The sequence below is a fragment of the Salarias fasciatus genome, chromosome 2 (assembly GCF_902148845.1).
Source record: "Salarias fasciatus chromosome 2, fSalaFa1.1, whole genome shotgun sequence".
Classification (NCBI taxonomy): domain Eukaryota; kingdom Metazoa; phylum Chordata; class Actinopteri; order Blenniiformes; family Blenniidae; genus Salarias; species Salarias fasciatus.
In genome coordinates, this window is record NC_043746.1 from 16,650,836 (window position 1) to 16,712,710 (window position 61,875).

At 44.7% G+C, this 61,875-nt stretch overlaps 4 protein-coding genes across 6 annotated transcripts; 2 read left to right on the top strand and 2 right to left on the bottom strand.

The window, feature by feature from the left end:
• The first annotated feature begins 3,803 nt into the window (after positions 1–3,803).
• On the top strand, positions 3,804–7,361 carry trmt112 (tRNA methyltransferase activator subunit 11-2). The gene is made up of 4 exons (XM_030103557.1): positions 3,804–4,033; positions 5,015–5,116; positions 5,230–5,322; positions 6,975–7,361. The coding sequence occupies exons 1-4, from the start codon at positions 3,959–3,961 to the stop codon at positions 7,074–7,076; spliced, it is 372 nt and encodes a 123-aa protein (XP_029959417.1). The 5' UTR covers positions 3,804–3,958; the 3' UTR covers positions 7,077–7,361.
• Positions 7,362–9,229: 1,868 nt separating this feature from the next.
• Positions 9,230–16,227, top strand: tgfb5 (transforming growth factor, beta 5). The gene is made up of 7 exons (XM_030103545.1): positions 9,230–10,604; positions 11,300–11,463; positions 11,817–11,949; positions 12,035–12,145; positions 13,636–13,816; positions 14,189–14,342; positions 15,762–16,227. The coding sequence occupies exons 1-7, from the start codon at positions 10,247–10,249 to the stop codon at positions 15,918–15,920; spliced, it is 1,260 nt and encodes a 419-aa protein (XP_029959405.1). The 5' UTR covers positions 9,230–10,246; the 3' UTR covers positions 15,921–16,227.
• Positions 16,228–21,206: 4,979 nt separating this feature from the next.
• kcnk4a (potassium channel, subfamily K, member 4a) lies at positions 21,207–35,686 on the bottom strand. 2 transcript variants are annotated; one of them, XM_030108463.1, is made up of 8 exons: positions 35,641–35,686; positions 32,583–32,707; positions 30,259–30,619; positions 27,421–27,538; positions 27,112–27,272; positions 25,612–25,798; positions 24,561–24,697; positions 21,207–24,461 (listed from the first exon to the last, which is right to left on the bottom strand). In XM_030108463.1, exons 3-8 carry the CDS (start codon positions 30,445–30,447, stop codon positions 23,457–23,459), a joined length of 1,797 nt encoding a protein of 598 aa, XP_029964323.1. In that variant the 5' UTR covers positions 30,448–30,619; positions 32,583–32,707; positions 35,641–35,686; the 3' UTR covers positions 21,207–23,456. The 2 variants fall into 2 exon arrangements, with proteins under 2 accessions (XP_029964323.1, XP_029964314.1); XM_030108454.1 differs by having other exon boundaries at positions 32,573–32,707.
• Positions 35,687–36,474: 788 nt separating this feature from the next.
• On the bottom strand, positions 36,475–57,212 carry LOC115402209 (centromere protein F). Of its 2 annotated transcripts, none has more exons than XM_030110718.1 (18): positions 57,013–57,212; positions 54,086–54,263; positions 53,809–54,005; positions 53,444–53,547; positions 53,094–53,146; positions 51,658–51,913; positions 50,166–50,347; positions 49,784–49,909; positions 49,562–49,690; positions 47,486–47,608; positions 46,367–46,502; positions 44,524–45,878; positions 42,987–43,799; positions 42,281–42,606; positions 42,092–42,173; positions 40,659–41,241; positions 39,811–39,938; positions 36,475–39,281 (listed from the first exon to the last, which is right to left on the bottom strand). In XM_030110718.1, the coding sequence occupies exons 2-17, from the start codon at positions 54,245–54,247 to the stop codon at positions 39,820–39,822; spliced, it is 4,746 nt and encodes a 1,581-aa protein (XP_029966578.1). In that variant the 5' UTR covers positions 54,248–54,263; positions 57,013–57,212; the 3' UTR covers positions 36,475–39,281; positions 39,811–39,819. The 2 variants fall into 2 exon arrangements, with proteins under 2 accessions (XP_029966578.1, XP_029966586.1); XM_030110726.1 differs by having other exon boundaries at positions 39,807–39,938.
• Positions 57,213–61,875: the final 4,663 nt, after the last annotated feature.

The window sequence follows — 61,875 nt, forward strand, 5'->3', positions numbered from 1 at the left end:
GGTCAGTGGCAATTGCCAATCTAGCAAGCCCGCAAACTAAGCAGCCCGCCATCTGTAACGATCTGGTCGACTGGCAGCAACTCTGCAGACTATCCGCAAAATGTCGACCGAACACTGGTCAGTCCTCGAGGTGCAAGCTGCTCAGGAGACACAACGCGAGCTGGACGGCGCTGTCCGCACTGAGAACACGTTCCGCGTGGTGTCTGAGCGGATGAGGCACCGCCGCTTCAACCGGACCCCCGAGCAGTGCCGCGCGAAGTTCAAGAAAATGCTCAGCGTCCATAGAAAGGTCAAGGACCGCAACGGCGGCAGTGGGCTCCGGAGGAAGAAATGGCGGTGGTTCAAGGAAGCCACTGAGGAGAGCGACAGAGCCCTGCTCAGATCTGTGGTGGAGGGTGACCTTTTACCTACGAGTCGTAGGTAAAAGCTCACCGCTCCTCCTGTACAGACATGCTGGTTGTAGCGGGGCCAAATGGTTGGTAATTTGTAGATTGCAGGAGGTCGCCTGTCTATTGTGCAATGGCTCAACTGTAGCTGTGTTTCATCTGGGGAATAAGTTCTTTTGAACTCATAAGTTCAAAGTGCAGGATGGTGTTGTGGAAATGCTGGATTGAGAACATGTGCATTCATGCACTTACAGTGGCAGTTCATTCGTTGTAATGCATACCAATGCATAGTATTTATATGTGGTTGGTGGAGCTGGGGTTGTGAGCTGCATGATTTCTTAATTTTAAGACTTGCAGACGGACAACGAGGAGCCAAAAAAAATCAGAGTATCAGATTTATTACAATTTACACACAAAACATGTCTTTAAAGGGCAACTCCGGTTTTTTGACACCTGGACCTTATTTCTAGGTGTTTGCATGCTCACTCAGACAAACATCGTGTAGCTTGGAGTCCTCCAGAAGTTATTTAGATCCAAACGATTTAGCCACACTTAGCGGGGGCCACGGCAATGGAGCTTTAGCGAGGGACATAATCTCTGGAAAATCACTAATTTCGGCTAAATTTCTTCATCCATCGCCAGTGTTATCATAAAGTCAGCTCGTCTACCGTCTTCAGGTGAGTCAGCTGACAGTTTTCGCTAACTTGGCCACAATTAGCTCGAATGGGAACGTTGGAGCTCCTCTCCCCAGCAGAGAAGCACTTTGAGTCAGCTTCGGCTGTCACGGCGCCCGGGCGTCTGACTTCCAGGGGCCGAGTTGGGGCCGATTGGGTAAACGGCCCGGAGCTGCTCCACGGAGGCGACGGGAGAGCTCCAGCAGCCGTGGCCAGCTTCATGCACCTCCATGGTTATGCGGCGGGTCCCCGCGCACTCCGCGGCCTGCACGGAGCGCGTCTCCACCCGGGAGCGGAGATCCGGAGCTGCTGCGGCGCGGCTTGCTCCACGGAGGCGCGTGAAGCAGGCCGCGGCTTCCAGGGGCCGAGTTGGGGCCGATTGGGTAATCGGCCCGGATGCGCTCCACGGAGGCTGACAGGAGAGCTCCGGATCTCTGCTCCCGGGTGTAGACGCGCTCCGTGCCGGCCGCGGAGCACGCGGGGACCCGCTGCATAACCACGGAGGTGGAGAGGAGCTCCGCGACGTTCCCATCCGAGCTAATTGTGGCTAAGTTAGCACGGTGTCAGAGAAGAGCGAAGCCCTTTAATACAACAAAGCTGAAAGGCTCTACAAATATTCACAGTAGTGTTTATAAACACTTTATGAGCTGAGGTGTCACATCAGTCCCTCTCTCACATCGCTGCCTTCATTTTCTGCATACTGTCCCAGCGCCACCACAGCCTCTGCTACAGCACCAGCCTGCACAGTGTGGCTCCTTTCGTTGCCTTCGCCATGCCTCTCACACAGGCTGTGCAGAGCACAACATGCCAGCACCATCGACTTCACCAGACTGATGTCGCCGTCGCAGCACCACCTGCCCTTCAGCCTTCCGAAGGTATTCTCCACCACCACCCGAGCTCTGGAGATCTTCTGATTGTATGACTGCTGACCTGCTGTCAGCCGCCCAGCGTCCAGAAAGGGTTTCATCAGCCACCTCTGCAGTGGGTAAGCAGAGTCTCCAACAATGTAGCAGCCCACATACACCCCACCATGTCTGTGGCCACCCCACCCTCTTGTGCGTGAAGGGAACAGGCAGCCATAATCCACCAGTTCCCAGAGGGAGGACAGTGTGAGGACACATGCATCATGCACGCTGCCAGGCATTCCAGATGGCAGCGGTCAGGTATTGTTTTCCCTTTGAGGCGGCGGTCTCTGTTAGGTTAAGGGACGATGTGCAGGGGGGCCGCCCACGGGCTGTCAGAGCGGCGGATAATGCCCAGCTTCTCCATGTGAGCGAACTCTGCTTTCACTGCAGCAAGTTTGTCTTGGTTTAGTTTATGCACCCTGGCGTAGGCTGGGGGTCCCTCAGTGACAATGTGGTGCTCCACCCCATGGTTGACGGCTGGAGCGCAGAATGTAGGGCATGTTCATTCCGAAAACTTGTTGAGAAGGTGCTTGTTCTCTCCTGACAGTGAGGCTGAAAACCCGTTATATAAGAGAGGAGAGGATTAACGCATTGACCATCCGGTTGTTTTTACCATCCACCAGGAGGCCGTGAGCGCAGAAGAAATCCGCTCCCAGGAGAGGAAAAGCAACGTCGGCGGCCACGAAACTCCAAGTGAATCGCTGTCTCCCGACACAGTTTGACACGATGCGTGCCATAAGAATGGATGGGGCTGCCGTTCGCGGTCACCAGTGGTGGCCCGTGTCCTCCCGCGGAGATCTCCGCCATCGAGACTGGAATGACGCTCCTTTGTGCGCCGGTGTCGCAGAGGAACTTGCGGCCAGAGATAGCTTCTTTGATGAAAAGTAGCCTGCTTGAGTCGCTGACGTTCAGAGCCGCTACTTTCTTTTCGTTTCCCTCCAATTTCAAGCTGCAGAGAGGGCGACACTTTTGGTGGTGTTGGCTAAAGCAGTCTGCACCCTGGGAGGCATGTCGCGTAGGAACATTTCAATAAAGAGGAAGTTGGGAGGGGCATTGGCTGTTATGGTTTGCTGTTACCGAGGCCTTTAATGGCGAAAAGTTGGCGGGCTCTCTCTTGAGGAACAGTTAAAAAGCTTTTAGAAGATGGGCTTTGAGCGCCACATATTTTCCGTGGACGGGGGGATTGGAGATGAAACCCACTAAATTGCAATCGTAGAGCTTCCCGGCGCTGCTACAACATGATAGTATTTTTTGTCATCCTCGATGAAGCCACGGCAGGCAAAATGTGCTTCAATGTGAGCAAAACATGCTCTGGCGTTGTACTCCCAGAACTCTGGCAATCTCACAAAAACATTGTTGCCATTAGCCATGTTCGCTACATCCTCGGAAACTTCTTCGAGGTCACCAGTGTAGAGCTGAAGAACAGGAGTCGAAGGTGGCGTGTTCAGCAATTAACTCCAAACTTTATTCTCCATTGAACAACCAGAAAGTATGAAAGAACTGGAGAAACACCAAAATCCTTCCGTGCAGTAACCACGCACTCTCGAAAGATAAATGTGTTCCCCACCCCACAGTCCATGGGTGCATTATGAACGAACTGATCACCACAATACACACTTTTCTAATTCTGTAAAGAAAGTAAATATATAAGATAATATTGACCTTTTTTAATTGCATTCAATTTAAATTCTATTTTTCCAAAATATGTGTTGAAGTAGCAACATGAAATTCAAGCAATAAAATTACAGTGGCAAAAGGATCTTCGGAAAGAAAAAGCTGAGTCTGTTAAAATCATCAGTGTGATTTCTCCGTGGAGCTGCAGCTGTTGCAGTTCAGCCTCCCCACCGCTTGGCGGCGGTGGGGCTCTTTCGTCACTTCCACACTTCCTGTCACCACTGCAGCGTGTTTCACTGGTTAGCTGACAAACTTTCGCCGTTTTTCAGCTCTGGTTGGTTTTCATCTGTGTCGACCTCTTAGGTGTTTGTTTTCAGACATGAAGCTGCTCACGCACAACATGTTGACGTCCCACGTGAAGGGAGTCACCAAAGGATATCCGCTGCTCATCAAGGTAAACGGCGAACACCTGGTTAGCATGGTGGCTAATGCTAGCGCAGCTCTGATTTCTTTCTGTTGTGTGATTTTACCCGTAGAGTTGTGAGGAGCTACGCATACTGTGCTTGTTTATTGAGGTTATGGCGTCTGTTTGCTGCCGTCAGGGCTCATGCTTTAGGAACAGTGAAGCAGATGGGTCCAGGTTCAGTGGGCTGATCGCGGCAGCGTCACACGAACGTCGCGAAGATGTTCGCGCGACGCTCGGTGCGAACAAATTTCGTTCATTCACGATTCACCAAAACAATAGTTTTGTTTGCAGGCAGTACCGAGCTACGTTCTGATGAATGCATTAAGTCAAACGTGTTGACACCCGTTAACCAGCTCAACCACTGTTCTGCACCAAAATGCCCAAAGCTTGTGTTTTACATGAAGCATGCAGGGACTCGTGGCAACTTAAATCCTCTCCAGACATTAGGCAGAATTCAGTCAGACGAAAGAAAATCACTCTTAAACCAACTTCATCCGATGAAATCTAGTCTAAATACCAAGATTTACCAAAATCTAGCATAAAATCCACCCAATAATCAGTCTAAACTCAGTTGAAAGAAACTAACATCCAAAGCAGTGTCCCTCAGGATCAGGATTCAACATTTGACACCAGTAATAATCAGTTAAAGTGTCCATATAACAACAGTGTAATTATTTGATTTTGAAATGATTGTGGTGCAATAAGTATTGAAAGAATCTATAAATACAGGACATAATGGAAAGTTGTCATTTGTGCCATTATTAGATGGTTTTCACATGAGGTTTACCTTGATGCTGAGAGTATCGTGTCTCACTCATGGGATGGATGTAAATCCTGGGTCACATCATCTGTAAAGTACCTTTGAATCACGGGGGAGATGGATTAAGCATGTAAAACATAAGGTAAAGTAGTGAAGAGGCAACCCGTATGTATTGACTGATATGTTGTGTTATCGTCATCTCTTTGCAGGCGACTGAAGTCAAAGTGAACGAGGTGGACTTCAATCCTCAGTTTGTCAGTCGCATGATCCCCAAGCTGGAGTGGAGTGCTCTGATCCAGGCTGCAGACGAGGTGTGTGTCAGAAATTACAGTAACGCCTCTCATTACATGGCTGGAACTTCTAAAGACCAAATAAAGATAGGAGTCAATGCTATAATCCTTAATTTCTTTCTAACCCTTGACAGCTCGGCCAGAGACAGGACCTGCCAGGAGAGCTGGTGCCCGAGTACGAGAAGAACGAAGACTTTCTGAAGAAAGTGCACCGAGTGCTGTTAGAGGTAAAGCCCCCGTGGACGGTCATGTTGGAGCCGTTTACGAAAATTTAAGGAAAACATGAATTATTAATATCTATTTTCTCAGTGACGCAGAGAACAAATATATTTAACAGTGAACATCTGTAATGAATGTTTCAGTATTTAGAATTTAAAAGCATAAGAATGCTTAAACCCATAAAACTCTCCAATTAAAACCCCCCAAATTTAGTTTCTGTTTCTCACCAAACATGACGTGATTTTAGAAGTCCTTATTTCAAGCTGGTGGGTGTTAACATGTTTCTGTAATGTCTTGCACTTTTTAACAAAGACTCTCGCTTTAGTGTCTGATGTCTGGCTCTGTTATTTGAATCCAAACGGTTGTAAACAAAGCCCAAAAAAACCAAAAAACTTGGCTGTCCAAAGAAAGTCAAAGCTGTGTTTTTATTGACAAAGTCTTTGTGGACTCGTCTGGATGCCAGAAGGAAAATGACAGAGGAAGAAAAACAGCAGCACCAACAGTGTGGGAGCACGGAAATGAAACTCGGTGGACACAGATCTTTTGTCAAGTGTGTTGTAAACAAACAGTTTCCCAATGTTTTGTGTTTATCTTGTGTTTTAACACTTTTTAAGCTTTTCATAACACTGCGCGAAGCCATTTATTTAGAGTGAGGGAGATGAGCGCTCCCATAGTTTCTTTATGTAACCAATATTTTTCAACAACCTATTGTGGTCCAAAAGAATGTCGAACATCCAATAATGTGTTTGTTTTTGGCTTGTGCTGCCCTCGGCAGCTTTCATTTGAAAGGACAAAGTCTTGTAATTCAGGACCCGGCTCTTATTCTCACATCCAAGTTTTATTTTCATTCCTTGTCTCACGAGTCAGCGTGAACGAATGAAGCCATATGAAGGAGAAACATCTTTCAAAACATGTGACCGGGCGTAGTTGAATGGTTTCAGGTGGCTTAGGCAGAACCACCAACACCTCCATCCTGGACATCACTTCTCCCTGCTCTCCTTTGGAAGAAGACACTTAGGGCCTAGCTCTTGATAGAATAGACTTTATTTATCTCGCCACCGAGAAATTTACAGTTACAGAGGCTTGAAGAACACACAGAGGGTGCAAAAAAAGGGATGAAATGTATATATAAAGAACAAGTAATAGTGCAAATCCTAATGAAAATAATAATAGAAATCTAGAAGAACAAAAGATGTGATTTTTATATATAACATAAATCTTCAATATAACAGGAATTATAATACATACATGTTTTAGTGCAGCAGATGAGTGGTGTATTAAAGTGTCCATGATTGCTTATGGGGGTTAAGGCCTCAAAACTCAGCCGATAAAACTCCTGATGACTGATTTTCACTGTTCAGTCCTATATATTAGTGACTCATTCTGTACAGCCATAATTACAAACATCATTCATTTTGCAGCTTTTCTTCTGGGAGATGTTTTGATTGTGTGACGGTTTCTATAGTGACCAAGTCGGTAAGCAGTGGCCATCCTGTTATGTTTGCAGGCAAATGTGTTTTTATACTGTTGCATCGTTGAGGACAACGCTGTCAAAGCAGCAGTGACACATCTGTCTGGACAATTCTCACCATGTGGTGCGTTCTGCGCAGTGGGGACATCTGGTGGAGCTATCAGCCTCTGGATGTTGTGTCTGTCGCAGGTGGAGGTGATCGAGGGCTGCCTGCAGTGCCCCGAGTCGGGACGCGAGTTCCCCATCTCCAAAGGAATCCCCAACATGCTGCTGAACGAGGACGAGTCGTAGAGAACGTCCCATTTCACCACCTGACTGTGGACCGAGCGAGAGGCTGGACTCTGATCTGACTGGATGTCACGAGAAAACAGGCCGCACCGTCTGGTCTGATCTGTTCTCTCACCTCAGCGGCTGACGCTGCCCGCCGGCGGACGGGGCAGATTTGAAGAGTAACCGATGAAAACGTTCCCCGAGTGTGACCTCCCGTGGTTTTATCTGTATTTATTTTTGTAACCGTTGCAAGCTCTTTCTTTTTATTTTTCAATAAAACTGTCTAGATTTTGGTAACAGCCAAAACTGTTGGGTTTTTGTGGCGAATATGGATGCACTTACATTAAAGACAGGCTAGAATCAGGCGCTGTGAACCCCATCTCGCCCTCGCTCGGGGTTTAAGTGCAGAGGGCCGGATGACGTGGCAGTGGCTTGTCTATATTTGGCTTTGAGGAGAAAAAAAAAAGCCAGGCTGGAAGTTGTTTTTGAGGAAGTCTTTTTTTTCTGCAAGCTACACATTACAGCTCTCTCTCTCTCTCACACACACACACACACAGCTCTCCACCTGGGCGGGCTCCGGTGCATTTGATCATTTTAAGAGTTCAGGTCCTTGTTGACCTCCCCGCTGTTTTTGAGATGCGGCGGCTGTCGGGTTGGAACAGGAGCCTCTTTTCTTATCACTCTTCAGAGAAACCATGATGAAGAGAGATTACTCTGACCAGAAGCCCGAGGCAGCCCCAGTCTACCTTTCCCTTCTACTTACTGCAATTACAGGCCTGCGCCCGCTACTATAATAATGGCATAATGGGATGGCAGCAGAGCAGCAATAAAAGCCTCCCCTGACAGATTAACAGCCCTCTCCCAAGTCCTGAGCTGTAATTAGCAAAGAGTCAGCAAGTGAAAATAAAGGAAGGCGCTGGAGGAGATGGAGATGAGGGAAAGGGACGGGCTGTCTTCACGGCGATTTAATGAAATGAGGATAAGCCTGTGACTGTTAGCGAGGGCGTATCAAAGAACACGAAATCGCAACTAAACCAAAACTGTATTTTGAAATCCAAGGAACTGATGCCAGTTTGGTGATCATAAATGTAGAGCTGCAATGATCCATTGATTTAATTAAGTTCATTTTAGGTGTTTTTATTCTTGTAGGATTTAGTGTTTTCTCATGTTTTTTCTTAATCAACAATACTCGTGTAAAAGATATTTCATCAAAGACCTGAAAATAAAAAGCCAAACTTATTTCAAAGCCTTCAAACTGAAGTTGTCAGAAGGGAAGCCGTGCGACAGAGAGAACATGCAAACCACACAGAAAGGCAACCAAGTCTGGATTCGCTGTAGATTCATTTATGTGGTGCATTCTTCAGTAACTGGTAAAGTTCTGACATCTCAATGGGAATCGTACCTCTAAACACTGTTAAGATGGGAACTTCTGACTACAACAGTCAGGAATTATTGAGAGATGAGAGAAGAAAATTAATAATTGATGTCTCCACATCAAGCATCTTTTGAAAGGGCGTTTGTGTTTCTGACAAAAACACCTGCAGAATATCAACAAACAGATGAAACACAATCTTTATGGTCAGAACTAAATATTGTGTTTTTATTATTAAGATAAAATGCATCTTTAATTGTGTTTATGCAACAACAACAAAAAAATCCCAAAAGCCATGCATTGACTAACCTAACAGTTGGGGCGTCCCTGTGGTCACATTCAAGCGACTATATGGTGCAGACATTAAACTTTCCCTTCAGTTAAGTCAAATTATGTTGTTTACACTTGTTTTTTCGTACATGTTGAACAAACTAAATATAAAGTGTTAATGACTTTTACAGGAGCGGTTCCCAGTGTTTATGTGGAGCTGAGCGAACCCGCTGCTGCTGCAGCTTCAGACCCCATCAGGCCTCCAGGGGTGTTTACCTGCGGACTGAGGCGGGCCTGCATTTTTGTGGAGAGGGGAATAATTGCAAAACGTGCAGCTGTGTGTGTGTGGAGAGGGGTGGGGAGGGGGGGGGGGGTGGCTTTTGCCTACATAATGACACAGTGCCTTGACTCTGGTGGCATCCCTCCTCCCCCTCCTCCTCCTCCTCCTCCTCCTCCTGTCTGCAGAGCTCCTCTCCTCTCAGAATAATGGGCTCCCATCATGCAGCAGGTCTCCTGGTCCCTGCAGCTCGGATCTCATCTCTCTGGACCTCACTGAAGCCAGGGGTGCACAGCTGGCTGTGAAGCCTCCTCTTCTTCAGCATCCACAGCACAAGGACTCCTTTCATGCGTTTTCTTCTTCTTTTTTTTTTTCTCAGCGTCATGTCTTTTTAAGCCGTCTTGACTTTTTCCGTGTTTTGATATTTATATGAGGGGGATTAACGGGCCCACCATGGTTTTTCCGACATAAATCACCTTTCGCCCCCCCTTCGTTTCAGAGCCGGCCGCTTTCTGTTTACCTATCACGGGGAGTGGAGAGCCGCTCATTGGGTGTTTTCGCTGGGTTTTCTGGAAGCGGATATGGGCTCGTGCTTTGCTCCCCGGGCGGACTCTGAGGTGAAAACACGGGAGCCGCGCAGCTCCCGATGAAGCGCGCCGCTCAGGTTTTCCTCCGGAGGATCCGCGACATGGGCTGAGCTCCCGCAGCGATCTGCGCTCTCCTGAAAGCTGCTTATCTGAGGATGGACGACGGGAAACGGGGACGGATGGAGTCTTGAGTTTTCACTCAAAACGTAACTTTTTTTTTTGTTCACCTTTCCAGCTGGGAGCGCACCGGGCCGAGGCTTTTATGAACGACCTTCAAGTGAGATGCAGAAATATATATATTTTTTCTAGTGCTGCTCTGTTCTTATTAAAGTAGCTCTTGGAGTTTCAGTAACTTAAATTTCAGCCATAAATGACAATGCGTCGTTGCGCGTCCACTGGACGCACGGATGGAAACATTACTAACTTATTGGCAGAGCAGGCGTGAAATCAACACAAGTGTTTTGTCTTATCCACGTGAGGTGATTTATAGCGTAATTTAACTGGATATCGAGCGTTTTCTTTTTTCTTTTAATTCGACTGAGCTTCTGGGCTTTTTCCTCACGCGCGCACATTCCTGGAGAGGCGGCCCCGCGTGCAGCGCACCACGGCTGGATTTTCCTCCTCGGGAGTCTCTCCGTCCCTCCGACAAGGTCTCCCACCCCCCCCTCCTCGACCCCACCGGACCATGTGGCTCCCGCGCCTCGCGCTGCTGCTGCTGCTCCGGTTGTCCGGGGTGTGTTTGGTGGAGGGGCTCAACACGTGCCAGTCCATCAACCTGGACGCGCAGAAGTCGCGGCGCATCGAGGCGGTGCGCGGCCAGATCCTCAGCAAGCTGCGCATCCGCAGCCCGCCGGACGACGACGAGGACCCCCCGCAGAGCGCCGTGCCCCCCGAGGTCATGCTGCTCTACAACAGCACGCGGGAGCTGCTCAAGGAGCGCGCGCGCCTGGCCGAGTCGACGTGCGAGCGCGAGAGCAGCGAGGAGGACTACTACGCCAAGGAGGTGCAGAGGATCGACATGCTGCCCACGCGCGCCGACACAAGTGAGTCCGCGTGTGTGGCGACGAGTGACAGGGGTGCTCAACGTGTGGCCCGAGGCCCTTCAGGGATCTCTCTCTCTCTGACGTTTCAGCGTCAGTTTCATGTAAAGCTGTATAGTTTTAATTTTCATGAAATTCGACTTGCGTAAACCAGGAATTACACCAGACAATTATATATCTCTCAGATTTACTCCATAATCTGCACAACAGAAAGATACAGTAAAAACAAAGACTGTCAACACAAAAGGTTGTCTTTAGTTTGTGGTTCAAACCAGAGACATTGTTTTCAACTGGAGTACACTACTTTTTACTCTACTGCAAAACTGTAGATCCACTGTAGGTTTTCTCTTGAGCAGGAGCTCATTTCAGGGCAGCTGTGCTTGGCAGCTGGCAGTCTGAGCTGTAATGGACCTTATTTAGTAGATTAATGGTGCTGGAAGCTCAGTGTTGTGTAATTACATAGGTGTCTAGGTGGTAGATGATGTTTCATCCAGTAAAACCAGCGAAGCCAACAATCATGCACATATTAAACACAGAACTGACACTTTAAGTGACTGTGGCCCAACATGTAATTAGCTTGAAGACACTCATCAGCAGTAATTATGTCCGAGACAATGCATCAGTCCCACAGTGCAGCTTTAGGCAGCTGTAGAGAGCTGGCAGGGCTTCGCTCATTTCTCACACTCCGTTTTGTCCAGATGCAGTGCAGCCAGCGGCGCCGAACCCCCACTACAGAGTGGTCCACTTCGACGTCAGCGGGGTGGACCTGACCAACAGCACCATGGTCAAGGCCGAGTTCAGGATCTTCAGAGCTCCCAACCCGCAGGCCCGGGCCTCGGAGCAGAGGGTGGAGATTTATCAGGTAACGAGGCTCACAGCCAGAACAAGTCAGCTCGATGACAGGTTGAGTCTGATTTCTGTCTAATGAAGCTTTTATGTCCAAAATAACAGCTTTTCCAGAGATAGAACACTAAAAAACTAAACTAAATCCTTATTTATTTCTTTATTGTTATATTCTGAACAAAAGACTATATACTATTGCTTTTAAAATGAACTTCAGTTTTTTAAAAATGTTCATGGTGAAACACCTTGATAGGGGAGCAGAAATACATTTGTGAAGCCTGTTCGTCCATGTTTTTCTACCAGGATTCATGAGCTGCTCTCTGTATGCTCCTCAGCTGCGTCTCTGACTCCTCTCTGTGTTTCTTGTGTCAGTTGCTGAAGCCAGACGACGAGAGCACCTCCACTCAGCGTTACATCGACTCCCGCACCGTTCAGCCCCGGGCCAAGGGAGCCTGGATCTCTGTGGACGTCACAGAAACCGTCAAGGACTGGGTGTCAGATCGAGGTCGGCTTCATCACCGGGAAGCTCGGGACAGGTGCCGCGCCGCGGTTTAAACCGTTCGTCTTGATTTTTCTTCTTTCTGCTGCAGAGAATAACCTTGGCGTGAAGCTGGGCGTCCACTGTCCCTGTTGCACCTTCGTTCCGTCCACCAACAACATCGTTCCCAACAAGAGCGAGGAGCTGGAGGCTCTGTTTGCAGGTGGGTGCAGAGTGCATGGCAGCCTTTGACTCGAGATCTGGTGGCAGCAAAATTCATCTCACAGAGGACAGAATTTCACAAACAGTAAAAAACAAGCTTTATTCTGCAGAACGTAAGATTTATAAATGCTGCAAAGATCCCGCAGGTTACAATACGAGGACATAAAGCGTGGAGTCTTCTGCACGGCGCCGTGATGATTCAAGGATAACTCGCACACCGAGATGCAGCAGGAATGAAAGAACTGCTCTGCACATGTAGGGATACGATCGAATTCCAGACTGTCTGTGTTGCTTCATTTAAGGCACAAATTATGCCACTTTACTCTGAATTTTCTCTCAGCTGAGCCAAGATTTTTCCTGTGCTCAGACGAAACCCGACTTGATTCTGATGTAAGACAAGCGGGGACTTGTTTTAGGTTTTCTGCAGAAGAAAAATACATGAAATAAGACACAGTTGCTCCTGCTTCAGGAAACATCTGCATCACATCTGATTTCTTTCCCTCTACTGCTGTATATTTATTCAGCAGCACTTTTCAAACCTGTAAACCATGAAGAGGTTCTCTGTAAGAGAAAGTAAAATAACACGATTTGTGGTTGATTTTGCATGAATGACAGATCTGATAAACTATCAGTGGAAGCTCATGATGTTAGTTCTAAATGTCAAGCTTGAACAAACAAAAGTGGCCCAAATAATAAAACCTTTCCAGAGAATCAAACAGTAAAAATGGAGAAAATTCCTGGACAGAACTACAAACACAGCTGGTAAATTAATTAACCTGTTTTTTTTTTTTTACCAAGTAGAAGAGAAACATTCATTCTTTAAAATGTGCTCTAAGAATGAAGGCAAAATAAAACCTGTTCCACTGCTTTCCTGTAATCTTTTTCCCCTTTATGTCAACATCGGTTATTTCCACACAACAATGGCTTCTTTTTTCCCAAAACGTTTTTCTTTTTCCTGGAGCTTCCCCAGATTGCCTTCAGAAAAGACTGTACATACAAAAGAAACCTTGAAAAAAGGGAAAACATGTAAACTCCACAGCAGCTGCAATAAATGCAGCCAAAATTTACTGGAGGAAGAATGTACATTAAAGGAGCTGCGTGGAATGAATGTGTGTGCACATCTATGTCTATGTTCATGTGCTTGTTTTCAATTATTTACTGATTGTGTTATTTAAACTTATTGTTGCATTTTAGCTCTATTTTATACTTTTTTCATATTTCTGATTGACTGAATGGTACTTTAAATGTCATAAAACTAACAATGACAGCACAGAAGAATCCTGTCAAAGCATCAGCACAAAAAAAACCTTTTGAAATTCTAAAACTGATCCCTTGTTTTAATAAAAATGTTACAAAAAAATTTAGAAAAGCTGAAAAGAAAAGGTCAAGTAGCATCGAGGTCGCCTTCGTCCCAGACTGGCTTCCTTCACTCCCAGGTCTCCTCGGGTCGGCGCCCCCCCTGTGCTCACTGCGCGCTCTCCTGTTCTTCAGGTGTGGACGACGAGCGGCTTCGCCAGATGAGAAAACCCGGTCAGGTCAAAGGTCAGGCGGACTTCACCACCAAGACGCCGCACCTCATCCTCACCCTGCTGCCCAGCGACCGAGTCGACAACCCCGCAAGGAAGAACCGCAAGAAGCGGGCGGCCGCCACAGACACCACCACCTGCACCCGGTAACCCGCCCCGCCACGCTCGCCTGCGGTCCGGAGCGACTCGCCCACTTCGTAGCGTTCTAGTTCTGAACTCTCGATGTGGCGAGAGCCGCTTTTGGTTTTTGTTTCTAACCCTCCTGCCCAACTTCGCAGACTATTGTGTGGCGAAAGCTCGTAGCGGCGAGCGTGTGTTTAGACTGCAGGCCGACGGGCGTGCAGCGTTTTATTTAGGCTGCCTCACGCTGCAGGAGGAAACTCTGGCAGCTTCACACACTCATTACCTTGCGATGGTTGCTCCTCTCGATGGTGACCTGCGGTCATTTTCCCATGACCCAACCTTGGGTGTTTGCCCCGGAGCTGAAATACGTGTGTGTGTGTGTGTGTGTGTCCCAGCGGGTCGGACCATGGCTGCTGCCTGCGCTCGCTCTACATCGACTTCAGGCGTGACCTCAACTGGAAGTGGATCCACGAGCCAAAAGGCTACAAGGCCAACTTCTGCGCCGGCAACTGCCCGTACCTCTGGAGCGCCAACAACCACTACAACATGGTGCGTCTGAGGGGTCATCTATTCCTGTCACATGACATATCCTCCCGTCTTTTCACCAACCAGTCGAAGCTGTTTGTTTGAAATTGACGTTGCTTGTGTTTGTCCACCACAGTAAACCCTGCTCTAACCAGGAAAAGATGTGTTGTGCTGACATGTTACATGTGAGCGATTCTTAATTTCAGCAGCTCGTTTTGTGACTTCCTACAAAGTCCATCGAACCACAACTCAGACGAATCACTTCGACTACGCTCTCCGGTGAATCTCAGCCAAGATGAGCTCTTTTTTTCCAAATTATATTTTTGCCCAAATCTGGAGATTCGTGACCTTGTGTAATATTTTCAATGGAAAGAGTGACTGGCTTCTCGCAGAGACACAGCCAGATTATATAAACAGAAAACATCTGTGATTGTTAGAAAAGTCCACGTTAGTGCTCAAGTCCTTCTGGTAAAACTCTCTGGTTTGGACCAAATTCCCATCAACACCCAGCTCCACTTTAATGCACAGAAGGTTTGAAATACTGTGGAGATTTTCTCCTAAACGGGCTTAAAGTGGATTGTTTGTGGCGGCCGAACACCACGGTTCGCTCTGATGGGTTAACCCCAGGGTCGTAAATGGGCTGTCACCTCACAGAACTCCAAGCTCTCTGCAGCTTTGCGCATTTGTGTCGTTCAGCTTATAGACGGGCCCTAACCGTCCTTCACAGGCTGAAACACAGCAGCAAGATTTTCACATTTGTCTGTGCTTTTTTGTCTTTGCTGAAGAGAGCCTGACAGCTTCTATTCAAAAATGACCAAGTATTTTAATAAGAAAAACAAAAATCTATAACTATATCCAGATATGTCAAACTGCTCCAACCATTTCTAGTCAGCAGATATTTCTCAAAAAAAAGTAAAAAAAAATCAATGTACATTAGTGAAAAAACCTTGAAAACCACTGTTTTAACAGTTGCCTGACAACATGAGAAAAACAATCCCACCACCAAAAACCAAAGATTGCTCCAAATGTGACATCAGTCGTGTTCGTCCAGAACATCTACAATTTCTACTTCTCTTCAAATTAATTCAGCAGACGTCTGGAGCCAGCAGAGAGGCAATGCAACGTCCCTCACATTTTGGTTGTGATTTTCAGCGAGAAAGTCAGAGATTTAGTGCTTCTAGGTGGTTTTCCAGATACGTTGCTTGGGTCTGTGCTCCAGAGAGCCAGCGATCGGGCACAATATATGGAGTTTCCAGGAACTGGCACACAGTTAGACCTGAATTATCCGCTGCAGCGAGGAGGATCACTTTCGGCCCCGTTGAAGCCAAGTGGATGCTATAAGCTTCAGGGCTGACTGACTTAGGTTGGCGGTTCAATCTCCGGCAGCCGCTGAAGAGGTAAAGAGTGACATTACTGAGTGACGTCTGTTTCCATTCCGCTCAGATCCTGCCCCTCTACAACAAACTGAACCCCGAAGCCTCGGCCTCGCCCTGCTGCGTGCCTCAGGACCTGGAGCCCCTCACCATCATGTACTTCATAGGCCGCACGCCGCGCGTCGAGCAGCTCTCCAACATGGTGGTGAAGTCCTGCAAGTGCCGCTGACGGCGGCGTGCGCAGACGCAGGCGAGAGAGGCAGAGATCTCAGAGCGACGGACTGCTTCTCTCGGGGCGGTGAGGTGCTTACGGACCTTCTGTTCTCTGTTTGATTGCCTTTAGAAAACTTCTCAGATGTTATTTTTTTACCCCGCCTTAACTCAGACATCAGGATTTTTGCTGCCTTTTCTTTACTGACATGAAAGCTTCTCCCATCATTCACCGTCTGGAACTTTCCGCGTGATTTAGGACTCTGTAAATAACATATCTCTATTAAACCTGTACCTGGATATTAAAATTAAAAGAAGATGTGTGATCTGGTCTCGTTTGGGTCTCCGGGCTGCAGAAAAGGATCCTTTTTTTCTCGGGGAGTTTGGTTCCAGGCTGCCTGGTTTTTCCTGCGGTGGCGGACGGCGGGGCGAGCCAGACGAGCGCCTGTTTGCTTTAGGCTTGAAGGTGTTGATAGGAGGGAGGCGGTGCGGAAAGGTTTGAGATCTCCAGCCGAAGGTGGAGGGGAACAGATAGATGGGAGAGAGAGGGAGAGAGAGAGAGAGAGAGAGAGAGAGAGAGAGAAGCTATGTCCAGGCGGCAGAGGCCCTGCCAGCTCTCTGCGGTTCCGGGCCTGAAATCTGCCCGGCGTAAACAGGATGTGAAAGATTTCCAGACACCGACCCGACCACTCACGGAACGCCAGATTTAAACGCTCCCCTCATCTCCTCTGTCTCTCTCTGTGTTGCTCGAGGTTCTGGGATTTGTGGTGGGAGGAGAGAGGGAGAAAAAAAGAGGCTTTGAAAATGAGACGTGGGATGATAGGGCTGCATTTGGAACAAGTTTGGAAGGTGGTATTTTGCAGCCTTAGCAAATTTGTAACTATTTGGGTCTGGCTCAAACATTATATAATCACACTCTGCTGCCGGTCTTCTTAAAGTGCGTTCATTATCGTATTGTAAAAAGCTGTTGACTCACTGTTGCGATTATAATCCGTCATACCTGTGTTTACCGTCAGCGTCAGTGAGTCACCCGGTCCCTCTCTACACCCAGATATCCACACTGACCGCTTTGATACAACGTCTAAACGCTGAAAATAAAAAACATCCCCAGGGTTCGTTTTAAATATAGGCTCTCTGGTATGCCAGTGGTTTGTATGTGAGAGGGAGAAAGAGAGCTACTGGGAGTGTGTGTGTGTGTGTGTGTGTGTGAGAGAGAGAGAGAGAGAGAGAGAGACGAGTGAGGTCATGCATGATAGCACAGGAATTATTCTTTGAGTTTTATTGGGACTTTTATTGTGATTGTGAAGAAAAAAGAAAACAACTTCTGCAGCAGATGTCACCTCTGTGACCCTGCTGGGAATGTGTGTGTGTGTGTGTGTGTGTGTGTGTGTGTGTGTGTGTGTGTGTTTGGGTGACAATAAAGTTTTAGTTGAATCGGAAGCAGTCCAGTCCGCCAAATAGAAGGTTGCCACAACAACATCCAGCTCTCCATGTATTAAGCCAGCTGGTGGTTTTGAGCGTCGACTGCAGCTCCTCTGCGGTCACAGGAAATATTGTTTTGAATTGGCTGAGCTGTAAAATTATGTAACTGGATAACTCAAACATTGTTCTGGTCAAAACTTTATGCAACTGCGGTTTGGAAGCGGAGTACTGAATGGATTTAAATGATTTAGACACCCAAATCCCCTAAAAGTGATCATTTCTAATATTTTCAAAACTTTATGTCTCAGTGTGTCAAAATTATGAAAAGACAGCCTTTGTGGGAATTAAATAATACCGATTTTGTTCTGTAGGTGGCAGTAGTGAGTCTCTGTGAAATTCAGTTTGGTTTTCAGCTCTCTGAGATTGAATTTGTTGGTTCGTGACATCCAGGAGCTCCAGCCTCTGCTGTCAGCTTATTCAGATGTCTAGCTTTCTTACTGGACTTCTTTATTTTTACCTTATTTTTAAAAGTTTTTTTAGTGGAAAAGTTTAATTTAACTTTTTTAAATTAAAATTAAATTTAACTAAGACTTATTCTTTGACATTCAGAAAGTAGTGGCATATTGGGTTAACTCTTGATCTTTTGTGTGAGGATCCCCAATCGTTTTATTGACATATTATACTAAAGTCATCTACAATTAAAATATACAGTATTACTTGTGGCAGTGAGGACATTTTGTCTGTAGCCTCTTCCTCTGGTCTGAGCATCGTAAAAGCTTCACAGAAACCAAAAAGATTGTTCACCAAAGCACTTAAATGGTGAAAAGCCTTTAATTATTTGATTCAATCCAAATGAATGAAATAATCAGATTTATGTGATAACAATGTTTAGAGTAGCATCTCTGTTAGTTGCTATAGATATTTTAAATATGTTCAACGTTTTAAATATGTTCAACATGCATTACAAGAATAACCAGTAACTGGCAATTTACAACAAATATAATATATTGGGTTTTTTTCCATATAGACTGAATATCACGATCTTTTCTTCATGCATTCAGGTAGTCATTTATTGAGTGTCACAGCAATATAAATCTCTAAATGAATGCAAATCTTTAGGCTTAATAAATGAACAAATCAAAATATCTTTTGTTTTCACTATTTAAATTGCTTGATTAATCGAATAAATAAATGAAGACTGCAACTTAAAAGGTAGAAAAACTATTTTGGGAACTAATTGTTTATTGCTTATAATGTAAACTAAATGTGATTTGTCTGAAGGGATAGAAACATTTCGAACAGCGCCCCTTTTCAATACATCAAACATTTTATCTGGAGTATATTTGAAACATAGGAGTTTGAGACCAGCTTTAACAATTAACACATTCAATACTGGCGATATTTACTAACTCATAGCTCTAAACAGTAACTTTGAAAATTCTTGTTCATATTTCTTATTGCATATCAGCAATTACTCAGTCTTAGCAATGCTGTGCAACAGTCATCATGTTAACCATGTAGGAGTCTTAAATCCTCATGAATAAAAGAGTCTGGCAATTCTGATTTACACAGTTTTTTTTCCTGCAAACCACATGTGATGATAACATTTATGTGGATTAATAAATGTAGCTTTGATGACTAATTAAACTTCCTGTTCGTTGACCTTTAGCATGTTCACATACTGGTATGACTCCATGATCTGAATTATAACTATCCAGGATTTCCAAAGCTCCCAACAGACACCTTCAGCTTCAGGTGTGTGTGTGTGTGTGTGTGTGTGTGTGTGTGTGTGTGTGTGTGTGTGTGTGTGTGTGTGTGTGTGTGTACGGTGAGTGTGAGACGTGAGTCTGAGCGGCCTCTGGTGTTAAAATAACTTAAAGAGTTACAAACTGTTCTCCAGCCGGCGCAGTAAAATTGTTTTTGAAAGCCTGAGTGAGAATGCAGTGTGTGTCGGGGTGTCGGTGCCGGAGCTGTGGCGAGGCTCCCTCCCCCCTGAGTAAACTAGCCCCAGCATCTGTTAGTCTTTTCCACTTAACTATCCCTTGCTATATCCAACCTGTACTTATCCCACGGTAGAGCGCCTCGCTCCAGCTCACACTGGGTCCCTCTGTCCTTGGGAGGGACGTCTGCTCTGGATGTTGACCCTCGCTCACACACACACACACACACACACACACATACACACACACACACTCCTTATAAAACATGTCTGACCATGTGTTTGACCTTCAGAGGGAGTGTGCCGACCCTGAAAGGATGGATTGCACACCCAGACATACATGTTTAGCCTCCGGACATGCTGTGATTCATGGCTTCATGGCCGTGGAGTGTGTGAGCCGCCCTCCCCGCCGACCCACATGTGAGGGAGCCTTTGATAAAGGCTGTAAAACCGAGGCCCACTCTTCCTCTCATGCACCTTTTTATTCAAGACTTCTCTTTTTACATCTGGCAGTTAAATTAAATTCCAGCTACCAGGGCAACGGGGTACCATGAGCACAAAATATGAAGTTATGCAAGTCCACACACATACACACACACACACACACACACGTAGAGAGGTAAACAGGCAATTCAGGTCTGTGGCAGGAGCGTTACTGAAGCCAAGCTTGGACTTGAGACTGAACAACTGAGCAGCCAAACCCACAGAGGCCCTGCTGTCCTCTGCTCCAACAGAGGAGGGCGCCATTTCTGTTTCCTTTCCCTGAAGCATCCCTCTTGAGGGGCTGCTGAGAAGCTTTGTCTGCTCTGAGATGCACGAGACACTTGTTTCAGTCTTACAGTACAGTCCATTGTTTTTATCTTGAAATAGAAATCTTCTGTTGGAGGATTATAGTTATGTTCTACATGTAAATTTCACTGTCTTCCTTTCATAAGAACAAATGTTCATGTTCTTTGCTGCGTCTTCGCTGTTTCTGCTCTGAAAACTCTTTCTGCATGAGACCGATCCAGAAAAAGAGGTTTTAATCCACCCATTCCTAAACTGCAGAACGTCTGCTTCTAAACCCTGACATCTTCTGAGTCCCAGCCAAAACAAATCCACAATCTGATGGAAACATGATGAGTTCCCCTGATAACATTTGTTCCAGAAACAGAATAATTGGAATGATTTCATCCTGGACGGATCAGCTGCAAGACATTTAGAGCCAACAGCGTCGAGCACATGCTTTTGGATCGTGGGAGGAAACTGAAGTAGCTGATCAGGGAGAACATGCAAACTCACTCTGAGAGCTGAAAAAAATCTACACCGCTGTGCAGCCTCACACTATGTGTGTATACATCTAAACCCCGAATGAGAATTTCATTTTAACTTAGTGTGAACTCATCATTTTTGACGGGTCCTCGGCGTCTCCGTCCAGCGGCCCGTCAACAACTGACAGAATGTTTGGGAGCCTGAATGTGAGCGTGGATTCAGCTCATTACTTGTTTTGGCGCTGGCAGAGGGCAGAGCGCCACGGCAGCCCCGTGCAGCAGCCGCTGCTGCTTCTGCGTAAGCAGGAACTGAATGTTTATCCTGCATCCACCGGGAGCCGGGGTCATCCGGGACTCTCAGGGTTCAGGTCACTTTAACAGCTGCAAACCACACTCAGTCTGCAGGTTCTTTATCCTCTGAGACAGGTGAGATCCTCTGCGATGATAATATTCATACATGTTATTAGTATTAAGTAAATAGTTGAAACGCTGACTTAAAAGTCAATTAAAAAAACAAATGGAATAATTTGTTCTTTTTTTCAACACAACTTTTATTTAAAATTGAACATTTGAAACTGAGACATTTTACCATTTCATGGAAAATATTAGCTCATTTTTAATCTGACTGCAGCAACATATCCCGAAAATGTTGGAACAGGGAAAATAAAAGGCTGAAAAAAGCAAATGGCACAAATAAAAAAAAAAATACACGATATGCCCAATTTTTGGTGGGGTATAAAGGTTTTACAAAAAAACTATGTTGTTTCAAAGCCACTAAGCTTTATGGATCATCCTGCATTGTTGTGTGTCGGTGGACCCTCAAAAGTCGCTCTGCAGAAATGCTTCTGTTTTGTGTCTTCTCCGTGAACCTCTCAACCCTCGACCGCATTTGTCCTTTTAGCAGTCTGCATTCTGCATTTCTTCCAGAATAAAAAAATATGAATGCATGACAGCCATAACAAACAGGATGAGAAAGTCCTGATAAACATTAAGGTCGATGTCGAGTTTGGCCCCTCTGCCTTCAGTAAAGCAGAATTTCACCACAGTCAGTAAGGCATTTAACTTTAGAATAAAACAAAAAGATCACATACTGGTACAAATGTCCCTTTTCAAACATAAACAGAATACTTGTTGGAAGTTATATTAAGAGGTGTTTCTTTGGAGATGGTCAAAATAGTAGCAAAATATTTCTCATTATTCATTAAAATGTCCTTTAATGACACTGGGATTGAATTCTGAAGTAATTTTATGAACAGCCTTTAAAATCTAACCATTTATTCTTAAGAATGGTGTAAAAAAAATTAATGGAAAACCACTGGAACATCACAATATTCCCCAAATTGTCTGGTTCTTGTTAAATAACTGTGTGTGTTAAGATGGGTCTGATCAGCGTCACTTTAATGGGTCACGTTCAGATATCGTGACGCATCCAGCAGGGTTCATCTGAGGACAGCCTGCATATAAAAGACGTGAAAAACCCGCACAATTATTTATGTAGGAAAATAAAAGGACACACAGCGACTATCAGCCGAGACCAGAAGTGGTCACAGGCCGAGCCTTGCCAACGGCGACTGCAGGAGAGCAGGTACAAACCACAAACTCACAAATAACTTAAGCTTTGCTTTAGCTGCTCTTTTTAGAGAGAGAGAGAGAGGAAGAGAGAACACTTTTTCTTCGTCTGACTGATTTCATCTCACCCCATTTAACCTCTGAGCAGGTTCAGTAGCAGTTTCCTGAACCAGCAGTTTGATGTAAGGAGATGTGTAAACCTGTGCGTGGCAGCTGGTCTGACGGTGAACGATGGCTGTAAAATGAGGTCCAGGTTCTCCACCCTCTGCAGGGTTTTCCCCGGGAATATTTTTCTCTTACCAAAGTGATATGCCACCCAGATCCTGATGTGTAATTCGATCAATTTAGCTACTTGGTGTCGGCCCCAGAGAGCTTTAAATACATATCATTAACTGTTTAAAACCCTGCTTCCGTCTTTGAACGGAGCGTTTTGAAAGATTGCCTGCTTTTCGCGGAAGTGGCCGTTAAAGCGAGGTGGCCCGCCGCTGATGTAAACAGCTGCACTGAATTTAAAGCTCAGGTCTCCAGAAGTCAAACCCTCGAAGCAGCTAAGACCCGAGGCTTACTGCTGAGTACATCTGCTGAGAGCTGACGGAGCAAAGCAGCTGAAAACCGCCTGAACAAAGTAGATAATTATTTTGAGTAATGTTTGGATGGAGCTGTGACTCATGAGGCAGCTGCACGTTGTGATGGATCACAGCAGGTGTGGTCTAGATTTATCTCCCTGTGCATTTATTTAAAAGATCCTGGACTAAAAATAATGTCGAGGTGAGCAAATTAAATGGACTTTAAAGATTTGTGCACACCCAGTAGGTATAATGCGGCTTAACAACGCTTGTGAAAACGATTGGTGTGAAGAGAATGAGGGAAGCCAGACCATGATTCCATGTTCTCCCTGTACGTGAGCGTGTTTCCAATCACAGTCTAAAGTCATGCAGTGGAAGTTAACCCTTTTAAACTGTCTGTAGCAGAGAATGTGAGTGGTTGTACTGTGTCCACGGCTTCAGGTGGAGATGATGTGGCCAACGTGCGCGAGTGTGAAATACAATTTTAAATCTTTGTCTAAATGAAAATCAGCAAATTGAGTCCGTTTAGAAATCATGTGTAAATTTGGTTTCATATCTGGGATGGTATGACTGACGTTCATGTAAACAGTCCGAACACAGCAGAGCAGCATCCCTGCAGTACACCTGTGCTGGTCTTGAGGCACAATTCAGGAACTCCTGCTGCTGTTTTTTGACCTCTTTATGTGTTCTTTAGTCCTGCCGTCACAATAATCACACGTACGTCACGTTCGTGACAGTGAGAAATGTCCAATCGATTTCCTCGAGTCTCTAGTCTTACTGTCACACGTATTTGGACTTTGGCACTGCTGTCAGAGTGCAGAATGCGTCCGCTGCTCTGACCGGGGGGAGTCTGGGGGAGGTGTTGGGGGGTTGGATGGCGGCTGCATGCTGGGCCTCCTCACCTGCAGGGGGCTCCACGTGCGTGACAGCTGCCTCCTCATGCTCCTCCTCTTGGGCTTCCTTGGCCGCCGCCTCCGCTCCTCACTCACCTGGCCGCGCTCGCTCAGCGTGTCCGAGGACTCGTCGATGTACGCCAGGTTCTCCCCAAAGAAGTCCAGCAGCTGGCAGCTGGGGGGCGGAGCGCCGACGGTGTCCGGGGAGGGAGGGAGGACGGAGAGGATGGAGGGGAGGTGAGGGGCGGAGTAAGGCGGGAAACTCAGAGCAGACGAGTGTTTATGATTTTCTACAGAGTCACAGTTTTGCGTCGGGACATTTTTGTCTGTCTCCTGAGTTGTGTTCATGAAGGCGGCCCCTCCCTCCTCCGCGCTGCCGGCGGGGAACTTGTGGGGCCCCGAGAAGGAGGAGCTCGCCGAGGAGCCCTCTGACCGGGAGTCGAACGGAGACTCGGATCCGGAGGGGAACGCTCCCTGCATGGCTGTTCCTACGGAGTTCAGTTCTGCGGTGGAGCGGGCCACGGGCAGGGAGAAGGAGCGGGCCAGCAGGTGAGGAAAAGCCCTGCCCGGCCCCTGCAGACCCTCGGGGACGTCGGCCCTCAGTCCCGGCGCCGCTCTTGGGGCGGCTCCGCCCTGCGGCTTCGGCTTCGTCGCCCCCGCGTTCTCCAGCGACGACTGAGCGTCCAGTTGGCTCAAGGAGTTGGACAAACCGGCCCAGTGGTTCGGGAGGTGTCCGTTCTCAGAGCCACCTCGAACCAGGTATCCCAGAGTGCACTGGGCGCCCCGGCGAATCCGTCGGCGCTCGCTGCGCTTCCAGCGTCGGCGCTGCAGGAGGAACGGGTCGTTGAATTCCAGCGGATTGGGGATACGGAAGTCCATGTTCTGCGTCCAGTCTGTGGCGTGAGCCCTCAACTCCTCCATCTGACGGACAGAGACAGAAACTCAGCGGCGGAGGGAAGATTTACAGCCCTTCTTCTTCTCTTGGTTTACATTCCTGCTGCGCAGCTCAGTTAATCTCACCTCAGCGCGGGTCCTCTTGGACAGCACCCTCAGCCAGTTCCCGATCATGGTGAGGATGGAGGCGAAGTAGGCCAGGCCGAACACGATCCACAGCAACACCAGAGGCTTGAAGATCTTGCCGTCTTTAGTACCCCCACCTGGAGGCGGAGAACGAGGACTTTCAGTTATTTAGGGTTAGGGTTGGGGGGGTTGGGGTTGCGGTTGGGGTTAGGAAGAGCTGATGTAGGGTCATTTTGGGCGAAGGTAGACTGATTCCCGGACAGATTCACACTCACACCGACAGGCAATTTAGAGTCACCAATTAACCTCAAATGCATGTTTTTCCAACCTGGAATACCTGGGGGAAGCACACGCCTGCACAGGTAGACCATGCAAACTCCACACAGAAATAACCCAGCTGAAATGTCAGTAAATGATCATCACACTCCACAAAACCTGGAGAGACCCCAACAAACTGAAAGTGTCAGATGTCAGAAACTTCTTACATCTGAGAGATCCAAAGTCAATAAAGAAATAAAGAGTGGTATTTCTCTCTTTTGAAAATTTCACGGCTGACTGGGAAATGTGTACAAACCTGATGTGTGTCAAGACTGTGGACATGGTGAGAAGTCTGATCTCACGGATCTGCTACATTCATTTATTTTTTATCTTTTGATATCAGAGCTGAGTCACAGATCAACCTGCAGCAGGCAGGATATTAACAAGAAGCTTCTTCGTCCTGTTTTAGTACTGAAGAATTCTTCCAAACTGAAAAAGACAAGTTAATCTGATGTCGATGAAGCTTGACAAGAGAAATTCTTTCCACAAAGCCTCTTGAAATCAAGAACAATTTAATGAATTGATTGTTTTCTGTTATTAAACTGCAGTAAGTCTTAGAGACTAGAAGAAAATAAAACGACGTTTAATCACAGCAAGTGCAAAATGTACGTAAGAATCTGGACTTTCTTATGATAATCCATATTTCTCGTGTGAAGTTTGACGTCCAGATTTGAAACCACGACACTTCCTCACCGTGTGAATCCAGTCATGAGGTGGGGATGTGTGCGCGTACCTGGCACAAAGTCTCCAAAGCCGACGGTGGTCAGAGTGATGACCACGAAATAGAGCGATTCCAGAAACGTCCACTCCTCCACCTCCTGAAACACGACTGTTGGCACGGCGAGGAAGATCAGACAGCCAATCAGGATGGAGAGGACGGCTGAGATCACGCGCACCGTTGTGGGCCGGACTTTACGTTTCTGTGTGAGGGATAGAGAGCAGAAGATGCTGAGGGAAATATGAATATGGTGGTTTGAATAACGAATTCATAGCTCTTAAACTTTTCCATATTTTGTCACATTACAACCACAAATGTATTTTATCTGGATTTTACGTGATACAGGATGCTGCATGATTCTTTGTGCTGAGAGCATTGTTCAAGTCATGCCAGAGATTTTCAGTTGGATGAAGGCCTCGATCCATTCTAACACATGAATATGTCGCTGTGGTTGTGTGTTTGGGGTTGTTGTCCTGCTGGAAGTCTTTTGCAGACTCTAACAGGTTTTCCTCTAAGATTGTCCTGGATTTGGCTCCATCCATCTTCCCATCGCCTCTGACCAGTCAGCCTGTCTCTCCTGAAGAGAAGGATCGATGCTGCATGATGCTGCCACCACCGTGCTTTACAGTGTGGAGGGTGTGTTCAGGGTGATGTGCAGTTTTCAAGCACCTTCCTCAACTCGTTTGCTGTGTTTGCAGCATGATTTTTTTTCAAACTGCAAACAGGGTTTCCTTTGACTCAATTTGTGAAGTGCACGACTGATATCCTGTGGACAGATTGTCCTACTGAGCTGTGGATCTCTGCAGCTCCTCCAGAGCTACTGTGGGGCCTCTCGGCTGCTTCTCTGCTCATAGCTCTCCTTGTTGTCAGTTTAGGTTGACGACCATGTTTTGGAAAGGTTGCTGTTGTGTTATACTCTTTAACACGGTGCCCTATGAGGATTTCCAAGTTTTTTTTTATGCATAATTTAACCCTTAAGCCACTCCACATCGGTCTCCCTGACTTCTCGAGTGTGTCTCTTGGTCTTCATGATGATTGCTCTCCAAAAAACATTGCAGGTCTTCACAGAGCAGCTGGATTCATGCTGATATTAGACTGTCAGACTTCTTTCATTAATCAGGTGACTTCTGAAGGCTCTAGGCACTAGATTTTATTTGTTAAAAAAAAAAAAAAAGAAAGAAAAACTTTTATCATTTTCCTTCTACTTCACAATTGTGTGGCATGTTGTGTCGGTCTGTCATATAAAATCCTTGTAAAATACATTTACATTTATGGCTATAACGTGAGAAAAATACTGAAATGTTCAAGGGGGCTGAATACTTTTTCAAGCCACTGTAGATATTAAAGCAAAAATGTTTTTACATTATACCACAAAATGTTACCTTCAGGGACACTTTTCAGAGTTTGTGAAGAAGCTGCCACATTTTACAACCCCACATTAGTATTTTTTCGTCACAATAAAGCACAATTAAACAAATAGATTACTCTTTCCAGAGTGGCACAGATCGTTCTCACCAGAAAGAGGGTCTCAATCTTGGCCACGGCTCTCCGCAGCACCGTCCCCATGTGATCCCCGACTCCAGCAAGCAGGATGCCAAACATGGGGATCCCCACCAGCGCGTAGCACACGCAGAAGAGCTGGCCGTACGTCGTATGAGGAGACAGGTTCCCAAAACCTGTTGGATACAGATATCAGATTTATATAAAGAGGTTCCAGACAAAGGTACCTCAGGGAGGTTTCACACACCTTTATGTCAGAGTTCAACAAATATTGACTGAGTTCACAGATTCAATTAACCAGAAGACTGCCTGCCTGCCTCCTACCGATGGTGGTGATGATGGTGCCGCAGAAGAAGATGGCGGAGGCCATGTCCCAGCGGGTGGTCAGGTTGGCAGAAAGGCTGCTCACATCCAGGCCTGCCTCCACGGCAGAAAACACTCCCTGCACGCAAGAGAGCTTAGTGAGAATATGCTCACAATGTCCGTTCAGTCCCTGATATTTCTGCTCCCTTAATTACCTTCACATTGTGTCTGCATTTCATGATTTGCGGATCTTATGATGTGGGACTCCTGGGGAGTGGGGTCATCGAATCAACTTTCAGTTTTCATGCACTCAACATGTTGAGCTCCTTCAGGACAATATGAGGTGGTAGTACTCCTGAAGAGAAGCCTGAGCAATTTTACACTGGTGGTTTCTAAAGGTAATCCACAAATAGTGACTATTATCATTAATATCTTCATTATTATCATTATCTTTGAGTTTCTCCTTTTTATTTTTATTTAAAAAAGCAAACTCTGTTGCATCTAAAGCCAATGTAATGTAATCAAATCACTTCTCTTTGTTTTAAAGTTTGACTGAGAGCATTAATAGTCTGTTGTCAGCCTTTCTAAAGATCACACTTTAAACCTTTATATCATTCAATTCAGTTCCCCTTTGGAGACGTATTAAACTCAAAGCTCCTAAACTGGCAGCCACAACTGCACCATCAAGCTTCGATTGGGAGAATGATTGTCTCCCTACAAATCTAAATTCTTTTTTTCTTGAAACATCAACTGAAAAAGAAATAGTCAATAATTTTAGCAAATGTAAAAACAAAACAAAACAAAAAAAAATCCACACATTATAGTGATCTTGATATTATAATAGTCAAAAAAGTAATTAATGCTTTTCCAAATCTTTGTCCCACATTTACAGCTGATCCTTTTCAAATATCAAATTCCCTGATCAAATGAAAATTGCAACAAGGAATACCTGTTCACAAAAACGGAACCAAATACAATTCTTCCTGCTTATAGACCTATATCAGTCTTATCACAGTTCTTAAAAATCTGAGAAAAATTATTTTCTTATCGACTCGAAACATTCATTGAGAAAAACAAAATACTAAATGAAAACCAATATGGCTTTAAAAATGACGCATTATAACTCATAGAATAAATCAATAATAACTTTTATAATAAAAAGCGCTCAGTTGGAATTTTCATAGAACTGATACGATGAACCGCTGCATTTTATTATGAAAAATGGAAGCAAGCAGAACCAGGGGTATTGCCTTTAACTGGGTAAAATCCTATCTAACAGCCAGAAAGCAGTATGTACAGATCAGTGAGTTTAAATCTATCTGCAAAGCCATTACCTGTGGAGTCCCGCAGGGCACTGTCTTAGGACCAGAACTATTTTTTCCGTACATTAATAACTTACATTTAATTTCAGAGAGACTGAGGTTTGTTCTTTTTGCTGATGACGCCACAATAATAAGCTCTGGGGAGAACAAACAACAACTAATGATTGAGATTAACAAAGAGAGATGGGAAAGTTAAAACAATTTTTTTTATATAAAAATAAATTGTCCTTGAATGTTGTTAAAACTAAGTTCATGATTTTTGGAAAGCGTGGAGCTAGAACTGATATTCAAATTAAAATTGATACTGTGATTGAAAGAGTTTATGAACATACATTTCTGGGAGTTACTCACAGCCATAGAATCAGTTGGAAGCTGCAAATAACTAAAAGTCAATCCAAGATTGCCAAAAAATGTGGCCCTAATGTGGAAAGTGAACTATTTTCTAAACAAAAAAGCTCTTAAAACTATTGACTGTTCACTTATTCTAATGTGTCTCAGTTATTGTGCATAGGTTTGGAGCAACACATATAAAATCAACACAGATGCATTGGTCGGACTGCAGAAAAAGGCTATTAGAACGGTCCACACCACTGGATACAGAGATCATACCCTGTTCCTACAATCATGTACCTTAAAATTTAGGGATTTGGTGGAATTCAATACTTTTCAAATATTACTCAGAGCGAGACAAAACATACTAACAGGAAACATCCAAAAAATGTTGTAGGGTCGGGAAGGAGGATACAGCCGAGGAGGGAAATTAAAAAAAAAAAAAAAAAAAGTGTTCTCATACTTAAAAGATATGTATGGAATAACATTCTCGAGGATAATCTAAAACATTGCACAAATCCAAATCACTTTAAAACAATGTATACAAACAATATGCTGCTGATGAGCAAGTATGACAAATTTTAAATAATACTAAGCTTCAATTGTTTCTGTAAACTGTAATGCTATATTCTGTTCCCTCCATGGTGGACTTATCTGATTATCTGTTTGTTGGCATGGCCATATGCAGGCTGTTAACAAAAGTACAACATTATTTTTCAGTCACTTAGAATGCACATGTGCATGCATGCATCTGTATATATGGACAAATGCACACCGACTCTATAATATATAATGGCTCATAGCGCGTTGCACAGGAAACAGTTTTAAGGAAGAGACTGTTTCAGAGGTGAGAGGAGAGACAGAAGAGAAAAACAGCACAAATAGTAAACACGGAGTAGAGAGACATTAAAGTGCCTTTAAGTAATCACACGTTGATGAAGGCAGAGCGCGGATACAGTTAAAGAGGCGAGGGCCGTGAAGCGCAGCCTGTGCTGAGAGGTGATAAATTTGGTGAGGATAAAAACAATTGGCTGGATGGTGTTAAAGCTGACAAACTCCAGCGAGCCGAGGCCAGACGGGAGGGACACACCTCCATCACAAACACAGCCAGACCTTCTCTGAGAGGTTTTTTTTTTACATAGGAAGAAAAAAGTAGCCATAAACTATTGCTTGACAGAGAGTTTGCTCAGTGTTTTCTCAGTGTTACCTTGACAAGCGTGTGGAAGTCCAGCTCGGTGACGCAGGTGTTGTTCACAAGAAAGTCTTTCTTCTTTTGGAGAAAACGTTCATGCTCCGAGGTCTCCTTCGGCGTCTCCAAGGTCAGAAAAACAAGCGCTCCCATCACCAGGTACAGCATGACCCCCAGCAGCAGAGCGGTGAGGGTGGTGCACCGCATTTTCTCCCAGGCGACCCCCACCGGCCCCTCCAGGGTCCAGGGTCCGTTCGGGCTCTCAGTCAGGATACACCGGGACACAGCTGGCCGTAAACAGGATGTCCCCTCAACGTGTGTGCGAGCGCGGAAACATCCAAATAAGAATCACGAGTGTTCTTGGAAGACATTTATACATCTGTGCGTCAAAGAAAGGCAGAGGCAGAGGACAGCTGAGATACTGTACAATAACACTCACTCTTCCACCTGCGTTTCAAAACAAAGGCTGCACAGCTTTCAGATGGTGGGATCAGAGGTTTCTTCCTTTCAATTCACAAAGAAATGATTTTAGAATCACATCATCATCAGTCAGTGATGGAAAGAATCATCCCAATACTCTACAATTCAGATCAAATCTGAGTCTGTAGCTGTTTGATTCAACACAATCATGCCAGTTTTACAACAAAATCTCCCTCTGAATGGTACAAAATGAAGACTTGAAAAGCTCGCGGTCAGGTGGCGGACACAGGAGCAGTCATGATGAAGGTTAGTCAGAGTTGGCTGTTTTACGATCAATACGCAGATACAGACTGATCATGTCCAAGATTATACGTGAGACCCAACAGACCATGCAGATAAATAAACGGAAATCAGAAGTACCAAAGGACAAAACTTCATGCAGAATTAATCAGGACTAATTGGACTGGGAAAACCAGACACCTGAACCCAGCTGGGGAAGGCGGATTACGTCCTGGACAGGACGCCAGTCCATCCCAGGACAAACACAGAGAGGCAGACAGCACATATATGTTTACATCTTCATCTCAACAATTAATCTCTGCAGTGTATTTTCAAGTGAGGAAGCCGGAGTCACCAGAGAAAAATAATTTACACACAGGAAGAACATGCAAACTCCTCTCAGAATGAGTCCCAGGCACAAGCTGCACAATAACCAGGCATGTCTTCGCTTTGAGACGAGAGGGATCACCAATACCAAAATTACTTTTCACTAGCAGAACAAAAAGAACAAATGGTGCATGCATCTGAACCGCAGATCTCTGCTTGAGCGGCCTTCCAGCCTGTTTTCAGCAGTTTTCCTGTCCGCTTTGAAGTAGAAGGTGAATTTATTGGAGAGCATAAAAGAGAGAAGCTGTGTGAGGATCACTGCTCCATATTAAGAGAAGCTATTGTGCTCATCAAATGGAAGATCACTTGTGTAATTGTCATTTGGTAATTACAGCGTTATCGTGGTGATCAGTCTCCTCTCATGGCTGGAAACTCCCCGGTTCTCTTCAGAGCTTGAGACCTCGCTGTGTGGAGTTTGCATGGTCTCCCTGTGTGTGTGTGTGTGTGTGTGTGTGTGTGTGTGTGTGTGTGTGTGTGTGTGTGTGTGTGGGCTCCCATCAGGCCCTCGGATGTCCTCTCCAGAAACAAAAACATGTTTGTTTGGTTAAGTGTTGACTAAAGTGTGGTTGTCTCTCTGCCTGTTTGCCCTGTGACGGACAGATCACTTGTCCAGGGTGGACGTGCCTTTGAGCAGAGCGGCTGGGGACGCCCCCTCACTTCCTATTCTATATCCTATTGTAGGTCAGGGTTTTGTTGTTTTTTTTTTTTTTTAGAAGTGGTAAACATCCGATTTGTGTGTCCCATACTGACACTGCGTGGGGATTGTATCCTCCATTACAGGTGAAGACATTTTCCCCTATAACTGCAGAAATATACTGGGTGTATAGCATCATATATCAACGATTATTTGAGGTCCATGTTGAATCAACCGACCGTGACGTGGAATCTTTGTGAGGGGACTTTTTTCAGCTGGCAGGTAAACAAATGTGTCGTGCTCAGATAAAGATGATTTCCTCTGTGTAGCGCTGACGCAGTGTGTGACGTTCGGGCCTGTTTAAACTCGGAGTGTGCCAGGAAACTGGCTGAGAACAAACGCCGTCGAGACCCCCAGCTACAGCAGAGAGCGAGCGGACGGGCCTCTTTGAACTTTTAGAAAGGTGCTGTGCGCCGCGTCCGACGCGATCACTGCCAAATGTGGCAATGCCGCCAGGTTAAAAGGAGCTGCTCTTCACTCCCAAATGCCTCTATGACTGCTTTCACAGCAGATAAGAATGTTTTATAAGCGGGAGGAGGATGAAGACAATACCTTCACTCACTGGTGCCAGGAGCTCATCCCATGTTAAACCAGCTCCACAAACCAGGTGATGGAGAAAAACTGGACTTGACTCTGACCCCTGCTCAGCTCTCTCCCATTCCGGCGCAGCTTGATGCCATCCGAAGCCTTTCAGGGACACAAACACACTGATCAGGTTCAGATCACAGAGTCCTTAGGAAAAAATAAAGAAGAAAAGCCTGAGAATTTTATTTTGAACATATATAAATTTAAGAAGACTCCAGTTGTCTTTATTCTTGATTTTTTTTTACTGATCTGAAATATTTGCATGCACCAGAAACCCAGTAGACAATGACCAAGCAGCACAAAAAACACCTTTAATTCACCATTCAGGCTTCTGTTTGTGTTACTTTGACTTTGTTTTGCTGTACCTGTTATCTATCCCTCCTCTATGCTCCCATATTCAGTTCTTGGTCTTTGACCAGGAGAATTAGAGCTCAGAGTGGAGAACAGGAGCTGCCCATACGTTCCTCCATCCATAGAGGGTTGAATGAGCTCCGAATCTCTCTGCATCGAAGCTGCGCATCTCTCTCTTTCAGAGGAGTCAACGTGGCATTAAGTTGGTGTTGGCGCCTCAGAGACTTGGTTATATCCTCCAGGAAGATGCTGACAAACACCAGGCCACCCTGCCGTCGGCCTCAGAAATCGCCCCTCTCTGCCCAAACTCCAAACATACATCTCCACATTAATGGAAAACATGTTTATCGCTAATCTTCATTTGGTGTCTCCTACTCCTCTTTGAACTGTGTTTAGCTTCGCGGCAGACGCACACACAAACAGCGACGGGATTTATGGGCCCTCTGGCTGCGGGTCGGCCGGCCGGCCCGCCCGGTCGCCTCCACTTGGACTTTGACAGCGTCCTGAGATTTCCCAGAGTCTGACCCTCGGCTCACGCGCCGCCGCCGCCGCCGCCGGGCTCCGGGGTTCAGCGGACGGCCTCTGCTCTCTGCCCACTAGACCCACCGCCGAGAGCTTCCATAAGTTATCGCTGTCTAAACCCACGCTGGCATATTTTGGTCCTTTGCTAAGATATTGAGCCGGGGCGGGTTAAAGCCAGAGGGGGAAGTGGCCGACGGGCAGGGGGCTAATCTTAAGCTAAACAGCGGCGCAGGTGGGGTCATAAATCATGCGGCGAGCTGTTTGGAAAGACGCAGGAACATGATGTATACAGGCTATTCTTAAGCCTCCATTCAGGGCAGGTGTACAAGAAAAATCTCCCCAACCTGAGACAGACTGCAGGACTGAGCCGAAGCACAGTCATGTTGGTGTTTGTGTCCATTTTAACAGCTCGAACTCCCCCAGTGCCCTCCTCCGCTCTCTGGGTTGTCATTACCTCACCAGGCTGTTTAGACTCCTCGGTAAGAGATGACGTGCGTGCAGAGGTTCACACCATATTTCTTTCTGTTTTTTTTTTTTTTTCCTCTCTCTCTCTCCATGAGCTCACGTGTGTTTACAAGCAGTATTTTAGCACAGGAGAGTTAAACAATGAAAACACAACGCGGTACTATGAAACCAACAGGAGCACAAAACAAACAGAGCAAAAGAACAGCTTCTCATTTAATATTTAGTTAAATTATTCATTTGTAATGGTAACTAACTGTGTCCTATAATAATTGATTCAGATACACTTTTATAAAACTTTTATTTTTCCTGAAAGATGATGAATTTAGATATTGTTTCAAGTGCTCTTTAAAATAAGTTTTTCTTCAATTTGTTAAGAAACAGCTTGTGGATATAAAGTGAGTGTTTTGAGATAACGGGACAGCAGCAGCGGATGATGTTAAGGCTTATTTAGACATACATCAATCAGTATTCAAACATCTTTGTCAGAATTTATCAAAAACTAAGACGTTTGTTTAAAATAAGTTCAATGTCAGTAAATAGTGGAAAAAATTATCATGTATTTCAAAATACACTTAATTTCATAGTTAGTACTGCAGTTTCCAAACTTTTGCAATAAAGAAATAAGTAAGACACCATTTAGAAAAAGCTGCGTTCGGTCTTTTTACCGTGAAGAGCTGTAAGCTATCACTGGGTTGCCCACTCGAGCAAATTGATTATCGGAACCAGACTCTCGTGCGTCAATGTTCTTCTGTTTCTCGCCGCCGTCACCAGCGCGGTTATCTTCACGTGTTGCAGTTTTTGCTGACTTGTCCTCATCACTGAGCTGTGAGAGTTCACATTTTTGCTGGTTTATGTGCACTCGGTGAACTACCAGCTCTGCAGCTGTGTGTTTCTACCGCTTCTTTTTTCCCTGTGGCAAACCCACGGACCTCCACACACGGCGGATCGTGAGACGCCTGCACACCAAACAAAAAAAGGCCTGTTTGGCCAACATGCATTTTTTAACCACAGCAAAGAGAAACAAAGATGTTTGTTCACCCCTTTCATCTCTCTGTGGGTAAGGACAGTATCCTATAAAGAATTTACAGTGAGTAGAGAAAACAAAGCTTCTTTTTAGTTGTAATTGCCATAGAAAGTATTTGCCTGGGTTTTTTTTGGGGGGGGGGGGGGGACGAGCCGAGGCTGACGTCAGGAGATCACAGGTTACGGCTTGGCCTCTCTGATTTCTTGCTCAGGCAGAGAATGACCCTCAAAAATAATGATAGGACTTGTTTCCAGCCACAGAAGTAGCACAGAGGAAGATAAACGAACTGCCAGTTTGCTCCGGGGCGTTTAGAAGAAGAAAGGCATGTTTGTATTGAAATGCTCATCAAATGCTGCTGCGTTCAGAGAAAGACCAGCATGTTTCTCAACATGTAGCCGTTCCTGAAGTTTGCTCTTCATCGGCTGCACTGCTCTCGGGATCGAGGCTGAGCTCCTGCCGGAGCAGATTGCTCGTCTCCTTTATTTTAAATCAATGAGACGGTACGTTACTAAATTTGGTAAACGGCAATTAAAGAGAAACATTTTCGGAGAGAAGCTCGAAGAAGTCCCGTGACGTGCACGGTAAAAATACACAAATGAGGTCAGATTTCCCTGAAGAACACTGACAGAACCGTGCATCAGCCCTCTGCGAGACACTCTTTAACACGTCTTACCTTCAGCTTGAAGAAACGCTGTAGTCCAAGTTCTCCTCGTGCAACATGTGTCTTTCTCTCAGCGTGAGCTGTGTGTGTGTGTGTGTGTGTGTGTGTGAAAAAGCATGGCTCTTTTTTTTTTTCCCCTGGGAGGTGTTCCCCCATCCTGGAGGACCTACATCAATCTGGCAGAGGACTGCAGATCATATGAGGAGGAGGAGGAGGAGGAGGAGGAGGAGATGAAGATAGGGATGAGGCCGGGGCTTGTGAGTGTATGTCCAGTCCGTTCCATCGTTGCGGGCGTGATTGAGTGCCGCCGCTGCAGAAGAAGAGCAGAAGGCCTGGAGTTTCCTGAGTGGGGGTGGGGAGCGGGGGGAGCGGGGAGCGGGGAGCGAGCTCTTTAAATCCTTCTCCTTTCCAACTTCTGTCTTTTTGGGAAGTAAAAAGAGACACTTGTTTCTTCAAGGGCAGAGTTATGATCCCCAATATTTTTCTAAGACTTGAGGAAGAATTGCGCGATGAAATAAAACAGAGAGCTCTCACATTCGCTCTTTAGATCCAAGTGTTGAGCTCCTTCAAAGCTTTCAGCACCTTCTCCGCAAAGTGTTTGTGACCAAGAGGCAAAGGGAGAGGACTTCAGTAAGAGCGGAAATAGTTTAGTGATTTAACCAAGATACTCCACCTAAAAACACTTTGAGGCTCTCCTCATCGGACCGAGGAACTCATTCGGGCTTAATTGTACGGCGGCAGTTAAAAACGCAGCCGACGCAAAAAACACATTCAGCATCTCAACGCAAAATGTAAAATGTAAACTACTAAACTTCACAATGAAAGACGGGCTGAGGTTAGAATGAGAGCAAGCCTTTTATTCTAGTTGCAAACAAAACAGATACATTCACATCAAGTGTCCAAAATAAGGCAACTAGTTGACAGTGAGTCCCCACCTCACTGCCAGAAAACTACAGATCCCAGAGATGTGAAGGCAGCTCAGATGTGTGTGTGTGTGTGTGTGTGTGTGTGTGTGTGTGTGTGTGTGTGTGTGTGTGTGTGTGTGTGTGTGTGTGTGTGTGTGTCAGATAGAAGGTGATGGTTCAGAGCAGCGACAATCAGCTGTGTCGTCAAACCAAATGTGGGACGACTCTCCAGCTAAATAAAACCTAAACATAAAAACTAAGCTTCACTCTTCACAAAAGTCTGGCATAAAACTTAAAAAGAAACATTTTAAAAGGACAGATTCACATTTTTAAGATGCCGCTGGAAACCTGAGGCCACCTGCTGTTCTCCCGGTTCATGTTTAGGTTTTCTTTGGGTCCTAAGATTTTCTCCCACAGTGGAGAAACATGAGACTCGCTGCTGACGGATTCCGTCAGTGTGACCGTCCGTCTTTCCGAGTTCATCCATTCGTCACAGTTTGACCTGTGATTGGTTCCAATCCTGAGATCCCGAGCTGGATGACGGTACAGAAGATGGATTAAAACGAAGCCTCAACAGTCAAAGTCAAACTTTGGATTTCTGTTTTTATCATTCAACAAATTTTATCCAGAAACCTCGAGATGTAAGAACTTTAACTTTTTAAGATAAATGCATAATTCAGCTAAAGCAGTACTCAGCTATGATTTAAAAATTTACTCCCATTGATTTATCAGAAGGTACTTTCTATTAAAACAATTAAAACCTCTCTCTAAAGAAACTGCAAGATTTTTTTTTCTTTTTTTAAGGATTGCAGGTATCTCAGTGAAGAGGAGCAGCAGCGTCCACAGCCCGCACATGTGAGACCCAAAGACACCAGACTCTTCAGCCACCGCTTTAAATCTCGACTTGTCTTTCACTGAGTAAAACATTTACTTTCCGTTATGAAGGCGGAGATTCTTTTTGTTCTGCTTGTTGGTGTGGATGAGGGCTGTGGACACTTCTCTTAGCCGTGTTATTGTAAATGCTCACATCGCGTGAGGTCTCCACATACTTCACCGGGACAGAGAAACGTCTTCTCTCTGCCGGCGCCGAGAGAAAGAGAACAAAGTTTTTACTCTGGAGCACAATGAGTGCGCGATTGGTCGAAAATGTGAAGAAATCATTATTTTCTGCCATCTTTTGAAGGAGTTTCACAACAGAGATTCTCATGAAACGGACCTGGTCGAAGCTCATTTCTGTTTATGAGAAAACAAACAGACTTCTCTGTTCTTGCATGATTTTGTCTCCACCTTTACTGTGGCTGCATATCTGGAAATTCATCAAATTCATGTTGGAAACAATCATAAATAGCAGAAACCAGGGTTTGTGGGAGCAAACCGACTGAATGTTATGAGCTGTGTGTGATTGTAGTTTTTCACTCCCAGGAAAAACAAAGTGAGAAATTCAGCTGAGCAGCAAAACCTGTTCACTTGGATTACACCTTGAAAAATGCCTATTTTAGGTTCGTGGCCGTGCGTTGCCGATGTTTTTCTAGCAGATAAGAAGTGGTACAAGTGAAATACTCTCAATAGAGAATGGACTTTTTAACACAGTACACCTGAAACGTTTGAACATATCTCATAAATGTGAACCTGTCCTTTAGCTGGATGAAGTGGTTGGATCCACTGCTACAAGGCACGCAGGAAACTGAGCATCAACTCCAAACTGTACCTACAAAATCAGCCGTCTCTCCATACTGATCGACTGCTGCCGTCGATGCAGCAGCAGAACAACTGTGCAGGAGCAAACTAACAGCTCAAATCATCAAATCGATTAAATAAATAATAATTTATCCAAAGAGAGACGCCATCTCCAGTCTGTGTGGAAAAATAAAGCTCCATGTGTTTAGTTGTTGAGGAATTTGTTGTAAAACTAAGTATTTGGAGCTTGATAGTGTTGCTGCGGAGAGGCGGGAGAGGGAGGAGAGACGGCGCTCAGTGTCCATCACCATACATGGAGCGGAAACCACTGCAGGCTGGACTGAGTCATGGACATGTGCTCGCCCTGCTCTCCCTTTCTCTCTCTCTCTCTCACACACACACACACACACACACACACAAACAGTAATATCAAGATGAGGACACACATGTTCATATTCACAGCTCATGTGAAAACACAATGTGTGTATTCACGCGTGTTTGTAAACTCCTGAAATCTACTCCAACACATTCAAGTGTCCATAAATAAGCCACGTCGGGAAGATAAAGGGTGAAAGTGTGTGAGGTGTTTCCACAGCAGGCCTCCGTCCGGCTCACTCTCCAGGAAAGCAACTCCAGGTTATCTCGACGAGCGCTCGTTTGGAAAAACACAGTTCAGGCACCGTTTCATTCAAAGTAAGCAGAGACTGGCCTCCGACGTTAATTCCACGCTACTAAAAGCTAAAAATGGCCCCTGTGGAAACATCACCAAATCACCACCTCCGTACCTAAACACACAGGTGAGCGCACTGATGGACGGCCGTGTCTCCACACAGCAATTTGAGGATGAACTGCTGAAGCGATCGGGCATCCCGTGTCAGTGCAGGCACCGTTTACCTGCACACACACGTACATCGGTCCATCCTGCTTTGTAAGAGTGTGTCCTGTGCTTGTTTCAAGAGCTGCTGGTGACTGGAGAGTGTCTGCGCTGCCGCCGCCGTCCTTCGCTCAGGTTTGTTGTCCAAGCCGATCAGTTCTTTCCGCCACATTTATGCACAACCAGGAGGCAAAAACCTGCAAGTAAATGACTTCTGTTAGTCTCGGATACAACCGTATTGATCTCAAACATGAAAAGACAACAGGATTTTGATGTTTGAATAATGAACCGTTTTTTTTTTTATACTCTGTGAAAGATCCAAAAAATGATCAGATTTAGTTCAAACCCCAAATAGTTTCATTCATCCTGAATTAACATTAATGTCCAATACTAATTTGCTTTTTTTTTATCTGCTAAATGATGAAATAATTGCCTATCTGACTAGTCCAGCACCATCTGATCCAATAATCTGCTCTGCTGTTGGAAACGCCGCCATTTGTTTTGATTCTGTCTCATATTTACCCTCCGACTGTTGTGAATACTCACACGTACCACAGATCCGAAGCTAATAATAGTGTTAACCAAACAAAACAGCTTGAACAGCATTGCCTAAATGCCACAGCACACAGCTGTCGAAGGAAATGAGGTAGCATTTGGATTCGTGCTGGCGACTTGTTTTTACAGCGTTAGTTTGGTGCATCTCGGCCTCCGGCTCCGTTTACCCACAGCTGTGCTTTAATCCGTCTCCTCTTCTTTTGCGGAGTCTTTCTGCGAGGCGGGTACGACAGTTGTTCCCAATAAACCTCTCCTCACGATGTAGGGACACGAGGGACCGGTGGGGATGTCGGCAAAACCTGGCGGACGCAGGGAGGATAAAAATAGACGGGAGATGGATCGTTAACGAGTAAAACTGGTGGAAATGTGCAGGAAAAAAAAAAAAAAAAAATTCCTGGAAAACTTGTCAAGAGGATTCAGAAATTCAGAGACTGCACCTGTGAAAACACCATTCATGAATAACAGGAACAGCTGGATTAACCCTTGATTGGGCACAATTAGAATCTTGTGCATATCTGACTGTTCTTCTGAGGGGATACATAATTGGCACGTAATGGTGCAACACACTGATTTGAAAGTTTAAAAGTACGAATATATGCTTCAAGAGTACCGGGAGGTTTAAACTCTGTAAAGGGTTAAAGTTCACTGAAACACCATTTATAAAACATTTTTGTTCTGTTTAGTTTTCTTAGTCAGAAAAGGAAATTTGACATCGCTCCTTTCTTACTCATCATGTTTCACTACTACGTATCATCAACTACTGTCTCTCTTGTAGTTTATGAACTCTCTCCCTCCTGTAGTTTCTCTAAATAAAGCTGAATTGTACTGAATTGAGGTGGAGATGCCGACATTTAAAGGTCCCAGAAAACACATCAAACATCATTCATACGGTACCAAAGTGCCGGTTTGGGTTTTTAGGTTGGAACCATATTTCTACCGTGTGAATGATTTTGGCTCATCTGACATTCTGGATGAGAGTTTAAACTTTTCTCTTTAAACCTGCCGATTTCAAAACGTACCTTTCATGACGACTTCCGGGAGTCCGTAGGGCTCGTATTCCGTGTCGTCGAAGGCCGCCGAGAGCTGCGTCCTGCTGCGGCGGATCCTTTCGGCCAGGCGGGCCGGGTCGGCGGGTATCGGGAAGGAGCCGGCAAACAGCGGGTCGGCGTCCGGCTCGTCTCTCCCAGGTGGCGTGGCGGGGGATCCAGGAGGGGAGTCCGCCGACTCCTCTCCATCGTCTTCCTCCGGCTCAGTCTGAGTGGTCACACACACTGCTGGAGCGCCGCGGCGGGACAGACCGTCGTCTGTTTGGACGCCGACGCTCCTCGCGTCTGTCCTGGCGTCCGTCCCCGAGGATCTACCGGTTGTGTTTATTTCATTGGTTTCTCTGGAAGGGTTTGGTTTGGCTTCGGGCTTCCCAACATGGCAATCCGGTTTGGTCAAACTCGCTCCTGAGACTCTGTGGTCATCTTTGGCTGCATGCTGTTGAACCGTTTTCTCTGACATTTGGACGACTTCAGTGTCTCTCCTGGTTTTGCACTGTGCTGGAGAAACACCTGATTGCTGGAAGACGTTAAACTCCTGGTTTTCTTTTTCAGATTCCTGAATCAAAAAGAGTAAATAAATGACAAAAGAGTTAGAACTTTGAACATTTAATACGAGAAATATGTTCACAAAAGTAAAAGGAGGCTGAAACCTGGACTTCACTGTTTAAGAGAAGCAATAAAGTCAGAGAAGCATCTCGATGAAGAAGTACAGATCTGTTTTTTTTTTTTTTTTTACTGGTGCGGCAATTCCTTGAGATAATTAAGACTGTGTAACGTATTTTTAATTGTAGGGGAAAAGGAATAGCTTTCCATTCAGCTTGAAAACACAATAAAGGGTTTTAGATGCTCCGGGCTAGAAACTGAGGCAGGAATATACTGAGCAGGAAGGTTTCTAAAAATATTTTTTTTAAAGCAGATTGGAAGCATCAGAGTAATGATGTACGACGTAGACGTTTTGGCTGGTGGGCTTACTTATATTCCATTGTTTCAGGATATGCTGACATCTGTTTGAAACTTATTTGTAGCTTTCTGCCTGTACATCGATTTTTGCGTGTTGAGATTTTGCGCACTTCATTGACTAAGACACTCTCTAGATCATACAAGTAATAATGATTTCACATAAAATGACTAATTTAAACCTGTGTTTTAATATTATTTTTACAAAATTATACAGCTCCTTTTCAGGAAAATTCTTTGGACACTGCACGCTGGTAGGAACCACTAGAAAAACAAACTTCTCATTCACTCGAATGTAAAGCCAATATTTACCTTGAGAAGGATTTCTATTAAAGCACTGTTGGTGCACGGAGTTTAAGTAAAACCAGGTGGTCTGGTTTGAAAGAGAGTGCGTGTGTGTGTGTGTGTGTGTGTGTGTGTGTGTGTGTGTGTGTGTTGACAGAAGTAACCTGGTCCACGTTGGTAGTGTCCTCATTGTGCTTTTTACTGGGCTGGAGGGTCTTTGGTTCAGGGAGGATGCTGTTCTGAAGTCTTAAAGAGCAAAATGACAAAAAAGTTCAATTTAGCAGACAAAAAAAAAAAAAAAAAAAAAAGAGATTTTTTTTTCCCCAGATGTTTCCTCGGGGTATAGAAGTTACCTGGAGAACAACATGCGACCCTGGATTTTGTTTGAGGTGCAGCTGAGGAGAACGTCATCCTCTCTGATAACCGTGACGTTCTCCTGCCTCCTCTGCGAGGCCGGAGCGGGCGTTTGATTTTGCGTCTGCGTTCTGCTCCGGTCGGGTTCGTCTGCCTGCTGCTGATGTGTCAGTCTGACGGCGGAGATCTGCTCCTCGCCGTCCTGCTGCTCGTCTGCGTCGAACGCCGGGGCCGGCTGGGAGGAAAGTCTCCACAGAGCCAGCTCTTCGGCCTGCTGCTGCATCTCCTCCGACAGAGTCCTTATCTTCAGCTGCAGCGCCTCCACCTGATCAGGGAGGAAAAGACGGAGCACATATAGACTAATATAAACCCACTCGTTCAGACTCTCAAACTAATGGTAACTGAAACACTACAGAATATTAATAAATAACACTGTCATGTTATTTAGGCTACAAAAACATGTCCTCAGCTCAGTCACTGTCTTGGACAAATCCTTTTATACTTTGCTGCAAACAACATGATCTGTTCAACTAAAGATTGAAGCTACTTCAGAGGTTTGCAGCATCCTCAAGTAATTTCAGCACAAAATCTTAAAAAAAAAAAAAAAGTGAAAGATATGAATTACCAACTACTGAATCTCATCTTTAATCAAACTGAGCTCCTGCTGTCATTCAGACGTCACGATGTGGGATGTTTTCTGGTTACCTGGTGTTGTAGGAGGTTAACGTGAGTCTGAGACGCTTCCTCCTGATCTTCTTCAGCTCTGCTTGTTTTCCCGATTTTCACTTCTAACTCTCGCCCTTCCTCGTCCCTCCTATTCACACTCTGCCGAGGCATCTCCTGTCCATCAGGCAGGACGTCATTCACTACATTATGAGTCTTATCCTCCATCAAGGAGGACAACGCGGCGTTTCCAGTGTTTTGGCTTCGCTCGGCTCGGTCTTCTTGGTTTGATGAGAGGACAAAACCTTCTATTCTTTGTTTCAGCAGCTGATTTTCACGCTGGAGAGCCAGCAGCTCTGTGACGGTGTCTGCTGTCCCTCCGATTTTACTGCTCTGATCCTCTGCCGCCACAGTCTGGTTTGAATCTGGATGTCCTCTTGGCTGCTGAGCCACGTCTTCCATAAAGCCATCAGCTGTTGGTGTTTCAGAGTCAGAGGTCTCAATCTTTGGCAGACTGTCATCTTTGGGAGAGTTTGAGGTATCACTTGGCGCCGACTTTGTAGTGTGAGGGCTGAGAGGACCTGCAAGTTCTTGTTTTGACTTAAGGTCTGGGATTTGACCCATTTTATCATCGGAACCCTCTTTGTTTCCCTCGTCCTCCACCACCTCGACCATCCCCTCCTCCGGTTTTTCTCCGTCCGTCCTGAGCGCCTCCAGCTCGCTCTTGCATCGCAGCAGCTCCTCTCCCTGGCTGAGGAGGATCATCTCCTTCTCTTGCAGCTCAGCCAGAAGGCCTGCGATGTGCTGACTCTGTTTCTCAAAGGCCGTGGTCAACTGCAGGGTCTGCCGGGTCACCTGAGAGGAAAAACAAAGAAATCAAAGCAGCAACTCCACAGTTTGCAGTTTTCGGTGCTTTAACAGCAGCTGATCACACACAGCACATTTTAATGAGTCACACCAACGACTGGACTTTTATTGATGCTCCTTAGAGTCACGTAATAAATTCACTTTTTGCCAACTAAGTGTGAAAACACTGAAGCGAGCACATTTCAATGACTATTATGGCTTGTAAATCTGGGTGATAGAGAATCAAAAATTAATCTTAATGAGTGTCCAAATGAAACCTGTGCGCATTTTACTCGGACTGAAGTCTTTTTTTTTTTAAGAGGCGAGCGAAGATATAAAAGCTTGTCATTCTGAATTTAAAGTGTGTGTGTGTGTGGTGTGTGTGTGTGTGTGTGTGTGTGTGTCCCTTTTCCACAGTCTCTCTCTTTTTTAAAGTGGTCCCTCTGATGGCGAAAAGTGTTAGTGATATTGGCCTTGAATTGTGTTTTTTAAATGTATTTCGTGGCAACTGAAATCTAGGTTTGTTCTGATAAAACCCAGTTTATGAGAAGTGATTTTTATTTTTATGTTGCCATAAACCAAAGCAAATGAGAACCAACAAATAGCAACACGGTATTTAAAAGATATTAAAAGCGTGATCAAAATGTCCTTTCCACACTACTTTAGATTTGCATTCATTATCTCGTGGTTTTTTATGAATTAAGGCAAACAAAATGCGTTGATTGATCTTTACCTGACTCTGCAGAGCCTCCAGTTTGACCTGGTAACGGTTAGCGCGTTCTGCCTCCTTTGTGGATTCCCTCTTCAGGTGTTCCACCTCTTTCGATAAATCCGAAGCGTCGCGCTCACCCTGGACGTACTCGGGATCGATGACGTTTTGCTCTTCCTGGATGATTTGTGCCGTCGACTGAGACACAAGCATGTTGCGCTGGTTGGCGGACTGGCAGAGGGCGAGGTGCTGCTCTGGCGAAGGGAGGGTTTTGTTATCAGAGCAGACTTTATTGGAGTTGAGCTCGTCGTCATGGAGACTCAGGTACGTTAAGGGGCGGTCTGGAGCAGAGAGCTTCTCCTCTTCCTGGGATTCTTCTTTTAATCTGCACTTCAGTTTCTCCAGTTCGGCTGTGAGCTCTGACACCTTCAAGCTCAGATCCTCTTTTATACCGAGGTCCTCAGTTTGCATTTTCTCTCTCTCCTTCTCTTGTTTCCTTTCCTCTCGCTCTACAGCCAGCTGAGTCTTCAGGTCTGCCAGCTGATTCTTTAGCTGAATATTCAGCTCAGTCATTTCACACACTCTGTCTTCTTGCTCTTTGTTCCTCTCCTCCTCTTCTTCTTCTCTTGCATTTCTGTCCCTTTCTCTCTTCATCTCTGCTTCCAAAGCGGCGATGGTCTTCCTCAGCCTCTCCGTCTCTGCTCTCTCACTCTCCAGCTGTGCCTTCCACTCTTTGTGCTTCTCCTCCTTCTCCACAGCCTGGCTGGCCTGCTTTCGGCTCAGCTGCTTCAGACGGGTCCTGGCTTCTGTCTCGGCCCGTCGTTGGGCTTCCAGGTCCTCCAGGCGTCTCTGGAGCTCTTCGCGCACGTCCTGGAGCTCCGAGCGCAGCATGGCATTCTCTTTCTTCAGGTCTTGAGAGGGGACCGAGGTCTCAGACGCTGGTGGTGTCGAACTTCGTGGCACAGGTTCCGTCTTCATCGCTCCGTCTACAGAGGTGTTGCTCAATGTACCAGCAGCGTCTGAGATGCCGCATGTTGCCGTCTCCCCTGTACTCTTACTCTCCTCTTCATTACTTTTCCCTCTGCGTCCTGCTTTTTCGACACACTCTGGGTTTGAGAGGCTGAGTGCAGTGATGTGTTCGGAGTCGATTCCTTCTCCCGGCTCTCTGTCAGAGGGATAAGACGCCGTCACCTCTGTCCTCCTCCCATCAGTGACCTCCTCCTCTTCTTCTTCCACCCTCCTGTGCTCAGCACGAGCGACAGCTGGCCTCTTGGTTTGGGTTCGAGCCGGAGGAGAAAAGGAAGACTGAGGCAAGAAACCCTGACTGACAGGAGAAAACGGAGCGGGTTGAATTGGGGCTGCCGACACGAGTTTTTGCTCTGGAGTTGAAAGGAGAGAGAAACAGCAGAATAAATAATATTTTATTATCTCCACACAGAAAATGAAGAAATGAGTTCTAGTACATTCTTAATAATTACTGGAACAATTAATAGTGTTTTGAGATGGCAACAAACATTTCACTGTCCAGCAGAGGGCAGCAGAGAGAGAAAAGCCTGAGCATGACAAGGGAAGTAACCTCCTGCACATTATCCTGTATTCAAAAATGAGTGTCTTTGGAGTGATTAATGTGAAAAGTACTGCTCAGGAATGTGCCAGAAGTTGTTTTTTTTCTCCAAGTCCAGCATATGCAGAGTTAATGTATTTAGAAAAAAAAAAAAAAAAAAAAATGCATTTCTACCTCTGAACAAGATGTGTACATTACGGAGATAATTTTTAATATTAACACAAAAATAAAGCTAACCATCACCAGCAGCTGTCCTGTGACTAACAGATGTTGTGGATTTATCCTGCAGCTCTCGATCCTCACCCTGCAGGTCTTTGACGAGTCGCAGGGCGTCGGCTCGCTCCTCTGCGAGTCTCCTCCCCTCCTCTTCCAGAGCTCGCTCTCGCTTCCTGCTCTGCTCCAGACTCACCGCCACACCCTCCGCCTCACGTACAGCTTCCTAATGCCCGGGTACAAAAAAAAACTGATTTTCAAAAAAATGTGCCAGCTTGAGACTTTACAATGAACAACAGTCTGTTTGAAGACATAAGCTTGTACCAATTAATGAAGTTAGTTTCAATCTGATTATTGATCATCTACACAGATGTCAGGATGAAGCATTTTCTTGCCAACGATCATGTCAACACAGTGTCACAAGTGCAACAACACGGAACAACAAGCTGCCAATAAACAAAGCTGTGTGGAAAGTTGTTGGAACACATGCAATGAACCAACACAAAGAACTGTCAAATTTCCTCTGCATCTTGTGCCACTGCTCTGCATCCACATAAAGGGCATTAGTGCTTTGAGGGGACACTAGGAGAACGACACCTTAAGTGTCTAGGGATTCGTGAATAATTCATGGGACGGTGAGATCGTCATGAGGACTGCTGTGGTGAAGAAGGAGCTCAGCTGTAAAGAGAAGCTCTCCGTTCACCACCTGGTTGACTGGTCGCCTCCCTCTCCTGTCATGAACAAAAGAGTGACATTCAAGGTTGAGCTGCTGCTCCTCCGCACTGAGGGGATTCAGCCGACGTGGTTCGGACATCTGACTATCATTTCCCCTTGTCGTCTCCCACGAGATCTACCGAGCACAGCGAGGAAACCAAGAGGTCGGCCCGGGACTCGCTGGAGGGATTAAATGTTTTGTTTGATCAGGGAACAGCAAGTGGACTCAGAGGAAAGATGGAAGGAATTACAATTTTGTAAATTTCCTGGTCAGATTTTTGGACAAAATTCTGTAAAGTTGAGTCTTTTTCCCAATTTAATAATGCATCTGGTTGACTGATTTGTTGAAATTACACTTTGATTTCACGTCATTTTATTATAAAGCTGGCATAAGCCACATAAAGATTCTGTTTAAAAATGCAGTAACTTCATTACACCCACACCATTCAGCTCGTGAATAATTGATACTTCCAAGCCCTGAATCTGAGCGGTTACCGTGAGCTTTGCTTGTGTCTGAGTCTCCTTTTTCTGGCTCTCCGCCAGCTGTCCCTCTGTCCACTTCAGCTTCTCTTTCACAGAGCTCAAGTCTTTTTCCAAGGCTTGCTTTTGCAGAGAGAGCTGACGGAGGGAAATAACAAGAGTTTAAACATCTGGAAAACAGAGACCACTGAATAAAACAGGATTCAAGTGAAAACGTAAGAAAGAGACAAAGAGAAGAAAGCAAAACGACATTCAGGATCAGGATAGGTGGTGATTTAGGATGCAGGAATCAGGACAAGGAAGCAGGGAAGCAGTTGGTGATCAATAGGCTCTGTCCAACATAAAGTCTACCTCTCCGGAGAAAATAATAAGGACTTCAGATCAGCTTCCCACCAGTTCTCAGGTTATCTTCCGCACCTTTTCTTTTGTCAATGTGGACAACTCTTCGAGTGTGGCGCCCCTGATCGAGTTTCAGTGCTGCTCGCATTACTTTTATTCAGACAAAAAGCAAAGTGTTACCGGTCCTGAATTATTTAGGTTTTTATTAACTAGCAGATGGAGGCAGGAAAGCGTCATGCTTAGTGTAAAATAAACCCACCTAAGTTTCATATCCAAAGTAAACTGAGGGGTTTATTGTGAGCTGGTAACACAATAAACACATCAAACATTTTTTTTTAATTTTCAAGTATCTCATTACAATAAAGAGAAGCAGCAGATATTGCGAAGGTTTCCTATTTCATGAGATTCAAGGCGGTTAAGCTTCAATGCAAATTCATATCAGCAGATCATTCAAATGTTGCTGTGAAAGCATTTGTTATGGGAATGAAAGTTTCTCCTTTGTTTTGTGAAAATAAGTTTTCACTTTTCTCTGGGTGGGAAACTATCAGCCGTTTGACTGAATTCTATTTAGTTTGCTTCTTTTGTAGCTGTTTAATCTTTCTTCATTTCAAGTCTTAGATTCTGCTGGAACATGTGAATTTACTTTGGGAGCTAAAGTATCCGATGAAAAAAAGAACAGAAATTGGTCATAATTTTAAGGGCTTTATCTTCATCTATATTTGAGAAAAAAAAAGCACGGATGACTGAAACTGCCTGCATATGCAAACAAATGCCACAAAGGCCAGTACGGACGGAATATATTGAGCAGATATTTGAGTTTGTGTGTGAACGTGTGCCTTCATTGTTTGTTTACGCTCTGTAGCGTTATCAGATATAACGAGATACGATCTCTGTGGTTAAGAAGAGGCACAGTGAATGCCTATTGTTCAGAACTACTAGCACCATGTGAGAAAACAAATTAAGGTAGATCAGTTTTTCTTATGTGTCTGGCAGATCATTTATGATCAACTGATTGATTTAAAATAAAAATCGGTACTGCTGTTCATCGCGTCATATTAAAAAAGATCAGAGAATAACACAATTGGACTTCTTGCTCTCCTCACTCATGCAACGTGCCTCAAACAACCGTTAACAGAACTCTCCGCTCCTCTCTCTCGTACTCGTGTCGCATACATTCCTTCATGCCTCTGCTATTTGACAACATCTCACACGAGTTAAGAGTTTGCTTCAGGCCTCTACAACCAAACCACTCAGCATCGTGAAGCGCCGTCACGCTTTCATTACCTTGGCTGCTCAACCTTTCCACTGGGGAGAAACGGAGAGGAGAGGAGAGGAGGACGGAGCGGAGAGAGGAGCAGGTGGGGGAGGGAGGGAGGGAGGAGGAGAAAACAGAAACACAGACAGCGAGAGAGTGAAACTGAGCACGGGAGTAAACAACTTGTGCAGGAAACAAGTGTAGGGAAAATAGGTGAGATAAGTTTATCGACCTTTAGTAAATAATAAAAAAAAACAGTGCTGAGAAGAGAGGGAGTGAGGAAAGAAGGAACAGTCAAGAAAGCAGGAAAGAGAAAACAGGAACTTGCTGCAAAAACAGACAAAGAACAGCATAACGTAATGAAAATCTACTGAAATCATTAGTATACTTGCAGAATTTAACTCCACTGCTTTATTTGCATGAGTGCTGGAAAACTTGTAGGCTTTGTTAATGGGTCTGACTTTGTGCAGAACAATGCAGAAAGTGTGTGAACTTACCTTGTCGGCCTGGGCCTGCAAGGCATTGTGCTGTGTCCTAGCATGCTGGAGCTCCTGGTTGAGTTTGTTCACCTCCTGCTGATGCTGCCTCTCCAGAGACTGCCTCTCCCTCTGAAGCTCTGTTAAATCCTGAACATATGAAACAAAAACAACAAAAAAACTAAGAAATCACAGAAACAGTCTGGAGATGAACGTCATGGTTTGCTTGTATGCACGCGTTACTCTTTGATGCTGTTTTTCCAGCTCCTTGGTGCGCTGCTGCTGCTGCAGCCGGCTGCTCTCTGCATTTTGCCGTTGACACTTGAGCTCCTCTTGTAGCTGCTTCAGCCTGTGCTCAGCTGCAGACGCCTGCCATGCACAGACACGAGAAAACACACCCTTAAAGGCAGCGTTTCTGTGAACTGAATCCCCAACGCGACTCATCACATAACAGGGCTCCAAGAAAGAACTTTATCCAATTTCCTGTATTTGAAGGGAGAGACTTGTGATAACTGAGGCTAACACCCAATGCATGTTAAAAGCCGACATTTGTTTTCACTACTGAGTATTAGTGGAATCCCCACCTGCAGTGCAGTAGTAGTGGTAGTATTGTGTGTATTTTTACCCGGTCACTGTCCTGGGCGATGCGTGTCTGTGCTGCACTAAGCTCATCACGAGCTCTCTGCAGGCTGAGCTCCTTGGCAGCCAGCTCCTTCTTACTCTGCATCTGCTCATTTTGAATGGACTTTAATGCCCTTGTCTTCCCGGAAAGCTCCTCCTCCAGAGCAGAAATACGACCGCACAACTCTGAGGAAGACACAGGTGGAAGAAACAGACAACAGTAGAGACATAAATAAGGAAACTTACCATAAAATAAAATTATAACATTTACAATTATGTTTTGCAGAACTTTAGAGTGAACATGTTTCTTTGCACCAACTCAGATTCGTGCAATATAGATTTACATAAAGAGACGATGTGCTTCACAAATTCAAATATCAACCTGCAAAAGACCAAAATAACACACGAGCCACACATACAGAAGATAAAGAACTGTACTTGCGTCAAAAATATACTTCATACAATAAATTAGGAGAACGCTGCTCACAATATTTGGCTCACAGAACATAAGTTTGTTAAAAATCGGTTGAGAAGATGGATTAGAAGAAAAAAAAAAGAAACATAGGAGTGGTCATTTTCATTATCAGCATGAACACTTTGTTTTCTCAAAAGTGACCACCCATAGATAACGATCGAGCCGCAGCGCAGAGTGGAGGCCAATCCATACAGACAGACTGACACCAGCTGATCTGACTGCATCAAACACTGAAAGAGCCTTTGGTTATGAGGCTGCAGGTTTCAAAGGTCAAGAATAAAAATCCATCTGTAATTTACCAAAAACAATATGTTTTCTATAGCAAATGTAAAATCTCTGAACATTTATTAAATTTTTTTTTCCTTGTACCACTAACCCAGGAACATCCTGAAAGGTGTGTTAGATAAACAGGTAATATGGAGCATAGGAAAAAAATAAAATGTCGCAGCAAAATAAGCAAAGCCTTAAGTAAACACTGTCATCCCTCCCCCGCTCATGTCCCAGCAGTTAAAAGCAGTGTTTATTGTTTTACGCTGACCTGTCCCCTTCCTGCTCTGAGCAAACAGTGAAGTGACTCAGAGGACGAGCGCTGTTACGTCACTATAATAAAGTGCTTTAAAGGCCAATATGCATCACGGAGCTCGCCTGGGAGAGGCTGGGAAATCTCTGGCTGAGCCAGTGATTTCTCCACAGGCTCTTATGTAACGAGAGCTGCTGAGGTTGTACAGAGTGCACGAGATCCAAGATGACTGACTTGCTACTCCTAAGCTGAAAAAGATCAAAATAGCAGCAGCAGATCCATCAGAAGAGGAGACAATCCGGATGAAATCAGTGTGTCAGTGGGCTCTGGACTGGTATACAGGACCAATAAAAGCCTCCCAACGCAGGGCAACAACATTTCAAACTGTTTCATTCTTACAATCATCCAGCCAGATGATTAAGTTTTACATCTACAAACTACAAATGAGCAAAACTGACTTGTTTCTCATCACCAACAGAATCACCAAACATGCCCACTCACTGTCTGCCTCCAGCCTGGAATTCTTCCCACAATCCTCCGGTTCCGACAGCTCCTGATTTGTGACATCGTGAGGGGGCGTCTGGGATGAGGGCGGCACTCGCCTCCTGGCTGCCGGTTTCGAGTCTTCCCGTTCCCACGGAAACGCAGCCGAAGGCGTAGAGAAGACGTCCGATTGGTCGGACGGGTGCCGGTGGGGGGTGCTGTGGTGCTGCTGCCGTGGCAACGAAGGGGAGGCGTCGTCCGAGAACTGAAGTCGCTGTTGATGGGATGGAAAAAGTTTAGAAGAAAAAGATTTCAAACCATGAGGAACATTAAAGTTGGATTTTCAGACATTAAATCTCTGAAAGTTAAAGTTTTTTCAGCTTTGAATCAAACAACTCATAAATAAGTTAATAACTTCCGTTGCTTTTAGCCGTGTGAGGCCACTAACAACTTCAGCGATGTACGTGTGTGTAGCAAAAGTCAAACATCTCACACTAATTTGTTACAAACATCTTTAGTTCAGAAATGTGCCCAATCACAGCAGCGCTCTGCTTCTTAATTAAAATGAGTTAGATCAATGTGCTCTCCTTTCAGACACACCCACACAAGCAGCAGTTCTCCTTCTTAAACACTACACTCAGCAATTCAGCAGCTCAAAATAGCCTCCAACAAATACAGCTAATTCCTGTTTGAGGAACACTGAGTGAAAACAACGGCTTCACAAAATCACCGGACCTATTTCAAACGGAAAAGCAAAATTCAAAAGTTACTGATAATGTGTCCCAGGATTTACATCGTTCCCGTAAATGAGACAAAGCTGCCACGACACTCTCTCCAACATCAAGGCAAACCTCATGTGAATACCATCTACTGGCACAAAGGATAATTTTCCATCAAGTCCTTTGTTTATCGATTCTGGCAAAAACACGTTGAGATACCTTGAGAATACTGAGTGAGCACCGCCGAGCTTGGTTTTGTTGGTTTGATCGAAATCCAGCGGTAAAAGTTAACGTTTTTTACTAAGAGACTGCTTTCGTGAAATCAGTCTTAATTTGCAAATGGATTTTGTCTGTTATGCAACAGATGTATGAGATTTTTTCTAGAGTTTTTCGGTCAGAATTGGAAAACCATGCATGAATTGAACAAAACACAAATGAAGAACAGTGAACATTTGATCCTATTTAGTTCCAGAAGACATTTATACAATTAATCCATTCAGGTAGCTTTGAAAAAACACACAATGTGAACACAGGAGGTCATTTTATACAACAAAAACACTAACAAAGACTCCTGGAGGGGATGTTTATTTAATAGGTCAAGAGAATTTGAGAGGAAGACCTGAACAAAAGTGAAAACCAGAATCCTGAATCCTCCAAGGAGAACAGCGGTTGTTAACTGAAATTGACTGCAGACAGCCTGCATGTCGCTGCGTATGAGAACAGTCAGGTACTCACTCGGCTGTGCGCCCGGGCAGGTGCTTCATCCCGCTGCCCCTCCTGTCTGCTCCCTACAGGACAAAAACACAACATGTGGACCGAATCCTGGACAGAATCAAAAAAAGCTGAACAGAACTGCAGCAGTGAACAAGCAAGTGGTTTAGTTATAGGAGAGGAAATATAAACACAACAGTCCCCAGAGAGCGAAGAGCCGGGGAAGCAGAGGGGCTGAGGGAGTTTATTTATAAGCTCTCTTTTTCCATTTAATGTCAATTTATTCCCTGAACAATACACCGCATCAATCTTAATGACAGGAAAGAAGTGGCTGGAAAGAAAACACATCGGGGTCGTGATTTAGAGGTCTGTACCGCTGTGTTCCCAGGGTGAGGTTTTGCTCCAGCAGGGTGTAGAGAAGAGAGGGGTATCTGCCAACCTACTGCTGTTCTGCAACTTCTCCAGCTCAGCTTCGAGTCTGCCACAGGAAGAGGAGAAACAGAGGGGAAGAGTTCAGGGCAGGAAACAGACTCCAGGAACAAAACAAGATAATCCTGTGGAAAGATGTACCGGTAACGCAGCACAATTAATCCCGCTAGCGAACTACGGAAGCAATGACAGTTTCAAGATGTTACATTGGAAGCGGTTTTCATTTTTTCCTCGTAAATATCGAAAGTTACATCATCATTTAGTAGTTATATCTGAAATCCACCATGAGCAGCAGATGATTTTCACTTACCTTTTGATATCTTGTGTGAGCTTGTTGTTGAGGGTGCGAGCAGCATCCAGTTGCCCCTCCAAAGAGCATACTTGAGCCTGCTTGGTCTGAACCTCCTGAGTGAGGCGCCCCTTGCTGGTCACGGCCGCTTTGGCCTCCTCCTGAACGCCCTGAAGCTCCCTCTGCACGGACTGCAGCTCCACTCGCACCTCCTCATACTGAGCAATGGAAGGGTTAGATGCAGGAGTGTGGGAAACCTTGGCAACTAAAAAGCAGCTGTAAACAGTTCTGCTTTTACCTTCGCGGTTTGTTTTTCGAGGCTGATGTGGATATTGTCCAGCTGGAGCTGCTTCTGCTTGTTCTCTCTGGACAGTCGCTCATGATGGACCTGCAGCTCCTTCACCTTTTGCAGGACCCGTCCTGTGAGCCCCACCGTCCAGTCCTCCTCGGCCCAGCTCATCTCACCTTGCCTGGGCCTGTCAGTGTCAACCAAAATAACAGCATACTCAAATATGGACTCTAGCAGTGTATCACATTGAGAAAAATGCTACGTTAAATTCTAAAATTTTTGTTTCAGCCTTGAACTGTGGAGGCTGACTGCATTTATATTTATGAATTATGTAATAATCAAGCTGTTCCCCTCCTACATGGCTCAGTTTGAACAACATTAATTCCTCAACAATGCGAATCAACAGCTGGACTGGAAAATAGCCAGCCTCCACAATCTGAAACAAAGAAAAAGCAATCCTCTTAAATAAGCTCTTGGTACTTGAATGTGGCTTTGGAAAAGGATCTAATCTGTCGCAAACGTATCCAAACACGCTCTGATTGCATGTGCCTCTAGCTGTCTTGAATGCATTATGTTGCTTAGGCTTTGATTCCTCAGGGAGATGCCGGTTGTCACTGCTGGGCAGCTGTGACTGTGTTTTCCAACACAGACTGCCTGCTATGTTCCAGCAGCTCTTCAAACTGAAAACAACCCCCCCCCCTCTCTCTCCCAAACTTCTGCAAGTCCACTTAAAGTCTGTGTTCCAAGTAACCACACAGGCACAAGGAAGTCAAAAGTTCAGCCATACTGTAGGAGTAAACAAAGCACACATGAACATTTTCACAGCGTTATGAGAGAAAGTGTTGGAATGAAGAAAAGCCTGATTGAAAATGATGACCCGGCCTAACCAGTGGAAGTTATTTCGAAACTCGGTTTCGATATGCAAAGTAGCCTTAAGGCTGTCAGCTGCGTAACTCAAGTCCAGTCATACCGCACAGACTGTGTCACCGTGTTTACCTGAGAGGCAGCACAAGTACCTGGCATAAGTAATAAAGCTGTTTTAGTGACAATAATCGGTCACATAATGACCCCGGTGTTTGCAAGACTGCACAATGGCATTTTTGTCAGAGAGCTTAAGAGTATTTGCACTTTGATCGAGATGACATGGCTGTGTCAACAAACTACAAAAAGTTTTTTTTTCATCTTGCACTTCCAGAATACATTCAAAAAGCGCTGAAAGTCAGAATACATTTTGATGACTTCCATTTCTGAAACTATTGTCTGCGTTCTCCGAACTTGTTTCCATTTTATTATGTTTTCTTTCAACATTTCAAATAATTTGCTGCAGCTGAGAATTTTCTCTGATGATGTCTCAGCATGGTTGACTTGCCGAGGACAGAAAATTCAGTCCCAATGAAATACCAGAGAGAAAAGACTGACAAATATTTTTTGACTGATTCGGACTAAATAACTATCACCCAGTAACCCTCTCAGTCATAAACTGGTTTAATAACCATTTATGACATGGAGAGAAAAGGGAACACACTTCAGTCCTGATCACACCAGCACTGCTACTGTTCTTTCAAAGCCTATTTGCTTTTGCATTGCAAACTGTTGATCTGTGACACACACGTCTTCTAGGTGGTTTTCTTAGTTGTCATTCGACACTCCATCAGGTTTTCTCTGCAGAGAAGTTTTCATAATCTGTGCTATGACAGGTTTGAAACCCATTAAAGTAACATTCGAACTATGTTAGCAATAAATTAATTCAGTATTATAGAAAATTCATGTCTGATTTCTCTGTGCTCTGCTAACCTGAGAGGATTTCTGGATATTTCTTCTTGCTATACAGTTTCTCGCTCGCTGTCTACATTTAATACAGGGAATACTGAATTGTTGAGTTCACAAAATCAATTATTCCCTTTTAGGTTATTTTATGTGACCTAAAGCATATTCTGACAAAGTTTGTTAGAAAATATTTCTACATTTATATGCTATGGCTGAGGTAGTAGTGGAGTGTCATCTAAAGCTTCATTAATGGATCATCCCTTGATAATCTCTGAGACTTCATCATCGCTACAACTAGCTGAATCAAATGAACATGATATCTGGGTCAACTGCAGTAGCAGCTACAAAATTTGCAATATATCGATACATCAGATACTAGAGGTGGATGTAATAATAACAATGCTAATTTTGAAGATATATTTGTTAAAACTTGGTGATATTTAAACCATTTCAATTTCAAGTATCTCATTTGAAGGAAGTGCAACATGAAACATGGTTATATAGTGCATAAATACCTTAAATCAAGCTGATTAGATAACCTCAGTGAGATAACCTGACCTGAATGAATGAATGCCAAGAAGACCTTAACATCTACAATATTTGGATCTCTGTAGTTAAGTAATGGTCCCCATTCACATATTTTCGTGCCAATTTCTAAAACGTAACATTGTGGCTGCGACTGTCACAGGACACAACCATCACCATGTTATCTGTCATACAGTCAGTAGGTTGGGGTGGTCCTCTGGTGGTGACAGGGGGCTTTTGTGTTCTTCACAGTGATCAAAGTTTTCCATCTCTGCTACATCAGGATGCTAAGCTGCGACAAACGAACAGGTAATGTGGCCACACTCAAGTTTAAACCTGCAAAGGCAAATGATTGATCTGTCTCTGTAAATGCTAAACAGACAGGAACAGTTTTAATGAGATGCAGATCCAGAGGTGGCTGCTCTGGCCTGCGGTGAACCGGCGTCACGAGGTTCAAACAAAACGAGATAAGTTCAACAACACGAGGCGGAATGTCACTTTACTCACACAGTCAGCAGGAGAGCGAGAACAACAGCGAAAGGAGCCGAGAGTCTGTGTCCGTCAGCGGTCAGTGACTGACTGACGTGACTGACCACTGACCTAGCAGTGATGCTACAAGCTAACCCTCCACTAAAGCTACTTACCATCCACTGCAGGAGTTACAAAGGGCGCCAGCCGCCGGGCAGCCGCCGGACAGCCGTCTCTCTGTCACACGCAGCTGTATCGGAGCTCTGGCCCCGCTGTCTGCTACCAGCCTCGGCCCCGCTCACCGTCCACTCAGCTGAAGAAACACCACAAACATTAACTGACTCCGCTCATATCTGATGCCGCGTCTCGTGCAGCTGACAAGCAGACAAAACCCCGCTGTGGCACGAGGCGGGGCGGGCTGGGGCTCGTGACGTCACGGGCGGATGTTTGGGAAAAGTCCTCGAGGCAACGTGAACCTCTGATGACCTCTAGCGACGGTCAATCAACTCCAGTAAGTACGGATGGATGGCGTCAAATAATGCAACGAAAGGCTGCTAGAATTTAGACAATCTAACCAACTCCAATATAATGTATTCAAATAAAATAAATAAATCCATCTGAATATAATCACATAGTGAAACTATTTTATGTGGAGCACTTTAAATTGCGCTTGTCTATTAAGAGTGAAATAAGAATAAGAATAAGAATAAGAATAAGAATAAGAATAAGAATAAGAATAAGAATAATAAGAATAAGAATAATGAATATCCAAATAATAATAGTCAAATTCAAGATGTTCTAGAGTACATACATTATAGATCATATGGAAGCATTAGTAAATTTTAATATTTACGATTTACAATTTTACAATTTTAAGACAATATTTGTCCTCTTCGCAAAAGCTACACTTAACAATGAACCATTTTTTATCTATTCTTTTTTTTTGTTTTTTCAAGGCATTTTTTTTTATAAATAACAGTTTGTATCTACCTGTCTGTTTTTCAAAAAGATAATATGTTATTTATAACTATCTGTTCTTTTTAAATTTGACTGAAGCACATAAACTTTCCTAATTTTTTGATGTTGAGATGGTTTGCTAAACAAAATACATAATAAATCTGCAAACTTTTGTAAGAAGGTCAGACTCAGAATATTAGCTAAGATAACTTCTTAGTCAAAGTGAAACACATGCGCATGTGCACACACACACTCATACATGCTGAGATGAATGAATGAATGAATGAATGAATGAATGAATGAATGAATGCCTTTATTAGTCCCACTCGGGGAAATTTACAAGAGGCTGCCAACTTGAAGACATGCCAGTACAGTGCATTACAGTAGAAGCGAAAAAAAGCATTCAAATAGCACATACATAAACAACATTTATACATTTGACTCAGACAGGTGGATCTCGCATCCAAGAGCCCCTGTCAATCAGCCAGTGGAAGAAGGAAAAAAAACATTGTGACAGAAGGAATTGTGTGGATGCAAATCTGTAGTCTGTGGCCTTCAAAATGAAATGTTGGTGGTGTGTGCAGAGTGTGTGTTTGTCTGTAACTGCTGCTTTCCCTAGTCAAAACAACAGCTGTGTCCAAGAGTGTCTTCTGTGTAGAGGCAGGTCAGATAAGGCAGGTCACTCAGCCTTGAGTGCTAATCCTCTGGAGGAAGCCCGCAGTGTGAGGAGGAGTAGGGAAGACTGGAATCCAGATCGCAGATAATCAATTTGGGTGTGAATTGTTACAACTATTCATAGTCCCATCTGGTCCTCATTTCAATTTCACCAGATCGGGACTCGATGTTACGACAGAGTTCCCAAGTCTGTGTTACAATCTGAAGCATTTCCTTCATCTGGTCTCCGTCTGCCCACACTGATCCATTATCCAAGCCAACAGCTGGGGGGGGGGGGGGGGGGGGGGGGGGGGGGGGCTCCTTCCTGGCATCTTGCACACTTTTTGGTGGACCAGGGCTAATACCGAGTCCAATCAGGAGATGTCTTGCTATCATGAATACAAAGATGTAAACATCCTCAGCATCCTCCAAAGAGCTGTCACATGACTTTCCACCTGTTCCAAGCATCCATCATGTAGCCTGCAGGAAAAGTCCCTTCTGACTTGTTGGGTCTCCTAAACCAACATTCCTCGGTGGAAAAATCATGTCAGCTGCATTGAGGGATCAGCTGACGAATTCAATGTTTTTTCAGTTTGAGGATTCACATAGAAGGATGGAAGTTTCCAAAAGTTAACAGAATAGACGAAGTCAGACAGACAGCTGCAGCCAGCAGAGCAGAGCAGAGAAGGAGAGGAGGGAGGAAACCTCCGTCTGCGACGAGAGTCCGAGAAGAAAAGACATTTCATTCTCGGTTGGTGTAAAACCTTCGACAGATGTTATTTTCCTCTCAACAGTAGCTATAACATTCAGTGTAAAACTAAAATAAGAACTTCTGTGCTAACATGCATGACTTCTCTGATCTCCTGCGTTCTCTATCTCTATCTCTCTAACTGCCCCCCCCCCCCACACACACACACACATGCGCACACACACATATGCATGCAGACTACACAGCCAGCTATAGTTGACACTTGTTTTCTTTTAAAATACTGTACATTATAAATCGTTATAATCAGCTTTAAGACTTTCTTATGTGTATGTGAGGTTAATTGGTGACCCTTGGTGCGAATGTGTGTGTGTGTGTGTGTGTGTGTGTGTGTGTGTGTGTGTGTGTGTGTGTGTGTGTGTGTGTGTGTGTGTGTGTGTGTGTGTGTGTGTGTGTGTGTGTGTGTGTGTGTGTGTGTGTGTCCTGCCCTCACCCATAGTCAGCTGGGATTGGCTCCAGCGCCCCGTGACCCTGCACAGGATGAAGGAAAATTAAACAATTAGAAAAACAGCACCTTGACAACTGGTGACTGTATGAAACTCATGAGAGGAGGAGCAGCAGAGAGATGCTCCACTCTCTGTTCTTCATAAACAAATTCATGCTGTCACAGGATTATGTTTCGCAGTCATGAGACAAATTGAAACATGTACTTTCGTCATACTGTGACTGTATGAACCAACATTTAATTGTTCCTGGAGCTTGTATTCTACATAGGATTTAAATTTTAATGCATGTTTTTCAGACTCATGAAGTGAATTAAATCAACCAATGATGGCCTCTAACAGAAAGAAATGTCTCTCCTGTAGTTGCAGCAGCAGCAGCAGCCACATGCACTGGAGATGACTATAATTAGATTATACTAGTCATTACAACCACTCATTCTTCCAGGTAGGCTCTGGATTTGAACGTAATCTGGGATTTGGGGGCTGAGTGCTGAGTGGTGTGGAAACCAGCAACTAGTCTACACAGTTAACTTACACACAATGCCATGTCTGTGAGTACAGCCTGAGAGTTTACCAGCGTGAGAACTAAAGATTAGGTGGGCAGTTATGTAATTTTTGGTGCAATACTGGGCCAGTGTGATCGCGGTAATTACCGGTGTGCTTGTGAAATTATTGGCTGAGACTATTTCACAGACTATTTCAGAAAGTGAGCTGTGTTTGATGAGAGTTTTAAACCCGAATGTATGCTTGTTAAAATGTTATTGACGATACAGAAATAACTGTTAGACACCGAGAAAGTGGTTTGATGAATCATTGAGAAGGTCAGCCGGTGTGCAGCAGGAACTTGAGAGATGAAATACAAATACGTCAGTATTTTATCGCTGTAAGGTTAGATTGAACTGATTTTGCAGGTTTGTGGAGCAGAAATGTTCTAGGACATTTAACAGTCTGAAAATAAAGCAGATTGTTCAATGCAAACTGCTTAAAGATTTATTGATCAGTTCAGAATCAGCTCTAAGATAGCCTTATAGTGTCTATGATTTAAATTCAGTGAACAAGGTTTTATGCTTTCCAATATTTGAAATACAATTTGGACATTATTTTTTTATTTGTTTTTTTTCACAACTTTATTAAACTCCGTGGACAGGGCAAACCCTGGAGAGGACACCGCTTCATCACAGAGCAAACAGAGAGATAAACACGTGCACACAGTCGCATTTACACTCACTAAGAATTCATAATCACCAACTAATTTCAAAACCCTTGTTTGGACAGTGTGAGAAAACCAAGAGAAAACCCACAAGGAGAGCAAGCAAAGAAAATCAGAGCTGAGCCAGGGATCTTCTTCTGATGAGGCAAGACTGAGAACCACTGCAACACCCATGTCTGGTCCAGATTCAATAATAATCCATCACTGTGTCCAACAGACTTCAAATATTGTCTAAATAATTCATAATTGACTAGATTATTTTTTCATGAATGTCTCACATGTCAAAGTTGTGGTAATAATTTGATAAAAAAAAAAGTCTTATTCATCTTTATTTAAACAGGAAATTGGCTTGATAATAAGAATCTATTTTACAAGTGAGACATCAGTGTAGAAGCCAAACACATTCCAAGGCGATGTAAAACTGGTAAATGATAAACTAAAATCTTTAGGCAGAGATGGCATTGAAACCTTTAATGAAACTGTAAACAGCATCAGAGGGCTGTGAAAGTACATGTGTGTATTTGTCTCTGTGTGTTTTACCTGAATGACTGCTTCAACTTCAAGACTGTTTCTAACCACACAGACAAAAAGTTAGGTTTATTATTATTTTTTTAAAAAACTGTTGTTAAGCTAAAGCCAGAACTGTATTTAATATTTGTTTCATATTCAACTATAGCTACCACAGAAATGGAGAAAGCCATTTGCAGTCAAACCAAAGTACCAAAGTAGGAAAGTTAAATGAAAACACCTCATTTACCCACCGTCCTCTGCTGTTATGCAAACAGGCCACAAATACATACACAGCTCGACCAAGTGTAACACTCTCATAACGCTGTCATGAAGGTAAGCTCATCTCATCGCTCAGTCTTTATTAATACAGGATTACGCCTCTGCTCAATCCCAAACTCACACACACGTCCCACGCGCTCCCCGCAGACAGGTAGCGGTCTGGGAGCTGTGTCGCAGCACTTTCACCCACTGTGAATGTCACCAGCCGGCGGAGGCCTCC

Excerpts from the sequence above, each read along its gene's own strand:
- trmt112 (XM_030103557.1), top strand. The coding sequence starts at position 3,959 with ATGAAGCTGCTCACGCACAACATGTTGACGTCCCACGTGAAGGGAGTC. Across the intron at positions 4,034-5,014 it reads GATATCCGCTGCTCATCAAG|GCGACTGAAGTCAAAGTGAA; the intron begins GTAAACGGCGAA and ends ATCTCTTTGCAG. Across the intron at positions 5,117-5,229 it reads TGATCCAGGCTGCAGACGAG|CTCGGCCAGAGACAGGACCT; the intron begins GTGTGTGTCAGA and ends AACCCTTGACAG.
- tgfb5 (XM_030103545.1), top strand. The coding sequence starts at position 10,247 with ATGTGGCTCCCGCGCCTCGCGCTGCTGCTGCTGCTCCGGTTGTCCGGG. Across the intron at positions 11,464-11,816 it reads AGAGGGTGGAGATTTATCAG|TTGCTGAAGCCAGACGACGA; the intron begins GTAACGAGGCTC and ends TTCTTGTGTCAG. Across the intron at positions 11,950-12,034 it reads GGACTGGGTGTCAGATCGAG|AGAATAACCTTGGCGTGAAG; the intron begins GTCGGCTTCATC and ends TTTCTGCTGCAG.
- kcnk4a (XM_030108463.1), bottom strand. The coding sequence starts at position 30,447 with ATGCGGTGCACCACCCTCACCGCTCTGCTGCTGGGGGTCATGCTGTAC. Across the intron at positions 25,799-27,111 it reads AGATTGAGACCCTCTTTCTG|AAACGTAAAGTCCGGCCCAC; the intron begins GTGAGAACGATC and ends TCCCTCACACAG. Across the intron at positions 24,462-24,560 it reads CCAAGAGGACCCGCGCTGAG|ATGGAGGAGTTGAGGGCTCA; the intron begins GTGAGATTAACT and ends TCTGTCCGTCAG.
- LOC115402209 (XM_030110718.1), bottom strand. The coding sequence starts at position 54,247 with ATGAGCTGGGCCGAGGAGGACTGGACGGTGGGGCTCACAGGACGGGTC. Across the intron at positions 51,914-53,093 it reads CTGCCCGGGCGCACAGCCGA|CGACTTCAGTTCTCGGACGA; the intron begins GTGAGTACCTGA and ends TCCCATCAACAG. Across the intron at positions 47,609-49,561 it reads TGCAGGCCCAGGCCGACAAG|CTCTCTCTGCAAAAGCAAGC; the intron begins GTAAGTTCACAC and ends TCCCTCCGTCAG.